This window comes from Lithobates pipiens, unplaced genomic scaffold (genome assembly GCF_037356315.1).
Source record: "Lithobates pipiens isolate NorthernLeopardFrog02 unplaced genomic scaffold, aLitPip1_a1.2 Scaffold_18, whole genome shotgun sequence".
Taxonomy (NCBI): domain Eukaryota; kingdom Metazoa; phylum Chordata; class Amphibia; order Anura; family Ranidae; genus Lithobates; species Lithobates pipiens.
This window is the reverse complement of record NW_027507758.1, coordinates 245,843,891-245,915,979: the sequence shown is the minus strand read 5'-3', so window position 1 is coordinate 245,915,979 and position 72,089 is coordinate 245,843,891. Positions and strand designations below refer to the sequence as shown.

Sequence of the window (72,089 nt, the reverse complement as noted above, 5' to 3'; positions counted from 1 at the left end):
TAACAGGGAATTTAGTCCCACTTATGACAAAACTGAGGCGTAAAATTAGAGTATGGAAAAACCTCCCCCTATCAGTAGCTGGTAGGTGTAACTTAATTAAGATGGTGTGGATGCCTCAAATACTATATGTAATACATAACTCACCAGTTTGGATTCCAAAACATTGGTTCAAGAAAATAGAGAGCATGTTTAGAGAAGTAATATGGAAGAATGGAGTGGCAAGAATTCGCTTACAAGCGTTGCAAAGACCAAGGGAACTGGGAGGTTTGGCGCTACCCAATATGAGACATTACTTTTTGGCAGCCCAATTACAGTATATGAAAGGAAGTAATTTAACGGTAGAAGAGGAGAAAGGAAATAGCCTCCTAGTGAATGATACCCCGCATAATACAGTTGTGGAGGCAGTGGAGGCTGACTCATTTAGGTCCAGATGCCCAACAGTTCAACTGATGGTAAAATGTTGGGAGGCGGTAAAAGCAATGTTGGGATATAGTGGATATACGGAATTTTTCCCAGTTTGGGAAAATAAAAACCTAGTGGAAATTAGGAAAATGGGGAAAATAGAAGAATGGGATCGGAGGGGCATTCACTTCCTACCACAACTGTATAAGGAAGGGAGGTTGAAAACTTTTCAGGAACTAAGGGATGAATATGGACTACCCGGTTGCACCTTTTTTAATTATATGCAAATTAAACACGTATTGGAGGTACAATTTAGAGGAAAGAATTTGGAGTGGAGTAAGATCCTGGCACTTAAGAAAATTATAAATAGTAAGACATCGAAAGAAGTCATCTCAGATATTTATGGTTATATAAAGGGAACAGAACAAGAGGGAGAGATAGAGAGTGCAAAAAGAGTAAAGTGGGAGAGAGATGTGGGTCCAATGTCGGTCGAACAGTGGGAGCAGGTTATGGCATTGGGGGCTAAAGTCTCATTATCCCCCTCACATATTATATCTCAACTGTATTTGATACATAGGTCATATTACACTCCCCTTAAGTTGTTTAGGTTTGGGAGAAGACAGGATGCAGAATGTCAAAGATGTGGAGATAGAAGAGGGGACCTAATACACATGATATGGCGATGCCCAAGGCTATACAGATATTGGAAAGGAGTTATAGGGAAAATAAACCAAGTATTTGGGACATCATTAGAAGTAGAGGCCAAAATCTGTATAATGGGTTTGATAGAAGGGGAAGATGGGTTGGGAAATACCCATATAGCAGTAATTAGATGTATTTTCCATGGGAGAAAGTTGATTGCTTTTTTTTTTTTCTCTCTTTCGTCTCTCCCGAGTTGGTTTGATAAGCTGTATATTTAATGTCCCCGGACGGGTTTATCGGGGGTGTAACGGATTGTCGGGGAAGGAGGATATGCTTATGGGAGGTTGGGGATTTTGTGCAGTGGCTCTTATGGGGAGGTTTTTACTCCTCATTCATTCATTGTCATCAGTATACATAATAATATATGTAGGTATTTTTATTTTTTTTGCCATGTCAGAGGCATGGATATTCAAATGGCGATAGCCTTTACACAAATTGAACAATCTAATGCTAAAATAATTGTCAGATGTCAATGATTTGAATTCCACAATCTAGACAAATGTCTCTTGACTTTTATATGACCAAATTACACAAGAATTCCAAATCAATACTATTCCTTGTTAAAGAGAAGTATTGTGAGCATGGTGACTACGTAACAAAATGACAACTTTCTACCGCCATCTTTAAAATTAATAGTGCAAAGGGCTCAACTTAAGAAATATTAAATCCCTTTTGTGTATTCTATAAAAAAATGTATACATCTATGCTTACCAAAACCCAAAAATAAATACAAACATACCTAGGACCACTGGAGTACCCTCAATTGTCCACAGTCCAAGTACAGATGTTGAACAAAGAAATAATGGAGGATGATATTAAACAGGCTGTTTTGGCCCTAGCTTCTGATAAAGCCTCAGACCATGATGGACTGCCATTAAATGTATATAAGGCCTGGGTCACACTAGTGCAATTTCAGATGTGACTTGAGTTGCCCAGAATTGCATGACAATTGAAATCACATTGTTTTCAATTGTCTGTTCACATCGATGTAACTCAGAGCAGAATGATTTTGGAAAAGGTTCCTGTACTACTTTGGTGCAATTCCAGTGCAATTTTGGCCCCATTAAATATATAAACCTTATTAAAGTCGTACCCAAGTAGCACTATGTAATCACACTGAGCCTAGATTCACATTGTTGTGGGTTAGAAATGGCGTGAGTTCGGCTAAACTCGCACAATTTTGACCCGGCAATACAGTCCGTCTTTGGGGCAATTTGACAGACATCTGTGTGGGTTCCTGCTCAGATGTCTATACATATCTTCTGTTTATAGTCCATATAAAAAGATTATAGCAATGTGATAGGTCATGTAACCATAAAATGTCCATCCACAAATGGCAGCCTCCACAAGGGGATTAGAAGCAAAATCCAGGAGGATCTACATAGTAGAGAGGAGAGGTGCCTCTAATGGCGCGTACACACGACCGGACTTTCCGGCAGAAAAGGTCAGATAGTCTTTCCGACGGATTTTTGACGGAGTTACGACGGACTTCCGAACGAACGGACTTGCCTACACACCACCAAAGTCTGTTCGTTTTGAATGTGATGACGTTTAATAGCCAGTAGCCAATAGCTGCCCTTGCGTCCGTATTTGGTCCGTCGGACCAGCATACAGACGAACGGTTTTCCCGATAGAAATTGATTCTGTCGGACAGATTTGAAACATGTTCTCTTTCTAGGTCCGTCTGAATTTTTGAAGAAAAAAGTCAGATGAAGCCCACACACGATCATAATATCCGACAGAATGATTCCGTCGATCCTTTTCTGCCGGAAAGTTTGGTTATGTGTATGCAGCATAAGTATAGAAATATGTTACATTTATTGAAGTTACAACATTTAGCAACTGACATGGTTGATGATTAAAAGTGGCACATCTAATTATGCAGGCATATGGGGTAAAGCTGTCTACATAGACCAAGGGTAAACTAAAGGGTGTTTTTCAAGGAACTTAATTCTTTATTGTCATCCTTTATATAGGGGAGAACTAAACTTAAATTTAAACTAACCACATTACAAAGGCCTAAAGAAGAAGCCAGAATGGCCCTACCAAATATGTTTTTGTATTACTTGGCAGTACAACTGAAACACTCAATCGCATAGGTCCTTCCTGATGTTCCTCATAACTCAGAGCCACACTTGGCACAGGTTCTGGAGACAAGACAATGATGTATACTTGTGGGGGCTCCAAAGTGAAATGATGCCCACCTGTGTGCAATCTAAGTGTCACATGATCTGTCGTTACATATACACACCTTTTGAAAGGCCCCAGAGGCTGCAACACCTAAGCAAGAGGCACCACTAACCAAACACTGTCATGAAGACCAAGGAACTCTCCAAACAAGTAAGGGACAATGTTTATTGTTATAAAAAAAATCCAATTTGTGCTGGAGGGAGTGTTCGGAAGAGGGCTCCCTGTTACATATTTGGTGGGACTGCCCTAAAATAACCCCTTTTTGGGACAAAATAGTAGAAATCATATGTATGGTGACACGAAAGAAGATCAAGAAAAGCCCCTGGACATGCCTTTTTCATGACACCAAACTAGGAGTAATGCAATACAGAAACACGATAGTCCCGCATCTATTGAATGCAGCCAAAGTGCTGATCCCTCGTTATTGGAAATCTACACAAATTCCAAAAATAACGGAATGGGTACAGAGGGTGGAGCAAATTAGGGTAATGGAAGAATCGTTATATAAATTACAAGACACAGAGGAAGAAGGTCACGGGGACTGGCAACAATGGCTGACATTCTTGGAGAGGGGGGACTGCCGTGAAATAATTGAGGGATAAGGGGACAGAGAGGGGGTGACTGTGAGTGGGGAGAGAGGGGGCAGATCTCCCCATTCTTTTTGTGTTTTTTTTTTTTTCTGCCCTAGGGTTGGGGGAGGGGGGAGGGAAATGGAATTTGATGGTAGGAAGAGAGGAAGAAAGAAGGGAAAAAAAAGAAAGAAAAAAAAAGAAAAAGGGATAGGTATAAGTAATTTGATGAAATGTTTGTATAAATGTATAAATATGAAATTGATAAATAAAGAAGGAAGGCTAAGAAACGAAAAGAAATGGAAATAAAGATTGCCACAATGATGTCAAAAGGAGTAAGCGGAGATATGAGCATCAAGCTGATTAGATTCCGCTAGCATAAAGTAACGGACTGAGATGGCAAAAAAAAAAATCCAAATCTTTGATGATCCTTAGGAGCACCATGAAATCTATCATAACAAAATGGAAAGAACATGGGACACCAGCAAACCTGCCAAGAGATGGCCGCACACCAAAACTCACGGACCAGGCAAGGAGGTCATTAATCAGAGAGGCAGCACAGAGACCTAAGGTAACCCTGGAGAAGCTCTACATAGGACAACAATAAGCCGTACGCTCCATAGAGTTGGGCTTAATGGCAGAGTGGCCAGAAGAAAGCCATTACTTTCTGGCCATCAAAGAAAAGGCTATGTCTGGCACAAACCCAACACATCACATCACCCAAAGAACACCATTCCCACAATAAAACATGGTGGTGGCAGCATCATGCTGTGATGATGTTTTTTCAGCAGTCGAAACTGGGAAAATGGTCAGAGTTGTGGGAAAAGATGGATGATGCTAAATACAGGGATATTCTTGAGCAAAATCTGTACCACTCTGTGTGTGATTCGAGTCTAGGATGGAGATTCACCTGAGGTTCATTTGAGGCTAGGGTGGAGGTTCACCTTCCAATGACCCCAAACACACTGCTAAAGCAACACTTGAGTAGTTTAAGGGGAAACATGAAAATGTGTTGGAATGGCCTAGTCAAAGCCCAGACCTCAATCCAATCTGTGGTCAGACTTAAAGATTGCTGTTCACAAGCACAAACCATCCAACTTGAAGGAGCTAGAGCAGTTTTGCAAGGAGGAACAGGCAAAAATCCCAGGGGGTGAATACTTTTGCACTGTTGCAGACTTATCCAATTGAAGAACTACTGGCTTGCCTATGTTGATTGGAAGAAAGGAACAGAAAGGCATCTTTCAATTCCAGAATATTGTCTAGTTCCCTCTGGGTTAAAGGTCTCCCTGGCAATGAACACACGTCCGCACAATAAGCATCTCGTTCTTGGAGGCTGAAATCTGTAGTTCAAAAAAAATGCATTTTTACATTTATTTATTTATTTTTAACTTTTTTTTTTTGTCATTGTCCAGATACATCTCAATAAAGAAATTGGTCAAAGGTTAATATTTGAATAAACAAAGGAGACCCAAAGGTTTGAGAGAGTCAAACAGTAAATGTATTTTGCCCAGATATGTTGAAAGGTAAGGCAGTATCTGATCATTAAACCATCAAAAAAGCACTGGACAACCACATCTTTATAGGTAAGTTACATGAAGTGCAGATTTTGTTAGATTCCTCCTATAAAAGCAAAATCTACAGGGATTTTCATTTTCACAGGTGTCGGTTTTTCTGGTTGCACATTTGAAGAAGATGGTACTATGGTATTTTTTTTACACTGAATTTATTATTTTATTGTTAACAAATGGTCCATTAAATCAAAACCTGATTCAATCAATATAGAGAGGCATTATCTACCTTATGTAAAGGTTTCTTTTCCAGGGTCTTGTTCAATATATTGCCCTCAGATAACATGGAACTTCACTCTCTCAATCAACATTGACTATTTTGAATCCTTATACTGCTAGCATTAGTAAATATATAGGAAAGTATATCATATTTACTTGTTTTAAACTGTTTTTTATGTTTCTTTAGGTACTTCCTGGTTTCCATGCCTATGCAAATGATGTCATACATCCCAGCAGTCTTCAGGAGGGGAGGAATGGCTTGCTCAGCTAAGCAAACCCTCCTGCCTGCTCGCCTGAGCTACCGCTTAGCTACCCCTCAGCTCACTCCCTCTGTCTCCTCACATATCACTAATTTACTATCAGATATATCAGTCTGGATGTCACACCACTTCCTCAAACTCAATCTCTCCAAAACCGAACTTATAATTTTTCCTCCCCCATATGCCCCTTCCCCTGATCTCACTGTCAAAATCAATGGCACAACCATAAGCCCATCCCCACATACCAAGGTTCTAGGTGTAGTCCTGGACTCTGAACTCTCCTTCAAGCAACACATCCAATCACTGTCCAAATCCTGCCACCTCAACCTCCGCAACATCTCCAAAATACGCCCCTTTCTAACCAATGACACAACAAAGCTCTTAATTCACTCACTGGTCATCTCTCGCCTTGACTACTGCAACTCCCTTCTCATTGGCTTACCTCCACATAGTCTATCACCTCTTCAATCCATCATGAATGCTGCTGCCAGACTCATCCACCTTACCAATCGCTCTGTGTCTGCTACTCCTCTCTGTCAATCCCTCCACTGACTTCCGCTTGGCCAAAGAATTAAATTCAAAATACTAACTACGTACAAAGCCATCCACTATGTCGCTCCCAGCTACATCACTAGCTTAGTCTCTAAATACCAACCCACTAGTTCTCTTCGTTCCTCTCAAGACCTCCTGCTCTCTAGCTCCCTCATTGCCTCCTCCCATGCTCGCCTCCAGGCCTCTCCAATCCTATGGAATGCCCTACCCCAATCTGTCCGCTTATCTCCTACTTTATTAGCTTTTAGATGATCCCTGAAAACCCTTCTCTTCAGAGAAGCCTACCCTACCCACAGCAGACAACTGTATTTTAATTTTCTCCATCAGATCATCACCCACATTTATTACCCTTTGTTTCAACTTGACCCTCCATTCTAGATTGTAAGCTCTAACGAACAGGGCTGTCTAGTCCCTCCTGTATTGATTTGTATTGTAAGTGTAATGTCTGCCCTCATGTTGTAAAGCGCTGCGCAAACTGTTGGCGCTATATAAATCCTGTATAATAATAATATTATAATAATAAGGGCAGATGGATTCCAGGAAGTAAATGCAACATGAATCATCTTCCCTAACTCAAGATGGCTATGCCCAGAAATGCTAGATCGCAAAACAAACAGAATTCAAGCTAATGTGGTGTGCAGTACTGCATTTGGCCAGAGGTGCGAGGGCGCCGGTGACACTCAGAATGGTTCGGAGCCATTCGGAAATACTCTGCACCACTCAGAAATCCTCGGAAATCTTCTGTTTCCGAGCCTTTCCGAGGGTTTCCGAGTTCAGCCGAGCTGTCCCCGAGTATTTCCGAGGCTCTCCAGCGCCTCTGACCACATTGCATACAATAGAAGTCAATGCAGAACACATTATCTTCCTTTCCATTGACTTCTATGGGAAACTCGCTTTGATATGCAAGTGCTTTGGATTACAAGCATTCCCCTAGAACGGATTGTGCTCGTAATCCAAGGTTACACTGTAATACCATGTGTATATGGTGACCTGTAATCCTTTACTGCCTGCCTATTCATTGGCCTGCTCATTGATATACAGTAACTTAATGGCTGCCAGTAGGGATGAGCTGAACACCCCCCAGCAGAACATGCGAACAGGCAAAAAATTTGTTCAAACACGTGAACACCGTTAAAGTCTATAAGACACGAACATGAAAAATCGAAATCAAATTTTTTTTATTTAAAACTACAAGCTGCTGTAATGTATTGTTGGGTCCCGGAAATATAGATGAAAATCTTTGAAACAAACATCATGCCCCCCCCCCAGTCCATTACCAGGCCCTTTGGATCTGGTATGGATATTAAGGCGAACCCCACACCCAAATTTAAAACAGAAATTACGTGGGGGTCCCCCAGACACTATATACTCTGAACAGCAGTATATATACTATATGGCCTGCCCTATGTACTCAGCAGAAAATCTGGACTTTGGTGTTGGTGGTACCAGAACACTGTAAACCCTCACAGTTACTCTTGGTGGGTGTAGGAACATGCCCTGCTGTGAAATACTATATCAAACATTTTAATTACATGCCCCTATTAAACAGGGGCAGAAAAATTGGGCCTTTGGTGTTGGTGGTGATGGTACCAGAACACTGCAAGCCCTCACAGTTACACTGGATGGGTGCAGGAACGGGCCCTGCTGTGAAATATATTAAGAATTGTAATTACATACCCCTGTTAAACAGGGGCAACAAATTGGGCCTTTTGTGGTGGTGGTGGTGGTGGTGCCACAACACTGTAATCTCTCACAGGTACTCTTGTTTGGCGCAGGAACGGGCTTTGATGTGAAATATTAGATCAAAAATTGTAATTACAAGTCCCAGGGGCATAAGAATTGAGCCTTTGATGGTGGTGCCATAAATCAAAAATATTGTTGGAAGCTAGCATCATCAAGATTGAGGATGAATAGAATAGTCAGCATAGGCAGTCTCCAAGGGATGCCACATCCATAGCAAATTCAATCAGTTACATCAGCATCAGGTGCTTGATAGCTGCTGATCTAAGACTGATTCATTTTTATGAATGTGACCCTATCAACGGAGTCTGGGGACAGGCGCACTCTTCGATCCATTACAAACCCTCCAGCAGCACTTAATGTGCATTCAGAAAGCATGCTGGATGAAGGACAGGCCAGTAGCTCAATTGCATATTGAGCTAGTTCTGGCCAGTGGTCCATCCTCAAGACCCAGTAACCCAGTGGATGCTCTGTTGGAAAGGTCTCCAAGTCTGCTCTTGGCCATAGATATTCCTGCACCATGTAATGCAGATGCTAGCAAGGGTTGCTTGAACCAATCAGACTTTGGCGCTGAGGACTGAAAAATTGTTTAAAGGCATCGTTTAGCCGGCCACCTTTTCCACCGCTCTTCCTCTGACTGAATGAAGCCTCAGCAACAATTGTAACCTCCCAGGGTCTGGAAATGCATTGCACAAACCTTTCTTCAAGGCCTCCTGAAGATTAGGGATGAGCTCAGTGTTCGAGTCGAACGCATGTTCGACTCGAACATCGGCCATTCTTCTGTTCGGCGAATTCAGAACTTTGTGGACCGTTCGCACCAAATTCGTGTGGCAAGAACGCCCCACAATGCACTACGCCATCGCAGTGCATTGCTGGCTCATGATTGGCCTACCAGTCTACCAGCTGAAAAGGCAGCAGTTGCAGTGCTAACAATTTGGCCAAGCTAGGACTTAGATGCTAAGCATGTGGATAGCTTGGACTGAATTTTCTTTTTACGGTTCAGCATCTGGGGTAGGGAAATTTGCCTGCTAAAATCAGATGGTGGTGTACTGCTAGCAGTACAGGTTTTTGAGAGGACTGTAGGTATAGTAGGGTTGGAGATCACAGATGAAGAGCAAGGAAAAGTCTGCCTTTTTCTTTGATGTGGGTCTTTCAAGTGCTGTTGCCAATGGACTGCATGGCAGGTCGTCATATGTCTGGTCAAGCATGTGGTGCCCAAGCGGCTGCTGTTATGGCCACGCTTGATACGCTTCGTGCTGCACACGTATCGAAAAAGGCCCACACCAAGGAACTTTTAAAAGTCAGTGGGGAGTCAGCAGCGCCCTGCACTTGCAGAGCTCTGTGGTGTGATGCAATAGGGTGGCTGCCCTTAAGCTGCCCCCTAGAGGACACCCTTGTTGGAGTTGTGCCTCCTCCTCTCTTCTCTCAGTCACCCAAGTACAGTCAGTGACCTCATCATCCCCTCCCTCCTCATCACTGGAGCAAACTTGGCTGTATGCTGCAGCTGGGGGAACATGGATGACAGTTTCTTGTCCTTCTTGGGAACCCCCTCTCTCTAGGCTCATGTTACTCCCTTCCTCAACCTGGGAACCAACATTAAAACCTGCAAATTGCTGTGCATCCTCCAGTAGCATGTAACCAACACTGTGGTCGAATAATTCTGAGGACTCCTCCATGCATGATGGTGGTGTTTCGGGAGGAGTGACTGTGGACAAGGAGCCAGTGGAATAGGCAGCTTTGGCAGCTGCATTGGAAGGCAAACTACTCTGAGCCTGGGTAACAGAGGATGAGGAGGATGAGGACGACTTTGTTATCTACTCCACCAACTCTTCTGCATGTTCTGGCTCAATAACATGGCCAGCAGCAGACAAAAAGGACAAGCATGCCCCATGGCCACCTGCAGAGTATGCAGCATGTCCATGACCAGCACTGTTGATTGTAGACACAGAGGCTGCTTGCCTACTTTTATTAGCTTGTAAGCGTCTGCCTCTCCTTGGTAAACTTCCTGACATGATGTATATTTTGTTTTGCAACACCACACTACACTGTATTAGATACTGTGTACACCGCCTGCACTGTATTGCGTACTGTGTACACCACCAGAAATGTAGTAGAAACTGTACACACTGTATTAGATACTGTGTACACCGCCTGCACTGTATTAGCAACTGTATTATGGCTGCGGTGTATTTCATACTATGTACACCACCAAAAGTGTATTAGATACCGTGTACACCTCCTAAAGTGTATTAGAAACAGTACACCGCAGAATGCACTGTAGATATAGGCTACACTGATTGCAGAGTATATATAATGGGGAGAACAAGTATTTGATACACTGCTGTCATAAGGGGCGGGGTCACCACAGATATTCTTCACCTCCAGCTCCTCCTTCCAATTCTGCCCCCTCACTTCCTGTTTCTTGTCTCATGTCCATCTGTAAGCAGCCAAGATGGCCCCCAGGTGTTGGAACAGCATTGATAATGAGGAGCTCATCAGACTTGTCTGTGACAGGCCATATATATGGGACAGCGTATTGAAGAATACAAAAATAATGCCAGGAAGAGCAGAGGCTGGGATGAAATTTGTAAAAGTCTGTATGCAGACTGGGAGGACTTCACACCTCAGGTTCGCAAACATAAACGCAAGTATATTTCTATTTATTCATCCCACTGACCACCAATGTAAGGGCATGCATCCCACTGACCAGCAATCCCACTGACCAGCAACCCCACTGACCACCAATATAAGGGCATGCATCTCACTGACCAGCAATCCCACTGACCACCAATGTAAGGGCATGCATCCCACTGACCACCAATGTAAGGGCATGCATCCCACTGACCAGCAATCCCACTGACCACCAATGTAAGGGCATGCATCCCACTGACCACCAATGTAATGTTGGGGAATGATATTGCATGCTCCGTATGTTGACACAGAAAGTGCAAATAATAGATGGACGCACTGTTGAACAATAAAACTTTATCACATTTATTGAAAAAAGTACAGATAGTAGACAATGCAGCATTGACAGGGAAAAAGTTATTGGTCTTTATTGAATGGCATCAAGCTGCCATGATACCTGACCCGCAGGACTCATAAAGAAGTCAGTACATTTGTCACAGATGCTGGCCCCTCTGTAATTGCCCCTTGTATGTGTCCAATCTGCGCCTTCCATCTCATCCATTAAAGAGTCCTCAAAAAGGTATCCATCTCTTTTGCAGACAAAATTGTGCAGTGCACAGGCAGCTTTTGCGGCAATTATGGCATTTTCCATGCTATTGGGGTGTGAAAAAATTGCCATTTGTTTGCCAGGATTCTGAAAGTACACTCCACAACTCTTCGTGCTCTTGTTAGCCGATAATGAAATACCCTTTTCTCCACAGACAGTGACCGGTTAGCATATAGCCTGAGCATTTTTTCTGAACGAGCGAAAGCCTCATCACCAACAAATATTAAAGGGAGAGAGGGTTCAGATGTTCCAGGGAGTGGTCGATCATTTGGGAGGTCGAGTATGTTCTCCCGAATCATTCTTCCAAAAACTTGAGTGGGAAAAAATGCCAGAGTCAGAACTGCTCCCATAAGAACCAATGTCTATGTAGGTGAACAAGTAGTTTGCATCAGCCACTGCCAGAAGAAGAACGAAATAAAAATATTTTTTATAATTAAAAAATGTTGTCCCACTAGTGACTGGCCTCACAATTCTGATGTGCCTGCCGTCTATGGCACCAACATAGTTAGGGAAGTTGCAGTGCTCTCATAACAACTCAACTTTGGTGTTATATTCCTCTTTGTTTGGTTTTCTCATGAACACATCTCTTAGGACCTCACAGATGGCGATACAGGTGTCCTGCACAATTGTGCTCACCGTAGATTTTCCCAATTTGAACTCGTAGTTTAAGCTGGCAAATGAATTTCCAGTTGCTAGGTATCTGAAAAAAATAGAAAATGAATTAGTTATGTTTTTTTTATTACAGAAGGACTTATACGCACTAGGTAGCGGAGCCTCAAGGAAACACTTCAGAGACACCAGAGGCTGCAGCGTGAAGCAAGGAGTGGGTCTGGTGCTCCCCCAAAGCGTCCCTATGCCTTTGCCAGATACATATATTTTTTTATGCCAGTTCTAGAATTGAGGAAGTAAGTTATCATGCATGAATCAGTCACTCTACCATTTCTATCTAATTAACCTGTCCTACCCCTAACCTTTACTTCTCCCCTATCAGCTTTATACTTTTTATTTTATAAGAGTTCCAATTAAAAATTTTTGTATTGCAGCATGGAAGCAAGTTGGGAGGAGGAGGAGGAGGGGGGAGGAGCATGCTCCTAGTGTTGACGATGATGAAGGAATATCATTTGCTTGCACAAATCAGGAGGATTCATCTATGCAGCTCCAGGGTGAGCAGATCGAAGTTTATGAGTCCTCTGCTCAGGAGCCGGATAATGAGGATACCAATGTTTCTACACCTTCCAGCAGAAGGCCAAAGCAAGCATCTACTTCCCGTAGGAAGAAAAGCAGCAGGGCAGCAGAACAGGTTGAAGACCAAGACCAGACCAATAAATTACTACACATAGTGTCACATTTTCTGTATAACTGGCTGCCCTGTAAAATGGTATCTATCATAAAAATGTCATAATAATAAAGACAGCCTTGTTTAACAAGTTCAGTATTTCTTGGTTAAGCTGACACATCCCATCTTGTGCAAAGTGTGGTAAGCATCTTGCCTGGCTGGAGAATAAAGCAAATGATCTGACATTTATGACTTAGTAATACAGTATGTGTTTACACTACAGCAAGCAATAAGCATTACCCTTTAAACTGTGATATCTTTGTGGGACATCATGTGAACTTTTGGATAATGACTCATTCAATATAGTTTAATTTAATTCAGGTAATTCAACATCTGAGCAAAGAGAAAAAATGGTGTGAGTATGGATTTAATTTGCTGTCTCAGGGTCTAAACAATTTGTAATCTCTGGGGGAACAATGAATTCCAAATCGTGTCAACATTTTGGGACATTATAACCCCATCATAACCCATTTCCACTTTTATAAGGGCCAGTTAAATCCCTGATCCTTCATTATCCCATGTAAATCCATTAAAATGATGTGGTGTGACATGAAGCAGGCTACCCAAAGTAAAAACAGCAATGTATACAGAACTGGACCAAAATACTTGATCATAGCTGTATGATCAGCAATTACAGACATATATAGATCTAAGGCCGGACATAGATGTTTTGAATCATATATGACCAAGCTGAATGTACCAAGTCAATTGACCAATCAACTTAAGTAGAACCAACCTACCAGATCTTACTTGGGATTATCAGTAACAGTTGCTATAGCCGCTAGCAATAATCACTGTCTTTTCCCAGTGGGGACGCCCCCCCCCTCCATCTGGAGAATACAATGTTGCAGTTGCAGGAAAGAAATTCGCACCGTCTATGGCCTGCCTAACATTAGTTATAGGAGGGGTGCCTGATGTAGCCATATGACCATTGTTTGTCTGAAATAACAAAGATCTCATATCTATAAAGGCCTCTGACCTTTATAAAGCTATACCCACACACCTCAGATCAGACTGTATTCATAACTGGATATCTGTAGAACTTCAGCCCTTCTGGCAGCCAGCATTTTATACAGTACCACCCATATGCAATTCCCTGCCAAAGTCTAATCGCGCCCATCTCCTCTTAATGCTGTTTTACAGATGAGGATTATGACTGACAAGCAGATTCTCTCTTGGCAGTGTTGTGGTAGAGCAAATTGTAGTCACAGAACAGAACTATAACACGTTAAGTGCAAAGCATACAATAATGGTATCGCGATGTTTTGCTATGTGTTTATATAGAGTGTGCTGCCAAAAGAGACAACCCTAACTTATTGGCTCCGGTACAACATGGGAGAGAGAAAAGATGCCAGGATGCTAGCCAAAAAACCCAATCCTGTATAGATGCCACAATGGTATGAATGTTTTTTTAACATGGACTGGTCCAACCTGGATGAAATCCCTGCTTGGGTACACTTCTTTGCTTACAACAGAGAGCCTTGATTTCAGTCAGTTGCTTCTGTAATTTTCTAAAAATGTCAAAAAATGTATATATCACTTTATTACAGTATGACAGCTTCACTACATACATTGTCTTAGTACAGAGTACCCTTAGAAATACAATCTCTACCACACAAGGATTGGTCTTTAGTGCAGTATTTTTACTCACTTCAGTACTCGCTCCAACAATGCTCCCTCTCTCCCACACTGCTGCTCAAGCCACTGTGTTGGAATTTTATTTTATGTGCTGGGGGAGAATCACTGTGCCTGACAGGGGAAACGTGAGTGTAGAGAGCAGTGCCACCACAGGTGCTTGGAGGGGTTAGTTATCAATATCCCCCGTATCTATGCCCCAGGTCCTGCTGCTGGCAGAATCCTGACATTCTTGCTGCCATCAAGAGAGGCCCGGAATGGAGAGAAAGAATGACAGAGTAATGAATGGCCGGGGGTGACAAGTGTGAGAGCAGAGACAACAAAAGGGTAAATTTGGAGAAGGTAAAGGGGAGGAGGCAGGTGGAAAAAGAACTGAGAGGGAGGAGTGTTATAAAAGAAGGAGGCAGGCACTTCCGAGAGCAGGATCAGGATCAATTAAATTCGGGTCGTCATAGCAGTGGTGGAACAGCGGTGTCTTTGATGGTGGCAGAAAATAGATGTGATGGAAGTGGTGGGGGGCTCATCAGTGGTATGTGCCCCTCTGGTGTGTTTCCAGTGGAAAGGTAGGCTGGAATACAGGAATGGTTGCACTGCGGTAAGGGGGTTGTCTCCGAGCTGATAATACGACTTGAGGCCTGGTATGGTATGGTGAAATATGGTCCCGCAGTGTACTGGTGGAAGTTCGGCGGGGACATCAAAGACCAACAGACTGGGAGTTAAATTGTCGTTACAAAAGGTTGTACATATATATATATATATATATATTGATTGGAAGTTATTTAATAATGAATTTAATAGTTTATTAATGAAAGGCTGCTATGGACAGTTATACTCCACAAAATCTCCTGTGTGGTCTATTCTTTATAAAAGGGGGGTATGGAAAGGGGGAAGTGAATTAAAGGGATTTTGAGGGATAAAGGAGGGTTATGGAGAGTTGGGGATATCTTGCATACACTGGTTGAGTTAAAACTGCAGAATCCTGTTTTTGTATACATGCCAGCATATGCATTACAGTGTCATTTGTTGCGTGCAGTAACAGCCAATGCACAGTGCACCCCAAGACACATGGTTGCAGTGTGTGTTCTTTACAAAAAATGAGGCATCTGATTTTTCATGCCCTAAGGTGTACTGCCAGCCTATTAAAAATGAATAGACTGCCTTACCACAGCACTTCTTAATGCAAGTTTTGTCTTGCTTTAAAGCAGATAAATGTACGAAATAATAAGCTAAAGCCCCTCTCTAAACTAAACTGACTTTAGGTTAAATGATGTATTCCACAACAATGCAAAAGCAAAAATACAGCAAATGACAATTTTGGCTTATTGCTGAAAGTTTATTAAGGCTGTTCTGGCTCATGTCTTACACCCTAGGAAGGAAATTAATGGCTAGCTGTTGTTTATAAAACCATTTCCTTCACTGTGTTGAATATCGCACTACGTACCTTCAGTATCAGCATCATTATTCCTATTTCCATTTAGGTCACAGAAGGAGTTGAGAAATCTTCCACTAACTTTCTATTCTGGGGAAATGCTGATGCAAAACACTTTTTCACAATGTGTTTTAAAAATACACTTGGATGACACTTTTAAATAGCTGCTTAACTTTCTGCATTCTATCACCATTGTATATGTAATTAAGAGCAGTATGGATCTCTTCTAATATTATTTCTATTTTTTTATTTTTTTGCTGGATAAAGATACCTTTCTTGACAATCATTTAACTGTGAATGAAATACAGTGAAATGGTAATGACCTAAAGTGAATCTGTTGGTTTGATCAAAGTTAATGAACAACTATACTGTCAAAGTACAGGCACCTTTTGATATTTGCAAATACAGGGTATAGTAGTTAATTCAGTTTAAACAGTATTGGTTTAAAGTACAACCACACTTCTGCAAGTATAACTTTTTTTTTTTTTTAGATATGTCAGTGTCGGAAGGTGTTGATGCCTAGAGGGAGTGTTAACATCACCCCATCTTTCCTGTTTTTGGCTCTAGGTCTGAGCAGCATTCATGGGAGGGGGGTGCGTATTCTCCCATACCTTGAAATAGCAGACATTTTATGCAGGCAGCAACAAAGGAAGAAACATTGGTAAACCACAGAAGAGGTGGATATTTTGGTGATAGGGGTGTTGGAAGGGAGAGGGGCTTTACAACCACTGCCATTCTGCCCTTAAAGGAAAGGTAAAGGTCTTTCTTTATCTATTCTTTCTCTATCTACACAACCTTTGTCAGATTTATAATGCTGCATCTCCTATAAGAAGTGTAAAGAAAATAATAGTATGTGGGAGGGACACTGTATCTAATGAATAATAGCTAATTCGGCTTGAAACTAAGAGATCATCAACAATAGATTATATCAAAGAAAAAAAAGGGCAAGAGATTGTGGGCGTTCAAGGATGACCTCTCAGTATATATCTTTAAACAAATAACATACTGAATATAATGTAAATATGTTTTTCATATCTTTACTACAAAATATTAAAAATTGTACAAGCAACAGGGACAGATTCTTATCAGACAAAAGATAAAACCATTAAGTCAACGATCAGAGAAATTGAAGTCTTTCCTATGTTTCACGTTGATTGTTGATTGTACAATTTCTAATATTTTGTAATAAAGATATGAACATTTTTTTACATTAAATATGTTTTTTGCTTAGAAATATACAGTATACTGAGAGGTCACCCTTTAAAACCCACAAATTCTTGCCCTTTTTTTCTTGAATATCCCGATAAGACGATTTCCCTTGGCTCCCTGGCCCAGATATGTGAATAGAATTAATAAATCAAAGAAAGAGCCGCACTATAAACAATATTGAACTATAAAATAAATTCACATTTTTTAACAGCATAAAACAATTGTTATATAAATATGCGGTGTGGCCAACATGCTATATGATCAATTATAGGACATAAGATCAAGAGCAGATACACCAATACACTGATAAAGTGATATATGAACTTTTATGAATTTTTGCATCTGAGAACTGTAAGTTTAAGTAACTCCTCTTCATAAATGTTCAAACAAGAGTATTTGAGCATCCAAACACCAATAGGTCTCCAAAGTGTGACACCACAACTTTAATATAGATGCAAGCTTACCAAAAGTAGTGGCCCCTCTAACTAAAGAGAGATCAGGTGAGCATATGGCCAAACACCCCTGCTATGGTGATCCATCTATTTCTCTTTGAGTGACTGCCTAAAAATTTTGGATATCTCCTTTTATTCTGTCCTGATGACCAGGGTCACCATGATAACAAGTAAAGATAATATCTCTACAATAAGGTTGAATACATCTTGTAAAAGCATAACAAAGGATCTAATCCTTCTCTTCTATATCTTAAACTAGAAAAAAAAGCTCTGTCTGGAATTATACTTTAAGCCCCAGATCCATGGCTGTGTGTGAGAGGGGTCCCTGGATCTTCAATGTGTACTGTACATAGGGGTACAGCCTCTTTAAAGAGGAGCTCCACTCTTCTCCCAAGAAATACTGTAGCTGCTGTCTTTTAATATAAAGACACTTACCTGTCCAGGAATCCAGTGACGTCAGTGCCTGAACCAATTCTTCAATTGCCTTTGGGTGCAGGCATCGGCATCTTAGGTAAAGGAAATCAACAGTGAAGCCACTCTTTGTGAATGGTCCTGCAGTGTTCTGGGACCTGTATGTGTCCCAGAAGGCTGCGGGGAGGAGGAGTGGCTGAACATCCTTGTAGATTACCACAGTGATCTGACCCGGATGTGGGAGAGGGTACCTACCAAAACCAAGTGCTAAATGTGGCAGTGGAGTGGGGGATGATGCAAACCAGTAGAACTTGTTCTTTTGGGTGAAGTTCTGCTTTAATCCTTTGATTTAAGCTGAATAGTGAAGCTTGAACTTTGAGCTGGATAAAAGTTGAAGGCACTTGTATAGCATGAACCCAGCAACAATTGTCAACAAATTGAGGTACACGCTACCCAAATTAAAATAGTGTACTGACTGAGACAATAAAGATGCACTATTCGCCCAGAAAAAAAAATCCCTTCCCAAAAGCTACAACGATCATAAAAGTACTCAGAACCTGTTCAGCATTGCATTGACAAAAATAAAAATATATATATAATAACAGTTTCCTATGAAAGTAACCCGCTGCAAAAACATGATTACTATTCAATTAATCACATCACTCACTGAGAATTATTTATTGATTTTAATGGCTTTTTAATGTGTAAGCAGCCACCTCAGAAAAGAATGTAAATTCTTTCTGAGAGCTATGACCAGGGTCTTTTAAACAACAAATACAGTACATTAGAATACAATATAATGGCTGAATTCTATTTGAAGTGCATTTTAATAATGTGCATACAGTGCTTCCTGCGACAATGATATAGAATTTGTATATTTTTATAGATCCATTTAACTAATATAATCACTTTGTATAATGGCTGAAAATGAAAAGAAACTGGAAAAAAGTAAGAATGAAAAAAATATCCACACGTACAAGTTTGCAGACACAGTATGTAACTGATAGTATTGCCCCTGCCACAGCCTGTCAATAAGAGTGCTGCCTTCTGGTATGATGTAGGCAATCACAAAATGGCTAGAGGAGTTCACAAATGCAGACATTCTTGTGTATCCTTGTCACTACTGAATAGAAAAATGGCTGCAGGTGGGGACTTCATATAATAACACATGAATTCTGTATGCATTTAGCCAATAACTTATGCACAAATGGCACTTTTATTTGAATGCACTTCATTTAGTAGTTTTCCATTATATGGTTTTCAGTGTATTGCTTTATTTGGATGACCTGGATCTTGGCTACCAAGGGGATTGCACATATCTTACTGTGTTGGCTGCATACAATTCACTATTTAATTAGCCATGGCATTCATTCAAAACCATTTAATCATGCTTTTCAAGTGTGTGTTTGTGTGTTGGGCTCAGTTATTTTTTATGACATAATATATATTATATATCTTTTTTTTTTTATTGTTATAAAAAATTCATATTTGAATCAGTAACGTTCTGCATATATTTTGAATCATTGTAGTTGGTTGTTGTAGCTTTTTGGATGTTTCCTAAGATATGTTTGGGTAGTGCATACCTTGTTTAATTATTTTTAGTTCCTTTAATTATAAGAAAACTCCATATGTTCCCCTGTAAAAGATCTGCTCCAGTTTGCAGAAATACTTGCTATCCTATTCTTCACTGGTTTGCTGGGTATTGGGGGTAAGGAAATGGCCCTGCTCAAACAGGATATTGTGCTAAACCTGTAGGTAAACAAGAGAACCAGAACCTTCATTCACTTGCATAATAGTCTCTTCTGGCCTGGATTAAACAGCATTGACTGGACATGTGGTCTCAGACTTCCTCTCTCTCCACTTCCTCCTTCTGGGGTTTCAAAGCCAGGCTCCCAGAGCCAGGAAATGCTAATTCATAATTATACATACACTGTGATATTAGCAGCTGACAGTAGAGAGCAGCATGTCCCTACCTCACTAGCAGCTGAAGTGGCTGGGAGTGTCATATAAACTGTATGAAGCCTCATAGCAACATACAGTATACAGTGCTGTGTTCTGTTCAGCGGGACAAGAAGCTTCCGTCTCACTCCTGGAATCCACAGATTCCAGGGGTATGATTTTGGCTTAGACCAAAACCAGGAAACAATTGAAGAAATGTAGAAAAAAAAAAATCTTTAAAATAAGTAAATAAACGTTCCTATCTATTTACTAAGGCTAGCAGCATTATGATTACAAATAGTTCATGTTAATTGAGTGAGTAAAGTTCTGCTTCAGATACTCCACATGGAGACTGAACTAAGTCCTTTGCAATGGATTTACTGTACATCCACCAAATGGTGTCCTCTGTGTTTCACTTCTGGCTACCATTGTAGACGATTGAAATCCACCCAACGGTGCCTTTAAATTATTGGTGCTTGACATCACCAGACGCAATAGCTCTGGATGAGTAGTGGAACAGATCTCTCAGGTAAAGTAAGCAATGCCAAGCTGCTGCTAACAAAGCAAACAGAATATTGGCATGCATTAAAAAGGGGATTAACTTAAAAGAAATCACTGAGCACTGAACTTATTCTCTCTAGAGAAGAGACGCTTGAGAGGGGATATAATTTCAATTTACAAATACCATACTGGTGACCCCACAATAGGGATAAAACTTTTCCATACAAGGGAGTTTAATAAGACAAGTGGCCACTCATTAAAATTAGACGAAAAGAGGTTTAACCTTAAACTGCATAGGGGGTTCTTTACTGTAAGGTTGGCAAGGATGTGAAATTCCCTTCCACAGGTGGTGTTTTTTGTGGGGAGCATCGATTGTTTCAAAAAACTATTAGATAAGCACCTAAACAACCACGCCATACAGGGATATACAATGTAATACTGACATATAATCACACACAGCTTGGACTTGATGGACTTGTGTCTTTTTTCAACCTCACCTACTATGTGTATGTAACTATGTAGGAAATATGGGATGGGAAATGTTTGCCACTAAACACTGAAACAATTATTTTTTTGGCACTAAATAGTAAGTGTATTTTTTGGAAATCTCCCCCTCCCTCATAGGATTACACCAAATAGGATTTGTAAAAGGCAGGCAAGCACCAGATGGGACTAGAAGGATGCTTAATCTTTTACGATTCACATAACTTAACAAACTCCCTAGCTCCTTTTTAGCCTTGGATGCAGAGAAGGCCTTTGATAGGGTACACTGGAACTACCTATCGAAGACTTTGCGCAAATTTGCAATAACCGGCCAAATTCATTCAGCTATAATGTCCCTTTAGTCCCACCCCTCAGCCTGAATCTATACCTCTAGTCTACTTTCTGACCCCTTCCAACTCTCAAATGGCACGCGACAAGGCTGCCCCCATCCCCTATTATTTTTTCACTTATAGAGCCTCTAGCAGAAAGCATCAGAACCACTGACACTATTCAATGTATTAAGATTATATCGTCAGCAAATATCCCAATTTTATGGGTCCCAGAGCCTATCTTAACTATCACTAACCCAGAGGCCTCAATCACAGCTTTACAAAACCTATTACATAACTTTGGAAAAGTGTCCTTCTATAAAGTTAATACCAACAAATGCTACGCATTAGCGCTTAATATACCACCAAAAGTCCAAAACAAACTCAAACATATATTCCCCTGCAACAGGGACTCCCCCTCAATTACCTATCTTGGGGTGCAGCTGTCCTCTTCTTCTACTAACACATATATCCACAACTACCCTCCACGTCTGAATGAACTTGAAGACGAAATGCACCAAATAGCTAAAGTACATTTATCGTGGATGGGGAGGATAGCTGCATACCAAATGCAAATACTGCCTAAATTATTGTACCATTTCAGAACACTGCCTATCCCTATCCCCCAAAAATTCTTTACTCAACTACCAAAAAAATTAAACATTTTTATTTGGGTGGGAAAAAAACCTAGATTAGCTTTAGCACAATTATATAAACCCAAACACCTAGGTGGGGTGGGTCTCCCTAATGCACAGGTATATTACCGAGCAGCAGTATTGGACCAAATGAAATACTGGTTCTCATGCCAAACTGATAATCGATGGTCGGACCTGGAGTTTGCTGTCACTCCTGGTCACGACCTTCCAGCTCTAGTTGTGGCAGCTAGAATTCACCATAAACCAGAAATCCCGCCATACCCTACAGTACAAGCCACAGTTTCAGCATGGTCATTCCTAATACATCAGAAACCCACTGACACCCCTATGTGCAAATTACAGATCTCTTTGGCGACCTATCAATATCTAATCCCCAATATATATCGATCCAAGCCTGGGAAAAGAGAGGTGAGCACTTCCTCACACCCTTAATGGGGGGGCAGGAGATGGTCGACAGCTACAAACTATTTCAGATACAGCACTTTACATCCACCAACACACCTAGCCCAATAGAAATACCTCAAACACTATGGGACTACTTTCTCAACAAGCTCCCAGGAAAAAAGGAAGGGATCTCTTTATTCTACAAACTTGCTACCCCTCTATATATGAATTCCAAACTACCCAACATGACAAAATGGGAGCAGGAACTAAAAAAAGAATACTCGTTAAGTCAATGGCACCTAGCAGTGAAATATAATAGTAAATCCTTAGCTTGTGTAGATCACTGGAATAACGCCCAAAAAATCTTACACAGGTGGTACCTAACACCCCTACACCTTCGTAAAATGGACCCAAACATACACCCACTCTGTTGGAGGAACTGTCAAATTACTGGCAGCTTACTTCACACATTGTGGAGCTGCGGGATAATACAAACCTTCTAGAAAGAAGTATTATCCATGATCAAAGAAGTTACACACTCCACATTTACGCTAACCCCAGCATTGGCATTGCTCAGCATTGATATTGAACAATTTCCTCCTGCACTGAGGAGAATAGTAGTACATATACTGTTTGCTGCCCGCATTTCTCTGGCAAAAGAATGGCACTCTCCAATGTCTCCTCACATCAAAGTAGTAATATCCAGACTTGACAACAAATATCTCATGGAAAAACTACTAGCACATATAGAAAGGGGGGCGTGGCCTGACGAGCGGCACAGATGGCAGCTTACTAAGAGAGCTCCTGGTCCTCCACAGCTCGACATCGTGGCACATCAGTCTTTAGATCCGAGCAATGGGCAGAATGAACAGGGGAACACCCCAGGCAAAGAGCAAATGGACCGCGGAAGCCAATACCCGCTACATCCCAGAGTTATTCTCCCTCAGATCCGCGTCCTGACAGCTCAGCCTGGAAGGCAAGATGGCAGGATCCCGACATGAGGAGGACAGCAATGACGGATCCCCAGCGGCTTCGGACAAGTGGGTAAGAGAACCTCTTCTCACAGACTCTCGCCTAACATTGGAGGTCATGACTGAGATTGCCAACGACATTAAAAACTCAGTAACTTCGGCCATAACTGAGCTTAAAGCAGAGCTCAAGCAGATGTCTGAGAATATGGCGTCACAGGAGAGGGCAGGGAAAAAAAGGGACAAGGCCATCAGTAGATTGTAATCTATCTCTGAAACACACTCAAATCATCTTATAAATATCAATAGACATTTAGAAGACTTAGACAACAGAGGAAGAAGGAACAATATTAGACTTAGAGGTCTCCCCGAAAGTGTCTCACAGGAACAACTGCAACCAGCATGACAAAAATGTTTTAATAGCCTGCTGGAAAGGGACACTGACATTCCCATCCACTTTGAAAGAGCGCACAGAGCCCTTAGACCTAAGGGCCCTGATAGTGCCCCCCCCCCCCCGTGACATAATTTGCTGCTTAGCCATTGTCCCTCTTAAGGAGGCAATTTCTGAATAAAGCCAGACAAAATGATCTAATTGACTTTAATGGTAGCCATCTCAAACTCTTCCAAGACCTCTCTCCTATAACGCTAAACAACAGGAGAGCCCTACTCCCTTTGCTGGAGGTCTTAAAAGATCACAACCTCTCCTACAGATGGAAATTCCCATTTGGTTTGCAAGTTACAGCAAACGGCAAACAGCATATACTAAGACTGCGGTAGGACATTTTTTTGTGACAATCTGCAAATCACACTCGTGGATCTCCCTGAATGGTATCAGGACTTTAAGCTACCTGTACCCATGGGCGGATCGACAAGGTCTCCAAACACTTCTCCTGCCAACACTCAATATAAGAGAGGCAAATACCAGAAGCATAATAACCACGACCAGCTCACTGTCCCCTCTGGCTCCAGAGCACCAAGGGATGAAGGCGTCACCTGAGGTTCTTTATCTACAATTCATGGCTCTATTCATCAAAGTGTCTTACCCTTGGTGGTGTTCCCCTACACTACAATTTGTATGGAATTTCTTTCTGGATAGACTCCTGGGCAACTAACCTAACTACATCTTCAACCTTTGCTTAGATTCTATTTACCTACCTGGACAGAGACTTGCTGCTGCCCCTCCCCCTTGCCCTTCCTCTGCCCCTTTCCCCTCCCCCTCCCCCGCCCTACCATTTTGGTTATGTTTAGTGGACTCCCCTCCAATACTATCAGAGGGCCCTAGGAAGATGTCATGGCTGGTCACGTGAATCAACAATTAAAGGATACTACAGTTTGAACTGAATTCTACTGCTTTTCCAGACTGACAAACCTACCTATGAGACTTTGTACATCTGTTTGCCAGCAGTTCTAACCTCAGATATTTTGGCCACTCCACTGGAAAACGACATCCTTTGACCAAGAAGAAGGCTGGCCTATTTGGTCCATTTGGCAAAATCCCCCCCCTTTTTTTGGGGACCTTTTTAACTGTGCCCACGCTCTCCTACTTACAACGGGGTTTACAGTGTCGGAGTGACACAGCGACACTATGGGGACTTCTGGACACAGGGGGGTCTAGTGTGTTCTGGGGGGGCAGGGGGCTGGGAGTGGGTTTTTGTTATTCTATTTCTGACGTTGTTCGTTTTTTACTGTTATGAGATCTTACTCTGTCTCACAGGTAGTACTCAATACAAGGTTTGAGGTACAGCGAATTGTTATCTTTTACTATGATGTTACAGCTCAGGGGTTCGTTCAGTTTAATCAATTGTAAAAAGGAAGTGCCGCGCTAAATAAAATAAAAAGATGAAAAATGTGAAAACAAAGACTTCTACACAAAATATTACAAACTAGTATGCAAATATTGGGTGACCCCTATATCGACTAAATATGTGTATATACGGTATACATGCAAAACAAAAAAACAAAAAATGAGTTTAATAGAGTCCTTCTGATAGGGATTGGTGCAATATACAATAGATGAACAGCAGTCTCCCACTTTCACGTGAAAAATAAATGCCGAAGGTGTTTCAGAAGATCCATAAAGTGCACAGTACACCCTTGTGTGAATGCCACCACCTAGAATAAATTCATGGCTTACCAGATGCCTTTGACCCAAACGGACATATGTCCGAAGGGTCAAAACAGCTTTGATATAATTTGATTAGATGGTCTCCGAGGAACCGTGAGGTATGCAACCAGTTGATATGGAAACTCCGTCAAAGCCAAACACAATACAAATTATCCTCCAATTAAAGAAATGGATCTTCGACTGAGTTTCCATATCAACTGGTTGCTTACCTTCACGGTTCCTCCGAGACCATCTAATCGAATTATATCAAAGCTGTTTTGACCCTCCGGACATATGTCCGTTTGGTAAGCCTTGAATTTATTCCAGGTGGTGGCATTCACACAAGGGTGTACTGTGCACTTTTTGGATCTTCTGAAACACCTTCGGCATTTATTTTTCACGTGAAAGTGGGAGACTGCTGTTCATCTATTGTATAGACCATGGGTCTTCAAACTATGGCCCACCAGTTGTTCAGGAACTACAATTCCCATCATGCCTAGTCATGTCTGTGAATGCCAGAGTTTTACAATGCCTCATGGGATGTGTAGTTTCGCAACAGCTGGAGGGCCGTAGTTTGAGGATCCCTGGTATAGACATTGCACCAATCCCTATCAGAAAGACTCTGTTAAACGAATTTTTTGTTTTTTTGTTTTGCATGTATACCATATATACACATATTTAGTCGATATAGGGGTCATCCAATATTTGCATACTAGTTTGTAATATTTTGTGTAGAAGTCTTTGTTTGCACATTTTTCATCTTTTTTATTTTATTTAGCTCGGCACTTCCTTTTTACAATTGATTTTACTAAGATTTCCACTTTTAGTGTGTCAGCGGCTGGCTTACTAGAGATAGCGCAGTGTTTTTGTAATTTTGAATATCTTGTTTGTTCAGTTTAGATACCTGTTTTCTGTATTCCTAATCTGCCTCACGTTGATTTCAGGCCCTAACTCCTATTTCCAACAAGGTAGACCAACTGCCTGTTCCCCATGAGATTTAACATTCGTATTAGACCGTTTTCTTTTTTGCTTTCGTCTCCACGCTGGTTCCCATACGTGGAACTAAACTATAACGAGATATGGAGCTGTGGAGCCTCCCACAATAGCAACAATAATCCCATTTAACAACCTTTAGATTATCCTGTACGATAGTTGTTCGAAAAAAGTAGACTGGTATACTTAAAGAGAGATTTCACAGTGAAAAAAAATATTAAAAGCCAGCAGCTACAAATACTGCAGCTGCTGACTTTTAATAAATGGACACTCCCCTGTCCCAGGATCCAGCGATTTCGGCAGCTGAGGCTGATCGATCGCTCGGCTCTCGGCTGCTGCCGTCACCATTCTAGGTGAGGGAATCAGGAAGTGAAGCATTGCGGCTTCACTTTCCGGTTCCCTACTGCGCGAGTCACGCAGCGCAATAGGAATTGTCCGCGCTGACCCGTGTGTGTCCCAGCAGACAGCGCACAGGGACAGGAAAGGGCATAGACTCCCGTGAGAGTCTATGCCCGGAAGTGGGTGTAAATACCTGTCTTTGACAGGTATCTGCACCCCCCTCCCCCCTGAAAGGTGCCAATTGTGACACCGGTGGGGGGGAGGGTTCCGATGAGCGGAAGTTCCACTTTAGGGTGGAACCCCGCTTTATGAATACTTCCATGCATAGAACCTCTCCCACTACCCCACAAAGTTCTGCAGACCCCTACTAGAGGGATAATAGATAACTGGATAATAGGTGCTGACCACCTCTATGAATAAAACCCTGTCCTCCATCCTGGACAAGCTCGCTCCAATTACTACACGCAGAATCAGGCCCCGACCGCTACAACCCTGGCAAACAGATAACACTAGAATTCTCAAAAAACGTAGTCGTGCTCTTGAGCATCTGTGGCACAAGACCAAGTCTCGCAAAGACTTTAACCAATACAAGTCTGCCCTCCAAAAATACTACTCTTTCCTACACACGGCCAAGCAGACCTATTTTACAACTCTTATTAACACCTTCTCGTCCAGTCCCCTTAAACTTTTCTCTACCTTCAACTCTCTACTCCGTCCTCCGCCGCCTCCACGCACTAACTCACTCACTGCCCAGGAGATTGCTAATCACTTCAAAAACAAGATTGATACAATCCTTGATGAAATCACCACTCTACAGGTATCTCCCCCAGTTAAGACCCCACTACAACAGGTACTCTCAACACTCCCCTTATTCAAAACTGCTACTACAGACGAAGTTGCTAAACTCCTTTCTAAGGCCCACCTGCCCCCTGGATCGTATTCCCTCTCAAACACTACGGTCGCCATCTGACTCTATACTACACTCTCTAACTCACATCTTCAATCTCTCCCTCACCCCTGGCATTTTCCCCAATGCTCTAAAACATGCACTGGTCACCCCCATACTTAAAAAGCCATTCTTGGACCCTACCAACCCTATCTCCCTGCTCCCATTTTCCTCTAAACTCCTTGACCGACCTGGTTTACAACCAACTGAGTGACTACCTCATTAAAAACAACCTTCTTGATCCCCTTCAATCTGGATTTCGCCCTCAACACTCAACAGAAACTGCTCTTTTAAAACTCATAAATGACCTACTAACTGCAAAAACCAACGGACACTATTCTGTACTCCTACTTCTGGACCTTTCAGCTGCCTTTGACACGGTTGACCACCCTCTCCTCCTCAAAAAACTTTACTCCCTTGGTCTCCGTGACTGTGCTCTTCAGTGGCTCTCATCCTACCTATCCCAACGCACCTTCAGTGTCACTTACAATTCTACTTCCTCCACTCCTCTTCCCTTCTCTGTCGGAGTCCCCCAAGGTTCTGTTCTTGGACCTTTTTTATTTTCAATCTACACCTCTTCCCTGGGTCAGCTGATAGCCACTCATGGCTTTCGATATCATTTCTACGCTGATGACACACAAATCTATCTCTCCACCCCCCAACTCACTCAATCAGTCTCCTCACGCATCACCAACTTACTAACAGACATATCTGTATGGATGTCACAACACTTCCTTAAACTCAACTTGTCCAAAACCGAACTTATAATATTTCCTCCCCCACGCGCCTCTTCCCCGACTTCTCTGTCAAGAGTAATGCCACAACCATCCACCCATCCCCACATATCAGGGTGCTAGGTGTTATCCTGGACTCTGAACTCTCCTTTCAGCCCCACATCCAATCACTTTCCAAAGCTTGCCGCCTTAACCTCCGCAACATCTCTAAACTACATCCCTTTCCGACCAATTAAACCACAAAGCTCTAGATTCACTCCCTGGTTATCTCTTGCCTTGACTACTGCAACTCCCTCCTCATTGGCTCACCTTTAAATAGACTATCCTCCCTTCAGTCCATCATGAATGCTGCTGCCAGACTCATACACCTTACAAACCGCACAGTGTCTGCTATCCCTTTCTGCCAATCCCTCCATTGGCTGCCACTTGCCCAACGAATTAAATTCAAAATACTAACACTTACTTACAAAGCCATCCACAACTCTGCCCCCAGCTACATCACTAGCCTAGTCTCAAAATACCAACCTAATCGCCCACTTCGTTCCTCCCAAGACCTCCTGCTCTCTAGCTCCCTCATCACCTCCTCACATATCCACCTACAGGACTACTCCCGAGCCTCGCCCATCCTCTGGAACTCACTACCCCAATCTGTCAGACTGTCTCCAAATGTATCTACTTTTAGGCGATCCCTGAAAACTTTCCTCTTCAGAGAAGCCTATCCTGCCTCCATCTAACAGCTGCACTATTATCTCCATTAGCTCATCCCCCACAGCTATTACCCTTTTGTATAACTTGACCCTCCCTCCTAGATTGTAAGCTCTAACGAGCAGGGCCCTCTGATTCCCATTGTCTTGAATTGTACTGTATTGTAATGTCTACCCCAATGTTGTAAAGCGCTGCGTAAACTGTCGGCGCTATATAAATCCTATATAATAATAATAATAATAATAATAACGGTAACACCATAAGCTTTGGTTCTGCAGACTATCTTGCCAATAGTATCAGACTGAGGTCGATACACATATAGGCATTGTGCCTTAACTCTTCTCTGCTACTCTCCCTATTCATATTCTCTACCCTTTCATTACTTCTCCCCCCCCCCCCCTTCCTTTTTTTTTGTCTCCTTCTTTCCCCTCTCCTCTCCTTTTTCAATATGGCCTACTCAGAATTGGGCAAACGTTCTACATTAATTTCCCACAATACTAAGGGTCTGAACGTCCCTGAAAAAAGGACAGAATTACCGGAACTTACTAAAGCTAAACCGAAAATTGTGTTCCTCCAGGAAACACATTTTAAGAAAGATAAGGTGCAGAATCTGCTCAATAATTACGTCACAAAGGCTTTCTACGCATCAAACCTGCTGGCGCATATTTAGTTTTGTCAGCTGGTCATTGATGAAGTGAAATGCTTTTCTGCGGAAATGGTAATTCTTGGAGGGGATTTTAACATCCCTTTGAACCCACTTCAGGATACTTCTGACGGTCGCACTGCAATTACATATAGAACCTTGAAACGCATCAAGTCTTTGTTACAATCCTTGTTTCTGATAGACACTTGAAGACTTCTACACCCTGATGAGAAGGATTTTTCCTTCTATTCGATTCCACATGATAAATATACGAGAATAGATTACCTCTTTATAACACAAAGAGATCTTCTCTCACTGTCTGAAGCTAAAATAGGGTTTCAATCATTATCCGATCATTGTCCCATAGCTATCACACTAGCACAACCAGATAACCCCAAAAGAGAATGCAATTGGAGACTAAACCCCTCCCTGCTATTAAAACCAGAAGTCTTCACACAGACCGCAGTCACTATCAAAACATATTTTGAGCTAAACAGCAACAATGAAACCTCCCCACTGATAACGTGGGAAGCTCATAAATGTGTAATAAATGTGTAATAAGAGGCAATTTCATAAAATGGGGAGCCCGCTTTAAAAAAGAGGCCGAACAAAAAATTTCAACCCTCTCTGCGACTATTTCCCACTTAGAGATGCTCCATAAGCAAAAATTGTCAATTGCAATGGCTTCCACCCTGAAGCAAGGAAGGAGTTGCAAGACATTCTAGAGAACAAAGCCAGATGCCTGTTATTCTTCAAAAAACACCTATACTTTGAGCATGGTAACAAAAGTGGGAGGTACTTAGCGAGAGCATTGAAAGACTCCAAAATCTTAGAAAATATAATCAGCATTCGCTCAGGGGACAACAAACTACAATACGCCACAGACAAGATAGCACACCAATTCCACGATTATTATTCAAAGCTTTACAACCTACCACCCCCTCATAGACCCAAGCACCTATCTGGCAGCAGAGAACAAATTATTAAAGACTTCCTTAGGAAAAGCTCCTTACCAACTTTAACACCTGAAGATATCCACAACTTAGAATTACCAATTCAAGAACCTGAATTAGTTTAGGCCATAAATGACCTTAAGCCAGGGAAAAGTCCTGGCCCAGATGGCCTAACTTCCCAATATTATAAATCCTTCACGAACATTATAAAAAGCCCCCTCCTTGATTGTATTAACTCCCTAACTTCCCAACGAAAAATGCCGGAATCCTTCCTCCAAGCGCACATCACAGTAATACCAAAAGCTAATAAAGACCTGTCTGAGTGCTCAAACTATAGACCGATTTCTCTTCTCAACATCGATTTAAAACTTTTAGCAAAAATCTTCGCCAACCATCTCAGACCCCTTTTATCAAAAATAATTGGCTCAGAACAAGTTGGCTTCATACCAGGAAGAGAAGCCAGAGGCAATATCTACAAAGCGCTCAATTTAGTCCACAACGTACACGAGAGGAACATCGAGGGCCTTCTCCTGTCAACAGACGCGGAGAAGGCCTTCGACCAAGTCGCATGGGACTACATGTTTGCTACCTGCGAACACGTTGGTTTACAAACCCAACAGCAAAAATTAAAATTAATGGCACTTTTTCTAACCCTATCTCGATTAAAAATGGAACAAGATAGGGATGCCCCCTTTCTCCGCTTTTATTTATTATTTCCCTAATCAGAACCCTTCCATGCACGGTATTGAGATAGAGGGACAAGAGTTTAAAACGGCTGCCTACGCCTCTCTCTTAAACCTCTCCCTTCCAAACGACAAACTCATACTATCTACACAGAATTGCCCTTTTAAATGGGTCGACAAGAAACTAAAATGTCTAGGGATTTGGATCACGCCTAATTCCAAAGATCTCTTTGACCAAAATTTCTCCCCCCTATTGACAAATATCACATCAGATTTAAAAAAAATGGCACACTGGTGGTTTCTTGTGGTTTGGGAGGGCAACCATAGTGAAGATGGTTATCCTTCCGAGATTGCTGTACTGCATGCATGCATTACCAATTAAGCTACCGTCCTCCTTTTTTAGACACTTACAGTTCATACAAAGACAGTTCGTCTGGGTGCACAACAAACCACGGCTGAACTTCGGTGCTATGACTCACCCAAAACATCTGGGGAGAATGGCCCTACCGGATTTCCAAAAATATTATTATGCAACACATATCACCAGGATAATAGACTGGCATTGCCATGCTGAAAATAAAGAATGGATTTTCATTGAAAATGCAGTCTCGTCCTTACCCCTTAGATTTTTACCTTGGGTCCAGAGTTCTTTTTACCCACCTGATATACAGAAACATCTATTTATAGGCACAACGCTACAAATCTTCCATCGGATTGCACATAAATATGACCTAGGGACAATACCCAGTCTTTTAACCAGACTCACTGACCATCTAGAATTCATCCCAGGCCTACACTGTAAAGGGTTTCCAACAACCACGTTGGGATCCCTTTTGCTCATTTCACACTGCACACATACAGGCCTAATCAAACCAAGAGAAGACCTTCAATCCCTTTGGAAAGATCAATTATTCCCCCCATGGACTTACCTACAACTACATAGCTTCCTGAGGAAGCATAAACGAAAACACCTCTTCCTTAAGACAACAACACAATTGGAAAACATATGCCTCAATGCAACAAAAACATCTAGACCCACCTCACTTGCATACTCCTGGCTTCAGGCACATGCCACCGAGCATAATCTTGTTTTCAAATCTAAATGGGAAAAGGCATTAGATACCAGCTTTACCGACTCCCAATGGGAAAAAGATTGCATCTTAGTCCATAAATGCTCAATAAGCACCAAACTTCAAGAAAACTCTTACAAGAGTCTCACTCGCTGGTATGCGACCCCTGACAAAATCCACGCTTAGTATCCCCAATCTTCTAACCTCTGCGGGAGATGCGGGAAGGAGGTGGGTTCTATAATACAAATCTGGTGGCAATGCCCTTTGATTTCTAGGTTTTGGAGGAAGGTCTGTGAACTTATAAAGAAAATTACTGAAATAAACATTACCCTTGACCCAGTTTTCTGTTTACTGAACATAGGCCCACAACCTATAAGATGCTATAAACACTCTCTAACTAGACATTTGCTGAATGCAGCCAAAATTCTAGTACCCAGATCCTGGAAAACGACACACACCCCATCTATCTAAGACTGGATATTGGAAATTAACAGAGTTCATGCAATGTAAGAAACTTTGGCAATTGCCTGCGACTGTGCGGAACGTCATCACAAAACTTGGAAAGTATGGGTCCAATTCAAATACTCAAGTGATTGTAGGCAGATTCTGGAATCCTGAACTTTTTCATCTATATGTATACACTACTAACCTCACCCCATGTTAAGAGGTTAAATAATCTGGTGCTGCCATATTGGACTAATCCCCCACCCCCTTCACCCTCTTCCCCCCCCTGCCTTTTTTTCCCCCTTCTAGAAATTCTCGCCTCTTTCTCTTTGCTCTCATTAACTTTTCTACACCCCCTTCACTCCATGCCCTTCTTTCATATCTTTTACTACAGTTACTGTTTTATTGATACAACATCATCTCCAAATCATTTGTTGGTTTCATTCTTCATGTTTCTGATTGTAAACTTTTGTAAGACAAGCCTGGTTTTGTCTATATCAGGTTCCCTTTACAGGAAATATTTTGTATACCACTGTGGTTAGATCTGTCTTTCTCTCAATAAAAATTATATTGTGAAAATTTTTTTTATAAAGAAAGAAGAGCTCCAAGTTTCCACAAATATTGGGAAAATTGGAAAACTTCACAATATGCCTCTCCACACTTGTGATTACTGCCTTCCTGTTTGAACCTTTTGATAACTACCATGAATACCTGAACACCCAGTGGTTGGAACAATTAATAATAATAGGAGTGGTTGTACCAGTAATGCACCCCCAATTAATATAATAATTACAACCACCCCTATACTGACTTATGTGTACCACCTAGTACTGAAAACACATCATCGTTTGTAAGTTTAAAGGATTATATGTTAGTCATTTTTATGAACAGAACTTACTTGGTGCACTATCTCCAGAGACCCTCAACAAGGTCCAAGGAGAGCTACTTCAAAACTATATCTAAACTGAGCCTGCTCACAGTGTGTACCCAAAAGGGGTGACAGGCTTTGCCTCTTAAGAGGCCATCTTCCATTGTAATACAAGTAGATCATGTGTGATCTTCGTTTCTAAGTTTGTAAGTTTCTTAACTGTTATTCATGACTTGTATCCATTTGACATATGCAACGCCTTACCTATTACATGTAAATTGTAAAACTCAATAAAAAATATATGGTTAAAGAAAAAAATAGTAAGTATATTTTTAAGCTAAACACCATTGAGAATGCTGATAAACACTGATAAACGCTGATAAATGTGAATGTATTGTTTCCACAGAATTGAGATTTTGTACAGCAAAAACAAGCACAAGTTTCACATTAAAAAGATGAATATAGTGCTTATACTTTTATTTATTATATCTAAAACTCACTGATCAAGCTAATGTACCATTAGCTGTGGACTTTAAAATTATTTCAGGAGTTTCTTAGAACCTGATGTTTTCGAGGGCTCCTCCTGCGTTAACAAATTGGGAAAGGCTCCTTCCAGGTAGAAAAATTTAATAGCACTGATTTACAGTGAAGTAGCTGCTTGACTTTATAGGATTTTGGATAGATTTGTGCAGTATGATTGATCTAGTATTTTCATTTTAATGTTTTAAATAGATTGAAATCCCTTGTTTAGGCATTGACCATTTGTTGTTGGGTAGATTATAGATAGATTTTAATGCAAGACTTCCAGGTCAGAGAACAACCTAAAAACCTTAAGCTGCTCTAAGACCAGATTCACATTGTTGCGATAAGTTAATGTGCAGCAATGCATGTTATGTGTTTTGGTGCACTGCGGTGCAATTCATTGTGAGTGTTCATTTCATTTCTTAAGGTATTCAAAGCCTTGTTGACCAAACCAACATTAAAAATGTTGTTAAGTTTATTCAAGAATAACTTTTTAACTGCTGTATTTTTACCAAACTAGTTTCTCACCTCTATTATTTAAAAGACCTTCATTTATTTTTCAGTACAATGGCTGTAATTTACCAAACAGCCTGGGACTAATTTAATGTATTGCAGGGCTTTTGTCAATAGGTTAAATAAAAGAGATGAAACTGTGTCGGTTTATAGAAGAAATATAGCCAAAGCTTTTTTGGCTGTACTTCTCCTATAGATCACAGTGGTGCAGTTCATGCATCCACCTATGTGAGTATACATGTTGTTTTAATTAATCCCAAACTACTCTTTTAATAAATGTCAATAGGTCCTTTGGTCGCTCTGAGAAAGCATTGTAGCCTGTGAAATGTGTTGAACATTCTGTAGTGTAAATGCTCTCATATTGTTGAATAGTAAGCGATTTGTTGATTTATAGATGTTGAATTTGTGATGTACACCATACTTACCTCATCAATGAAATTTTTTTTTAAATTTGTGAAATGTTTCATATTAGTACATTTTACAGAATACTTGAACCTCTGGGCTTTTGCTGTTTTCTTGAGAGCCCAATTTTATCTCTAGATAAACAACAGATGATGGTACCATCTTCCAGCTTTTGCAGGAACTGCGGTGCTTTAACTGATAATTGTGCGGTCATGCAACGTGGCTCCCAAACGAAATTGACATCCTTTTTTTCCCCACAAATAGAGCTTTCTTTTGGAAGTATTTGATCACCCCTATGTTTTTTTTGCGCTATAAACAAAAAAAGAGCGGCAATTTTGAAAAAATGCATTCTTTTTTACATTTTGCTATAATAAATATCCCCCAAAAATATATAAAAAAAACATTTTGTTCCTCGGTTTAGGCCGATATGTATTCTTCTACATATTTTTGGTAAAAAAAAAATCGCAATAACAGATTATTGATTGGTTTGCACAATATTTATAGCATTTACAATATAGGGGATAGTTTTATGGCATTTTTATTAATATTTTTTTTTTACTAGTAATGGTGGCGATCAGCAATTTTTATCGTGACTGCGACATTATAGCGGAGACATCAGACATTTTTGGGAACATTGTCATTTATACACCAATCAGTCCTATACAAATGCACTGATTCCTGTGTAAATTACACTGGCAGTGAAGGGGTTAACCACTAGGTGGCAGTGTAGGGGTTAAGTGAGCCCTGGGGAGTGTTTCTAACTGTGGGGGGTATGGCTGTTTATGACACGTTACTGATCTCAGGGAGCAGAGATCAGTGACACTGTCACTAGGCAGAATGGGGAGATGCTTGTTTACATTAGCATCTCCCCGTTCTTCCTCCCTGTGAGACAATCGCAGGTATCCCAGCAGTGATCGAGTCCACGGGACCTGCGATCGGACTCACGGAGGTCCCGACCGCCGTGCGTGATGGCACAGCGGCAAATTTAAAGGGACGTACCTGTACACCCATTTGCCTGCCCATGCCATTCTACTGACGTATATCGGCATGCGCTGGTCGGTATGTGGTGAAAGCAAAAATAAAACCTAAACACTAAAATCTGCCAGCAGGTAGGGTCTTTTGGTAGAAGAGATTTTATCGTTTTCTTCTACCAAAAAAATTATTGTATGTATGCATTGATCTGCCAACATGCAAAAAAGGGTACGAGGGAATTACACCATCAGTGCCTGGCCAGTTGGTGAGGCAAGAATATGGTGGACTCAGAAGAAGAGGAGGGCATGGCACTGACAGGGACAGATGGATGGACTTCACAATATGACAAATACTGACTTCTACTCCCGTGGTTTAATTCTGCTTTCATCTCTAAAACTCTGATTCACATAATCTAACACTGGTTTAACACATAAACTAAGCCATTCTTATTGTGCTGCATACCTACAGTACATATTCCTATTGTAGCTAGCCTCTGTACCAATAGCAAGCAAGTCCCATGCCAAAAACAGGCAACATCAAGATCCTAACACCAGGATAACCTGATTTGATGGCTGGGTCGGACCTATTGGTCTGTGTATCTTAGCTGTCATGTAGAAACTCTTTTGCCAGTGTACCCTTGCAATCAGGCTTTTAAACAAGGTTCTGGTACTTATGAGCATATGTACAATGCAAATAAATAAATCAATACAAACAATAAGGTGAATTGAATTTGCCTTGTAGCTTGGATTCTGTAAGAATGTATAGCCACAGACAGTTAATGCTGGCACGGGAATGCCCATCTTAGCAATGATAACAAAGGTAATATATCCTTAAGATGTCCTGCAATGGTGAACAGATGGTCTCTGGGCTCTTTGCAGCCTATGTTGAAGTTCAAAGAGCAGAGGGATCCTTTTTTCTTTACATAAAATGTTCTTAGCTGTAAGCTAACCAGTTATTTTATATTGCGCACCAGAAAATAAAATCAACAACTTGTTGTACATGATTGCACAGTAAGGTATTCATCTGTTAACCAATTCTAGGAACAAACATCTCAGAGCTATAGTATCAATGACCACCATGAACTTGCATGACTCAAAGCTAATTCCAGCCAGAATTCTTTTATTACTATAAATGTAATTTCTTACTTTTTATAAATTTCTTTCCTCCAAAGGGGGCTCTGTCCCCTTAATTCCTGTTTTGCAGGACCAGTGGTCGCTATGCTTGCTTTTTCCCCAGCCACCAGTCTTGTAACATCCCCTGTGTTGTATTGTTTTGGTGTACCCTGCAGGTGATGCAGGCTCAATCAAGGCACAGAGTTTATGTGGCACTAGAGTTCCTGATAGTGGCGATGGCCAGAAACCCCAGTAATCCCCCCCCCTTTTTTTGTTACTGCGATTGGTACCAGGTTGTGGCCCTCAGGATTGCCCCATTCAACTCAACTAGTGCTTCTAACGCTAACCTTTCCCCAGACTTACACGATGCTGCTGTCAAAATGTGTCTCTGTTGCTCCTCCAGTGGAGTGGAGACAACCTATGACAGGAAGCATTTTACTGGCTCAATTAGCAGGTGAAAATAACAGGAAAAAAAGAAAAAGGATGCAGCCATCACATCTAACAATTGGTAAGCTGAAATATATTACATATATATATATATATATATATATATATATATATATATATATATATATATATATATATATATATTTTTTTAGGGTTTAATATCACCTTAATACCCTTCTGGTCAGAGGACACTCCCAGCAACATTAAAGGAGCCCTGGAAGTCCTGGAGGTAGTGAAGGTCTTAGCCCTTGTACACATGGTCGGACATTCCGACAACAAAATTTGTCGGATTTTGTGTCCAACGGATATTGTCCGAAACTGGTGTTGCATGCACACGGTCAGACAAAGTTGTCGGAAAATCCGATCGTTCAGAACGTGATGACGTTTTTACGGGACTACGTTCAGGCTAGTAGCCAATAGCTTTGGTCTCGTAATTTGATCTGAGCATGTGTGGCACTTTGTCCGATCGGAATTCTCTACAAACGATCAGACTTTGTCATGTTGTCGGAAAATTTTATAGCCCAGCTCTAAAACGTTGTCGGTAGGATATTCTGACGGAAACAGTCCGATGGAGCCCACACACGGTCAAATTATCCGACAACACGGTCCAATCGGACATTTTCCATCGGAATGTCCGACCGTGTGTACAAGGGCTTAGACATTCTGGAAATCCCAGCAAGGGATCCTATGAGGATTCTTGGAAGATATGGCAGGAATATTGGAACTATAAATAAATAAATATATATATATATATATATATATATATATATATATATATATATATATATAATTGCTTTATTTATCGGGACATTAAATAGATCAGGTACATAAGTCAGCCCAACAAAATTGCCACAAAAAATCCAAAATCAGAAGGCAATGTGCAGACTGAAGGCAATATGAGTAAAGGAAGCAATACTTAGAAGGCCATGAAAAGTTGGAAGAATTTGCTCAAAATGGTACCATAAGCAAAGAGGCTGCCATCAGATTGTGGAAGATATGAGAGTCAATGGGACCAAAGTCGCTGGCAGGGGGTAATTTATAATAAGTTAGAAAGTTGAGATAGAGATGGAAATAGGGGCAGAAGAATAAGAAAGAAAAGGGTGGAAAAAGATTAAAAAAGAGAGAAAAAAAAGGGACAATTACTTTTGTGAGTGTAGCACTATTTTCTGTAAGGGGCGACCTAGGAGTTTCAGACTTATGGTCTGACCCTCCTTCTATCATTGCATCAATTGATGTACAAAAGGCATTGCTTTTTGTACCACCCAATGGATCTACCCCCCACATTCACTCCCATCTTCAACTGCTATTCCGATACATAATGGGTAATGTAGATTCTATAAGAGGTGGCAAAAAGTGAATTGAAGTGATGGCTTTGCTTGCTTGATACCTCCTTCAGGTACCTGGCTATAGCTGCTTGCTCTGAGTAAAAGTTATGAAATCACAGCATTTAAAAAAGGTATTTTTCTACTAAACAGAATTTTTTTATATACAAAAATCAGCTTTATGTGCTGATTTAAAGGAAGATATACAGTAAATTTACCTGTATCCTCAGCTAATCTTTAAAGAAAAAGTCCAACCTGATTTTGTCACCTACCTGGAGATGGAGCATGGCGTGGAGAAGAAGGCGCTCTCCTACACCTCTGGCCTGGTACCCCTGATAAAGTAAACAGAATGCACGGAAGCCTTCAGTGGCATGAGTGCCTAGAAGTTCAGATGGACAAGGCTGTAGATGAGAGGTCTGTGCGCAACAGAGGCAGGCTGGATCGTGATGCAGGGCAGCAGGTGCTTGGCAGACTGGCAGGTAGCAGGCAGCAGGTACTTGACAGGCTGGCAGGTAGCAGACAGCAGATATAAGGATGGTCACTTGCAGGCACATCAAGAACAGAGCAGTAGGCAGTAGAGTAGTCAAATTCATGCTGCAGTTGGCAACGGCAAACAGGCAGACAGAGGGGTAAAGCGTAGACGTGGTCAAAGAGGAAACCAGGGGTTAGTTCAGGTAGAGTATAAGCATGGTAAGACAGATCAGAATGGCAACAGGAGATAAAACAGGAACAAGGAAACGGTAGCAGGTAGCAGAACGCTGTAGACCATAAGGCAAAGTCCTAGTGCAGCAGAGGTGTTTATATAGTCCATTTGGCGCCACTCTAGTGGCGAGCACGCACTCACATTCGCATTTGTGCAAGCCTGTGCATGCGCATACGGCTAACAGAGATTCTCTGTCCATGGGTTTGGCTAATAGGATTTCTCCATCTATGGAATTGGCTAATAGGATTTCTCCATCTATGGAATTTTATTTCTGCTCATAACTGTGCCTGGTCATATTTCTCCTTTCCTGACATACCAGTATTTCACTAGATATCTTTGTCTTCTAGGCCCAGAGTAGTGATTTCTGGGTTAACATGGGCAATAGCTATGCACCTTATAGACAAAGTTGAGGCCTCTGGTACATACATACATACATACATGAGAAACACAATAATTGTAGTATGTGTAAAGAAAGCATGTATGATTGCACAAAACAACCAAAAGAAAACCACTTATTAGCATTTTTAACTTGTTCTTTCAATGCTGTCATTAACAGCTACAATATAATTACTAGAGAGGTGCAAATGTGTTTGGGTGAAATGCACTGAGCATTCAATGAACTGAAAACTACAAAGTCCAAGGGGTGTGGTTGACGGTTCAAGGAACATACTTCGATGAGGGGGCAAACTCCCCTAAAACATTTTGGAGCTCAGAGCTGTCACTCTGTTCCTTTAGCACCAGACCCCCCTTAAAGTGACACTCAATCCACATCCCAAGAGAGGACAATTGGCAGGCAGATTATCTCAGGTACCAACCACTTGGACTAAGGGGAATGATCTCTCTACCCAATGTGTTTAATCTGGATATTCTAGCCCTTAGATACAACAACAAATGGCCTCTGTTTGTATCCAGAACCAGCGATCCTCTAGCTCTGGCCTGGGATGCTCTAGTTATTCCCTGGTCTCAGTTCAGACAAGAATATACCTTCCCTCTACTGAGCATCCTGTCTCGCATAATCCAAAAAATAGTGTAAGAGAGGAAGACGGTAATTCTTCTAGCACCAAACTGGCCCAGAAGAACCTTGTCACACAGACATACTCAGACTTCTTAAGTCTCTGTTGCACCCTGTTTCAGTTTCTGGCTTTAATGGCATGGCTATTGAAAACCGGTTCTTAAAGGATATAGAAGTCTGTCACTACTACCTCACTGAAGGCAAGAAAAAACACTTCCAGGAAGATTTATTATTATACCTGAAAAATTTTACTTCACCTGCTGTGACCACAATCAATTCAACTCCAGAGTGAACTCTGTGCCTCACATTGTGACCTTCCTACAAACAAGTCTTGACCAACATCTGTCTCTCAGCACCCTAAAAGAAAAGTTTCAGCATTATTCATCCTTTTCCAAAGGCCTCTAGCTTTACATTACATCATAAAATTCTTTATTCAAAGTGGTTCTTGTATTAGGTCCCTCCTTGCAGCACTCTGTGCTCTCCTGAGGCCCTAAACTTCATTCATTCTGCCTTGCAAACACCACGGTTTGAACTGGTCAGGAATGTTCCCTTAGATTCTCTTACAGCAAAGTGTTTTTTATGGTGGCCAACATGTATGTTGGACGTATCTCAGAACTAGCGGCTTTTCCTTAAATTCACAATGACAAGGTTGTATTACATCCTAGACCAGGGGTTTATAACCTTTAGGGGATATTCACTGTACCTACAGGTAAGCCTTATAGGTACAGTATACTTACAGTATAGGTATAGCCTGTAGGTACAAGTAAACAAAATCAATTTACTACCACTCTAATGAATTCTTATGCCGCGTACACACGACCGGACTTTCCGGCAGACTAGGTCCGACGGGATCACTCCGTCGGACAATCGGATCATGTGTGGGCTAGTCCGATTGCTTTTTTGAAAAAAAAAATCAGACGGACTAGAACATGTTTCAAATCTATCCAACGGACTCAATTCGGACGGACTAAAAATTGGGAAAACCGTTCCTCTGTGTGCTAGTCTGATGGACCAAATACGACGCAAGGGCAGCTATTGGCTATTGAACTTCTTTGTTTAGTCCCATTTACGTCATCACGTTCAAAATGAACGGACTTTCAAACAAACTTAGTCCATTCATGTGTGGCCAAGTCCATTAGTTCGGAAAGTCCTTCGGAACTCTGCTGAAAGTCCATTGGGAAGGTCGTCAGACATAGTCTGCCGGAAAGTCTGGTCATGTGTATGTGGCATTAAGGTACTCATCAGATTTTTTGGTTCTAATTTTGAACTTCATGTGCTTCATCCTTGAAAATAGTTGCTCACAAATTTAGATGCTGCCAAAAACTGATGACATTAATAAGGCATGATTGTGAAGCGTGGGGTACTTTTCTTTGGACAGATAAGACTTATAAAAGTCCAGTAGAGAGGCACTGTTAAATTTGTCTTTGGTTGCATGTGCTTGCAAAGCGTAAAAGCATTTTTACAAAAAACTCCAAAAAAAAGGAAAGTTGTCCAATTTGGCTGTCTTGTTCTGCATGCGGGTCGTGGGCTGCAGGTTGGACACCCCTTCCCTAGACCATCCTTCATTTGAAAAATGGTTTCAGTGTTCCAGCTCAATGAGGACATTGTTCTGCCATCTTTGTTCCCTGCTCCCAAACATCGACAAGAAGTCTCTCTGCATTGCCCGAATGATCGCAGAGCCATCAGAGTGTACCACAAAGTTACTACTTCCATTAGACAAACAGGTTCTCTGTTTGCCTTTTCATTGTGTCCTCGCAAGGGGCATTTATAGGTGGATAAGGAATTTTGATCACTAGATCTTATTCTCTAAAAAAAACACCTCCGCCTGTGCTCTTACACTCTCACTCCTTCAGATTCATTGGAGCATCCTGGGCCTTTAGGCACCAAGACTCTGTCACCCAAATCTGTAAATTCGCCACGTGGTCTTTTATTAATACTCCTTAAAAAAAGAATTTTTCCCAAATGCATTTTTATTGTATGAAAAAGATGTAATACATGAATATACAGGGTCATATGGTATACACTATCCATTAGAATATAATACTGAGAGATAACAAAGCTAATACTAGCAAGTATAGAATATACAGTACATGAGAAGTGCTCATGCGCAGGACTTCCGGAAAGGCACAATAGTCCGGAGCTCCGCACCACTCCGGTCTTTCAGTGGCCCCCATGCCAGCTAAAGCAAACAGGACCCCTCAGTGAGACCCCCTCGACCTACAGACATCACAGCGCATCCGCCTGCATGTCAGGGTCTACCAAAAGAGAGCGGTACACAAGCAATTACAATTCAGCCTAGCAACCCCTGAGACCTCCAAGATGGCAGCCGCGGCTCCTCCATTCACAGGCACAGGAGCACAGGACTCCATAGTGGACCCACCGCCTCCTCCCTTCCCAGGTTCTACCCCTGTGAGTACCATGCATGAACTGCTTGTTTCCCCAGCCTCCACAGAGTCTCTCCTGGGCAGATCCCTGGCAGGAATATCTCATACTCCCATAATAAACACTCCTAACAGCCTTGTTAACTCCCTGAAGCCCTACCCCTAATCCACAATCATCCCCATGAAATGGCTCAGCATTTAAGCAGATTTTCGGACATGCTAGCCACGGGCCTGGCACAAAATGCTTTGCAGATCATATCGTCTAGTAAAGCTGACTCGCAGAGCCTAGAAGCCCGCATGGACGCCATTGAACCAGCAGTAGATGACTGCAGCACGCACTAATCAGAACACTATCTGCATCCAGACCTTGCAAGAACAACTTTAAACGGCTCTTTCCAAGATAGATGACTTAGAGAACAGGAGCAAATGCTACAATGCTTGCATCAGAGGTGTCCCGGAATTGATCATTGATATACAAGACACCGTCAAATCTTTCATAAAAGATATCATCCCCGATATCCCGAACCACAGGCTTGAATTGGATAGGACCCACAGAGTGTTGCAACCCCCTTTGCCAGGATGGTCTCCCACGAGATATAGTGGTTAAACCCCATTTTTATGTGGTAAAAGAGGAAATCATGAGGAAATTTCGCAATCTCGCAAAGGCAACAAAATATAAATATTCACAGACATCTCCCCTGCCACAATTCAGAAGCAGAGATCTCTCAAACCTCTCCTGGTTGCACTCACCCAGAAATCGATAAAGTACAGATGGTCCTTCACTTTCCGCCTTCAGTTCCAATATAACCATAAATCATACGGCTTTACCAACTTCCAGAATGGTGAATGTCTACTCCTGCAACTCCGGTTTATATCCCAGGATCTCTCCCCTCACCAGTCAGAGAGCAGCCCTAACACCTTCAAGAGACCCCCACCGAACAGCCCCCTCCCCCCGTTGTGGGTCAAACAGCAAAGAGACATTGAGACTCTGTCCCACCAAGGTGATACTGTGACCCGATCGTCCTTTCTGGACCTGCCCTCTTTCCTTCCGAAGACATTCGGAACCACCGACAGTATAGTGGATACTCCTACACCCACCTGCACCTCCATTGTAATGGCCGGGCTAGCTTACCTTTTTAAACTATGCCATACACACTTGTTATTTTCAAACCAGGGTTCTGGACCCAATTGACTGGTATAGTTCTTACCCATGATAGCATTTCCCTTTTCCCTCCTAACCCACCTACCCCTTGTCCCACCTCCCCCAACCACCCCTCCCTTATCCCCCTCCTCTACCACCCACCCCATCCCTTTGCCTCCTTATTCCCCCGCTACTGTTACCCACAAGGGGAACAACATATCTGTTCTCCTTTTATGAGAGATATGTTATAATTTTGTGCATTGATATTTAAATTTGTCTTTCATCAGCTCTGTTACTTATTTCAGGGTCCGCCACTAACATCTATTTACAGGGGGCACTGCAGCTGGAGCGGGACCACTTGCTACTCCACCTGCTGAGACCTAGAGGAGCTACCCTCCCCTAGGGACACCAGGAATGCAACTTCTTTGTAGGTTGCCCCAACACCGAGCTCTATGTTTCATAGGGCATCGAGGCAGGACTTGGCATGCCAACCCTGCATCACAGGACATCTTCTATCCTAGCCCTGAGTTCTCTCACCTTCTTCTCCCTTCTTTTCTGCTTCTGGTTGTACTTTACCCTCTCTTCTTTTCTCTCCCCCCTCCCAGGTGCCTTCAGGCAAAGCTCGCCGATCTTCATCAACCAAGATGCTAGGCTAAAGAATCTGCTTCCGGAAAGGAAAACCCTCACCGAGGAACCAGGTAGGAGCCAACCACATGTACACACCCTCACATCCATGGCTGACCCTACTCCACAACAGGCAAACCTAAAGATAGCCTCCCATAACACACAAGGATTAAACTCCCCAATCAAAAGGCGTAAGGCCTTCCACAATTATTACTCTAGAGGCTTAGAAATCCTCCTACTCCAGGAGACCCACTTCCCAAAAAGCTTCTCTCCCACTTTCCTACATCACAACTACCCGACATTCTTTCTGGCCAATGCAGACAAAAAGAGAGGGGTGGTGGTACTCCTCTCAAAACGCATCTCATTCACTTAAAGGCCACATCAACTGAACCCTTTTCTCCCTGGTATCTTACTTCGCACCCTAACAAACGCCAATCATCCTTCTTCTCTTCCATGTTAGCTACCCTGGCCCCACACGTTGAAGGCAATGATGGTAATATTAGGTGGCGATTCAAACATTGTTGCTTTATCTAGGAGATGATCGAAAGCAAAGGGCATCCCCATCACAAAAAGACCCCCCAAACAGAGCCTCCACATTGCCTGACTACTTCACTCCCTATGGTTGATAGACACCTGAGGGGAATTGAATCCTTCCGCAACACACACACTTCTCTGCAACCCATGGCACATATGCCCAAATTGACCATATGTTCCTACATACCTCTGAGATACACTTAGTATCCCAGTCCTCCATATGTGAGGTCCCCTGGTCAGATCATTCTCTAATCACCCTTAAAATCACAGGACCCCTAACTCAGGTGGGCCTGCCCCAGTGGCGCCTCAATGGAGGCTCTTCTCACCAACCCAGTACATTGCATCATGCTAGAGAAGGAGGAGTTACAGGATTTTTTCCACTTCAATGACACTACAGACATGTCTCCAAGCTCTTTATGGGGGCTCATAAAGCGGTCATGAGGGGCAAATTCATCCAACTGACATAACGCCTAAAGTGAGAAAAACGATTAGACATTGTCTAGATAAAGACTTTCAATCCCTGTGCAAAACACACAAGAGCAAGCCTACTGCACGCTCGCTTCTCTAGCTAAACTTGACACAGATAGAATAGCCTTGAATACAGCCCTTACCTCAAGCATGGAAAAGCACCTAAAATGGGTGAGTGCCAGGTTTTATCTCCTCTCTGACAAATTCAGTCCCCAACTCGCAGTTAAGCTCTCTCCTAAACAAAGGGTTCGCTTCTTACCCAAAATGAAATCGCTGTCAGACATGCTAACCCAGAATCCTAAACAGGTTCTTTTGACCATTCGTTCTATTCTAAACTATATGCAGATACAAACCCCAGCTCTCCTCATAAACTAGATTCCTTTCTAGATGATATCCCTCTCCCCAAAATATCTAATTCTCATTGTTCCATCATGGACTCCCCCATCACTGAAGGCGAAGTCAGGGAGGTCATCAAAGAACTGAAAAAGGACTTAGCTGTAGGCCCGGACGGCTTTTGACACAATATTATAAGAAGTTTATAGATGTCCTTTCTCCTTATCTGGCCCGGCTTTTTAATTCCCTTCGAAAGGCCTCACCAATAGACTCAGCGGCAGACCTAGCATACATTTCTGTCATCCCCAAACTTGGCAAAGACCCCAGCCAAGTAATCAACTGCAGACCAATTTCATTAATTAAAAACGATCTAAAGATCATGACAAAAATTTTATCCAACAGACTAGGGTCATTTATAGGTTCTTATATGCACAAAGACCAAGTTGGTTTTATCCCGGGGAGGCAGGGAACGGACCAGAAAAGGAGGGAGGTTGACATTATATCCCTCCTCAGGTCAGGCTGGGATGGTGTCCCCCCCCACAGGAGGGTTACCTCTTGTCCATAGAATTCCAAAAGGCCTTCAACACTGTCACCTGGCTCTATCTTTTTGCTACCCTTGAGCTTCAGCCAAAACGTTCTCACCACATTAAAGGCCCTTTCCGTGACGTTGGTGGGCGGTCTTTGTGGGGGCGCCTATCAGGGCGTCATTTCGGCTGTGCCGGCTCTCGAGGCTCCCAACACACCCGACGTCTTTTAAATTGGATGTTGACTTTCCTTTCTTTTCAGGTGGGTTCTTTTCTCATTGCCCCACCTTTATTGTTAGCCTGCTGATAACAGACTATTTCTACTCTATTTTTTATTTTTTTATCTTTAGATAAAATATTTTTCATTTTTTTATCTTTAGAGAAGACACGCGCTTGCTCCTGACAAGTGGTACCTCAGCCACGAAACGCGTAGAGATATCAACTGTCATGTTTATCTTCAATTATGACCAACTTTTTTTTTTATATATATATTCTCTCAACATTCTTTTCAATTGGATATCTGAGTCATTTGTCGGGCAAGCACTACCTTAAATCTATGTTTTTTATTAACATAATTTGGTGTACGGTGGAAAATTTTCTTGTGTTCATACTACTCTGTATAAACGTTTATCATTTTTACTTGATTGTACTCAATATCCTTGAATATGGAATCGATAATAGTAAATGTATACTGTAATTATATTGATTAATTTTATGAACCAATTAATACAATTTTCCCAAATTGCTCACCAAATTTGATCTTATGGCACTCACGCACTTCATGTAAAGTCCCACCTTCATTGCTCCTCCGAATATATCTTTACAGGGATGGAAACATAGGATTTTACTAAACCATTGTTTCATTCAAAGTCCCATGGGATGGCAATGTCCCCAATTTTTCTTTTTTTCATATTCCCAACCCAAAGCTCAAGTTAGACTTCAGGGTCACCTCTCTGATCCATTCCCTACCACTAAATGAACATGACAAAGCTGCCCCTTTTCCGCCCCTCCTCTTTGCCATAGCAATAGAAACCTTAGCTATCGCTATAAGAGGTCACCCAGATAAGCATGGAGTCCATTGTTGCCTCTCAACACACAAATGTGCTCTTTTTACAGACGACATCCTTCTCTCAATTGCCTCCCCTATCATCTTAACCCCTAACGTTTTACAGCTACTATACAAGTTTGGCCAGGCCTCAGAACTGCAGGTCAAAATGTCCAAATCTATCGCCCTTAATATCTCGACCCCATTATCCCTGGTAGACAGACTAAAGGATCACTTCCCATTTACCTGGAGTACCTCCTCCATAACTTATCTGGGCGTCCACCTAACGGCCTCTATAGACCAACTTTATAAAAACAATTACCCGCCCATGTACAAGAAACTTAAGACAGATCTGGACCAGTGGTCTCTGTACAAAATATCCTGGCTGGGAAGAGTGAACGCCATCAAAATTACCCTCCTTCCCAGGATTCTTTACCTCTTACGTTCTCTTTCTATACCAGTCCCCAAATTCCATATTAAGAACCTCTAATCAGCAATAATCCGCTTTACCTGGGGCAAATCAAGTCACTGACTCCCCAAATAGACTCTCTTTAGACCCAGACAGAAGGGGGTCTAGGACTGCCTAATCTCTGGTGGTATTACCAGGCAGCACAATTGACCCAACTATCAACCGTATATTCCAAAGGTCCTAAACCCAACTGGGTGAGTATTGAAAAACAAGCAGTCCCAAACTATACCATAGATTTCTTAATCCGTTGCCCCGTAAATCTAGGCCCCCTATCCTTTCCCCCACACTATCCCACTCGATAGCCTTATGCGATTCCCTACATAAACTGAACTCCATAACATCTTGGTGGCATCTCTTAGCTCAAAATTATCACAATCCTCAATCCCCCCTGGGCATGGACATTAAGGCCTTTCAGTGGTGGCTTGATAAAGGCCTCTATAGAATGGGGCACTTTTTCAACTCCAGTGACCCCTTAAACTTGGTTACTGCATCTCAAAACTAGAAATGCCTGAAAAACTTTGCTTCCATCAGATATCACACTTCTTACACACTTTCTCATCTCTCCCTCTAGTAGTTACTCCATATGAACAGTGGTGCGCCACAGCCATGGATGTGAGGGGAGGAATTTCCCTGATCTACTCAGCATTAGCTGAACCATCAGTGAAAGCGCCTCACATGCAAAGCTGGGAACGCGACCTTGAGTTTGAATGGGACCTAAATACTTGGAACTCTCACTTCGCTAGAGCTTACAAGGGGATTCTTAATATCTCCCTGATTGAAGCAAACCTCAAGGTCATCTCCCACTGGTACCTGGTTCTGACTCGACTAATTAAATTTTTCCCATAGTCATCACCCCTTTGTTTCAGAGGTTGCGGTCGCTTAACCAAACAAAAAGTCTCCTACATTATGTTCCAAGAGAATACTTCTAACACATACTAGACAAACTTGAAATTTTCAAACGCATTTGAGAACCATGGGCCCGTCATATTGAAATCTCGCTATAGGCCGTAGGCCATCCACCCTATCCGACAGCCTTCCTGATTTCAGCCTTCCTTCACTGCCTAGATCTCTGTGAATCCCGCACCTGTACCCCTCATCCCCTTTTCCTGACTGCTTCCCCCTTCCTGCTACTCCTGTCTTTCCCTATCCCCTCTTTGCTGTCCCTTCTCCCATTAACACCATTAACCCTAGCTCATGGGAATATTGGCTATGACTGTAACATTATCCCGATTTCCACTCAGATATGCTCTTAACTTTTCACAGAGTGATTTCACAGTTCACATTTTACAGTTTGGTCTACTTGCCCTTTTGATACTCAACAATAACCTCACAAGGTTTCTGTAGTGACAAGTTTTTAGGTGACAATTTCTTTTCCTTTCTGTGGGTATACACTGGTGTTTTCAGCAACTGATGCGCGGGTTGACTGGTGGCCTATGGCACAGTTTGTTATTAGGGGTGCCTGGGCGGGGGGTCAACTTGCAGCCAAAATATTACGAATCACAGTGTACCTCACATATCCGTTCCATGCATAATTTTCTCCTTTTAACCTATCAAACATGAAGTTGATAGTCCATTCATTGTTAGCATTGTGAAACTGTTTAACAATTTATTCTTCTCTGTTTTATATCTGGCAGTGGTGGTATCTTCTACACCCCTGCATGGGTGACATTTTGTCTTAATGTTACTCTTTATTGAACAATAAAGCATTAAAAAATATATATATATATATATATATATATATATATATATATATATATATGTGAGCAGGGTTTGTCAAAAACATTTGAACATTGTGAGTGTTTGGACCCACATATAGAAAAACAGTTACCTGCTTGTTACAAGTAGAGTATTTAAACAATGTGTTGTGGTTTCCCTATTGTAGATATCAGGAAGCCTCCCAGTTCGAGGAGCTTTGGAAATCTATGTCGTGTGTAATGCTTCTGTGGAACCACTAGCAACCCATATGGAAAAAGGCGGTTCTAGTGGGCCCATTCAGAAGTCAAGTTGCTCTGGCAAGATGGAAGGGAGATTCTGATATGTGTATTGAAAGGTATCAGGGGAATCAGGGGAAACTCCAACTAGGAGAGTAATAGATTTGAGAGCGGTAACGGGGGAGGTTGGTATGCGCAAAGAGGGGGAGTTGGGTGGATTATTTGTCTTCTGGGAGAGGCAAATTTTGGAACCTTACTATAATGGGTAGGGGAGGGGGGGGGCGTAAATGAAAAATGCAGAGATAAAGAGGGAAAGGAAGATGAGGGGGAGTGCTCTTCCTCCTCCTCTGACCTGCTAGTGTGTAGCAGCAATTTTTACTGAGATACTAATTGGGAATATTCATTAGTTGTTTGGAAGTGTTGCCAACAAGACCATGTTTTCTGAAATTTGGTGGGTGTGTCTTTTGGCTTGATGTACCAATTCTTCAATTTCTGCAACTTTGTTTATGCATCTGAACCACTCCACGATGGTTGGTGGATTGGTCGATTTCGAATGGGCTGGAATACACATTTTCACTGCATTAAGTGTAAAGATAGGGAATGGTGATAATCCTTTTTAGGGATGGAGGAGTGGTGTAGAAGATATGTTGTCATTTGAGTAATGAGGAAATGGACTTCTTTCCAGAAGAGTTGGAGTAGAGACCACCAAATGTGTAGGAGTGAACCTTCTTCGTCAGTGCATCTCCAACAATTGGGGGATACGGTAGGGAAAATTTTGTGTAGTTTAAGAGGGGTCTTGTACCATCTGGAAAAGACCTTGAATCCATTTTCCTGTGCAGAGACATTAATCGACCCCTTATGGATATACAAACAGATATTTTCCCAGTCCTCATCTGAGAGGTTTATTGAGAGTTCCCTTTCCCATCTTTGGCTTGCTATGTTGGATTTTGGACTGTAGTCTGAGAACAAGAGGGAATACTTATCTGAGATCAGGAGTCTCTGCGGTTCTTTTCTTGTACATAGTACTTCAAAGGGTGTGTGATTTTTAGAATATTCAGGGCGTTTTTGAGGGTTATTCAAGAAATGTCTTAGTTGGACATACATCCAGAAGGGAAAAGCCGCGTACACACGGGCGGACTGTCTGGCCAACTAAGTCCGTCAGACAATCCGACGGACAGTCCGTCCTACTTTCGAATGAATGGACTTGACCACACACGATGAACAAACAGTCCGTTGAAAGCTTGCGCGATGACGTGTACAGCACGTACGACGGGACTAGAAATAGGACGTCCAATACACAGCAATGCAACCTTCCGCCGTGTAAATCCTTTCTGAGCATGCGCCATACTTAGTCCGTCCAACTAGCCTACTCACGAGCGGACTGTCCGCTGAAACCAAAGTTGGACGGACAATATTACGGAAATTCCGAAATACTTAGTCCGCCAGACTGCACGCTGAAAAAGTCAGCTGAAGCCCACACACGAGCGGACTGTCCGCTGAAATGTGTTTCGGCGGACTAAGTTGGACAGACAGTCCGCCCATGTGTACGCGGCTAAAGGAGCATCCTGGCATCTGAGCAGATAATGTGAATAGGGTTAGGAAAGTGTTCCTCGCAAAGAAATGTTCAGTTCACACTTCGGAGTGGGTCCATACTTCTGATAGACCTGGTGGGAAATCCAGGTAGTTACAGATGGGCGTTAGCAGGCCTGGGGAGGAGGAGATTTTAAATTTATGACATGCCTTAATAAAGATATGTAGCGTTTTGCCAATTAGAGGGTGTTGTTTGCATTCTAGCGGTATGTACGATGAGGCGGCCCATGGAAGTTGACTTAATGATATTGGGGAAAACGTATGTTCGATGTCTACCCATGCCTTGGTATGCAAATGCACATTCCAGTCTATTATTCTTGCTATCTGGCAGGCCCAGTGGTATTTAGCAAAATCTGGAAAGCCTATGCCTCCTTTCAGCCTCGGTAAAGACATCCTCTCAAAGCTTAATCTTAAAAGGTAATCGAGTCCTGACTCCATCTGAAGGGGAAGTTCACTTGACATTGTATGTATGTGTATATCTATCTATCTATCTATCTATCTATCTATCTATCTATCTATCTATCTATCTATCTATCTATCTATCTATCTATCTATATTATAATAGTTTATAGCTGTTCTTGGAGATCTTGACTCCTTTGATATCAAGATTAGACCTGAGGCATTGCAGAAGTGGTTCCAGGTTAAGGACAAATATTAAAAGTGAGAGAGGGCAACCCTGGTGTGTACCCTTTGATATTGAGAAGGCATTTGATAGGTGGCCATTGACTCAGACCTTGGTCGTTGGGGAGGAATAAAGGGCCAGAATAAATTGTAACATACGTTCACGTATGCCAATCGCTTTGAGGGCTTCTACCATATAGTCCCAGGCCACTCTATGGAATGGCTTCTCCACATCCAGGGATAAAAACAATTCACATTGGTGTGTAGATGTCAACCATTTGTGTATATTAATGGCTTTGATGGTGTTGTCTTTCGCCTCTCTGCCCGGTAGGAAGCCCATCCATCTAGTGTAATGAGTTAAGGCAGTAAGGGTAGAAGACGATTGGCTAATATTTTGGCATAAATTTTAAGGTCCACATTTATTAGGGAAATTGGTCAAAAATTTGTGACAAGTAAATGGTCTTTGTTCACTTTTGGGATCACAGTGATGTGTGCTGTGAGGAGGCCTTGGGGTGGGGGACTGTCAGGCGTAATGGAGTTGATTTCTTTCAAAGTTTTACCAGGTGCATGTTCAATCTTCTGCTGGCTTTTAGCTGTAAACTTCTGGCAGTGGCACTCTGAATCTGCGGTTTCTACACCTGTTGCTTTTTGGCCTGTTAGCTAGCATTGGGTGAATGGTTCGAGCTGAGCAAAATTTCGCCCGGAATATTGCCTGTTTGCCCGTTCAACGAACACCCGAATTTTCGGGGGGGAACCACAATGCTCTGCGTACCTCACTGTGCATTCTATGGCCCTAATTTGATGAAGCCTTGCACCTGAGTGTTTGTCAGGTGCAATGCTTTGCCAATTAGGGCACAAAACACTGTCAGAGCCCTGATTGGACAAAGTGATGATGACTTTCTCCAATCACAGCTCGGTGCTCATAGTCCCATCCCACACAATAAAAGTTAACTTCCCATAGGAAGCTTGATAGCTTCCTGGAACACAGAGCCGTTGATTAAGTCTGTTGATCTTCCCTTCTTTAGGTGTGAGCTCAATTCTTGCTGTTTTTATAAGAGCAGAAATATTATTCTTTAAGTACCGGTTTTTATTTTGTAAGTTGTTGTTCAAACACTGCATTTCCTTCAACTTACTAGCTGTTTCATTTGTTTCTGGCACTTTTCATATTCAATATTTAGATTATTAAATGATGCTTCCTTAGCAGATGCTTCTTCTGCAATTATTTCCTCATATAGGTCCAAGCAGTCTCTTGAAGCACTGGATGGCTTTGTGATTTAATCCACTCTCAGGCCCAGTCAACCACCGCCAGGCTCTGAACCCCCCCCCCCTTCTTCGGCCTGTTGGTGTTTTCCGCACTCGGGCTCCTCAGGGGGAAACTCTTCTCTGTGACATCAATTTGCCCCCTAAAACATTCAGAGCAATATATAAGTGAATCCCATGCCAAGAATGTGTCTACCACCAGACAGGCACACCAAGGGGCTTGCCAATTATATGTGACCCTCAAATTATAGAGAAGTCATATATTGCACAGTATGCAAATATCAGTTGTTATGCTATATCTCCCACAGCATCTGAACACCCCAAAGGTAGCATTGCTTAACATGTATCCCACCAATCTTCCCTCAATGTGTGCAGGTATGTTAAGAGAAGAAAGGAGCAGTCAGGGCCTGGACTTGAACCTGGGACCTCAACTGTGTCGGGCAAAGAATCTTCTCACTGAGCTACCAGAGATGCTGGAGAACAGCCTGCCTGATCCATTGAACAACTCTGCCTTGTGCCTTGTACCTTGACTTCATGCTGAACCTTAAACTCTACTCCTCCCATGAACTTCCTGATAAAAAGCCATGTCCTGAACATTCTTCGGTGTTACATTTGACTCCAGTTCCACACAATAGCTCTCCCTTCTGAGCGGTCTTAGAAGGGACATCTTTACAGTTATATTATGTGTAAATTCCAAGAACTAACAACTATATAACCACAGTCCTGGCGGTGACACCCCTTTGCCTCTTCTTATAGTACCATTTTATATCCAACCCTGGGTGCTTCTTATTGCCCATCCTCCAGTCACAGTCAGATCCCTCTAGGGGTGACTGGAGAGGGATGTATATTCATCAATGCATTCCCACAATAATAATAATCTCTTTAGCTCAAACGCTCATATCTCTCTTTATCGACTCCTTTAGACATGGAAACAGTCAGTCCTCTCCACATCTGGGACATCTTCACAGATTTAACATTTATTGGATTCTATGGACTCTATGATATCTTGTCTGTTATCTCCACCCATAAAACCCTGTATTCTCTTTGAGCTACCATTTGTATTTTCTTCTTCTTTTTTTATATATACTTCTACTGGTCACCACTACAACTATGTTTTGTATTTCATGTACCCTTTGTTCCTCTGTATTAACAAAGAAAATACCATCATTGATAGCACCATGTGGATCCAACGATCTCTATTGTTGCTCTCTATCCCTCCTTCTTTTCCCTCTCATCCCCCTCCACCCTCTGCCACCTTCCCTACCCTTCCCCCTCCCTTCTCCTCTTATATTGATTCATATGCATTCTGATATGGATATGTCTTATTGCTAGCTTTGCCGATGTTCGCTTTTTCCACTGTTTATTTTACTTTATACTGGAGCCCACGCACTCTGTTCAGTGCATACCTTGTACAGACCCAACGTTGGTAACTGTAATTTATATTCTGTTTACTGCATTTCGTTTGTGTAACCATACCACTGTACTTTTTGAAAATTCAATAAAATATTTTGGGAAAAAAAAAAGCCATGTCCTTGCACTTCCTCTTTGCCAAATTATTGTGCTTTCTCATCCAGTATCTCACTTTTGTCTTCCCTGCTGCCATCCATACTTTGTTACCACTAGTTATCGACCCTTGGCTTGTTCCTCGACTACGCTTCTGCCTGATCCCAACCTGCAACTACTCATTACCGAGCTTTTGGAGTGTTTACTAACCACGCTTCTGTTTGATTATTACCTGCCTACTGCCCCAGCTTGCTCTAAAGATATAAAATCAATATAATCAAAACACAGCTGAGTATGCTGTTTATTCAGAGCGCATGCTGCTGGTGACGTCACCAGCTGCTGCTGGCTATAATATCTCCTAAATGGTGCAGGATTATGAGATATTGATTTTACCTAGAGGTAAGCTTTATTATAAGGTAAAAATACAAACATAGGGTTTGCTACCACTTTAACTACAACTTTGAAATGCTCTCTATCTGTTGTGATGGAATATCAGGCAAGATTTTGGGAAAGAAAACCCTAAAATAGCTATCCCACATTATGGATGATAGTAATGTGCTTTGGTGTATCTTGTGTGTTTTAAATCATTTTTAGAGCTATAGAGTTATATATTGTTAGAATAAAATGTAAATATTGTAGTAATGTCTGCCATATTTTACAAATGTAGTTTTTATATTTGAAAGGTCTGTTATACATTTCACACTCTCAGGGTTTAACACTATCAGGATGAACTGAAAAAATTGAAACTTATATTCTGATTGGTTGTAGTGTATTAGTGGAATTTGTACTTAGCTTTTGCCTCATCAAATTAGCCTGTAAGTGCATTGTTTTTAAGTATTCACCATATGTCAAAAAGTATACTTGTTCAACTGGCTTCAACTGTTCTTAAGAAAATGTTTTACTTCAATTTTGTCAGTGAGGGAAAACAGAGGAACAAATAACACAGGAACAGAAACAGATGTACACATTTCAGTCTGTTGCAAAACGGATGTAGGACACATTCCACAGCACCGAACACCTACAGCTGGAAAGCTTTCAATGCTCCATCTCTGCTTGGCACAAGAAGAGAAAATACCAGCTGGATGGATTCACAGGGATTTATAATAAAAATGCTGAGTGCAAAATTTGGAGCAACTCTGCAAAGAAACCAATCAGCTTCCAAGTTTTATTGCCAAAGCTTAATCGAACAAGCAGAAGTTAGAAGCTGGTTGGCTAACATGCACAGCTGCACCAGATTCTGAATGCACCAGTTTTAGTAAATCTACCCCACACTGTTCAGCAGGTCTCACTCTCTCCTGACCCGCATGAACTGGATGTACAGACATCTACCCCTGCTCAGAGCCAAGCTCAACCTCAACATTCTACACAAGGTCTGTGCTGGGCCTGCAAACTCCCAGCCTTGCCTGGAAAGCTTATCTGCAAAGTTTGCCTTGAAGAAGTGCAGCAGATAAAGAGGATGATGCAAGGAGGTTTAAAGACTAAATCCATGAGGCGGTACGGGAGAGCCTCCAGGACTTGGTAATTCCAACGAGACACTCTTCCCATAAGCTTACACAGCCCAGGACATTCTCAAGCCTCACCTGAAGAGAGTGTATCAGAGTTATCCCCGGATCCAGTGGATGCTGGGCCTGGGACCTTTGATTATAATCTGGTAGGCCGCTTTGTGAAAGCAATTAAAGAAGCCTTCGATTGGGAGTCAGAGTCAATCCCACCACAAAAGATCTGTAGGTTCTTTCCTAACCTGAAAAAGGAGGAACCTACCTTCCCAGTATTTCCGGAGAGTAAGGAATTAATTAAGGATGAATGGGATAAACTGGATAAAAAAGTGAATTTGCAAAGCAAACTCTCAAAACTGTATCCAATGCCTTCTTCACAGGCTAGCCTTTGAGAGACCCCCATCAAATGTGGATTCAGCCTTGCAGCATTTGGCATGGCATGTGTCCTTACCTTTGGAGAACTCTTTCAGGGATCCAATGGATCACTGGGTAGACGCAGATATTAAAAGGATTTATTCTGTGGCTTGGTCGGCCCTTCACCCAGACATTGTCCTGATGGACTTGTCAAGGGCCTTGAAGACATGGCTTGCCAATGTTGAGACTGCTTTAAATGCAGGGGTAGACCCCTCAAAGATTGTTACAGCATTGGAGGAGCCAAACATTTCAGCGGATTTCCTTGCAGAGGCATTGGTAGATTTAGTAAAGCTGTTAGCTAGATGCTTTAGCCAGTGCTGTTACAGCAAGGAGGGCCCTGTGACTCCGCCTTTTGACGTCAGACGGAACTTCCAAACAGGCCTTGTGTAACATACCATACAATGGCAAACTACTGTTTGGAAAGACCTTAGATGATGCAATTAAGAGAGTCACGTGAGGTAAGTCGGCTCTTCTCCCTCAGCCTGGTCGAAAGAAACCACTTGGACAACCCAGTCAGTCAACCTACAAATGCTTCCAGAAGGCAAAATGGTACAGGCCAGTATGGGAGAGACCTCAATGGAGAGGGACTCAAAGATCCTTTCTATGGGTCATCAAGTCTAAGGTAGCACAGGCAGCCAAGACAAATGAAAAGTCCTTTTGAGGCTGCGCCCACCGAGGCTTGTCCAGTGGGAGCGAGGTTAAGCTCCTATTGGAGGGTCTGGGCGGCAAAGGTTACCGATCGCTGGACACTGTAAAACACACACACGCTATAGAGTTCTTACACCACCCTCCAAATTCCTTTGCAAAAACTCAGTGGCCAGAGTGTCCCGAGAGGAGACTGTTCTTGTGAACCTATATAGAAAAACTCTTCTCCAAAGGGGCCATCAAGCATGTACCAGCAAAATAGAGAGGGGGAGGTTTCTTTTCCCCAATCTTCCTTGTGCTAAAATCTTCAGGCCTTGCCCACCAAGGGGGGACAAGGAGTCTAATGCTCCTTTACCTGTCGGCAGACACCTTTGCCTGGGTAGCGGAGCAACTTCAGGACCTGACAGCCTCATATCTCCCAGGATGTCTGAATCAAGAGTCTGATATTTCTAGAGCAAGTTTAGTGCTGTAGATTTCATTGTGCTACTGCAACTTTAACGCTGTATAGTTTTGTGGGTTACTGCATGTTTAATGCCATATTGTTCATTGCATTACTACAAGTTTAATACTCTATAGTTCTGTGTGTTACTTCAAGTTTAACACTGTATATTTCATTGCGTTACTGCAGGTTTAACACCATATAGTTCTGTGCATTACTGCAAGTTTAATGCTGTATATATTTCATTGTGCAACTGCAAGTTTAACGCTGTATATTTCATTGCGGTACTGCAAGTTTGACGTTGTATAGTTCTTTGCATTACTGCAGTAATAACGCTGTATAGTTCTGTGCGTTACTGCAAGTTTAACACCATATATTTCATTGTGTTACTGCAAGTATAACCCTGTATAGTTCTGTGCGTTACTGCAACATTAACATTGTATTGTTCTGTGTGTTACTGCAAGTTTAACACTGTATATTCCATTGCGTTATTACATGATTAAAAGACGTATAGTTCTGTGCATTACTGCAAGTTTAACGCTGTATATTTCATTGCGTTACTGAAAGTTTAATGCTGTATATTTCATTGTCATACTGCAAGTTTAAGACCATATAGTTCTGTCCGTTACTGCAAGTTTGAAGCCTTATATTTCATTGCTGCAAGTTTAACGTCCTATAGTTCTGAGCGTTACTGCAAGTTTAATGCCATATATTTCATTGCCTTACTGCAAGTTTAATGCTGTTTATTTCATTGCATTACTGCAAGTTTAAGGCCACATAGTTCTGTGCATTATTGCAAGTTTAACACTCTATATTTAATTGCAGTACTGAAAGTTTAACGCCATATAGTTATGGGTTACTACAAGTTTAACACTGTATAGTTCTTTGCATTACTGCAAGTTCAATGCCGTATATTTCATTGCATTACTGCAAGTTTAACACTGTATAATTCTGTGCATTACTGCAAGTTTAATGCCGTATATTTAATTGTGTTACTGCAAGATTAAAAGCCACATAGCTCTGTGCATTACTGCTGCACATGTGATCAGTTATGACACCAGCCATTGGATGGTTTGAAAGTTTGGTTGAGAGCACAACCAATGTGAACGTTAGCATTTCCGGCATGCCGGGAATGTAAGTGTTTTTTAAACTGGGTTTACTCCCACTTTAACACCATATATTTAATTTTGTTACTACACATTTAACGCTGCATATTTCATTCAAGTACTGCAAGTTTCACACCATAAAGTTCTGTGCGTTAGTGCAAGTTTAACGCTGTATATTTAATTACGTATTGCAAGTTTAATACCATATAGTTCTGTGTGTTACCTCAAGATTAACGCTGTATAGTCCTGTGCATTACTTCAAGTTTAACGCTGTATATTTCATTGCGTTACTGCAAGTTTAATGCCATATAGTTCTGTGCATTACTGCAAGATTAACTCTGTATAGTTCTGTGCATTACTTCAAGGTTAACACTGTATATTTTGTTGAGTAACTGCAAGTTTAACGTTGTATATTTAATTGAGTTACTGCAAGTTTAACTCCATATAGTTCTGTGCATTACTGCAAGTTTAACGCCATATATTTAATTGTGTTACTGCAAGATTAAAAGCCACATAGCTCTGTGCATTACTGCAAGTTTAATGCGGTATATTTAATTGCGTTACTGCAAGTTTAATGCTGTATATGTCATTGTGGTGCTACAAGTTTAAGGCCATATAGTTCTGTCCGTTACTGTAAGTTTAACATTGTATATTCCTTTGCGGTACAGCAAGTTTAACGCCATATAGTTCTGTGCATTACTGCAAGATTAATGTTGTATAGTTCTGTGCAATATTCTGCAAGTTTGACCCGTTATATTCCATTGCATTGCTGCAAGTTTAACGCCGTCTAGTTCTCTGCATTACTGCAAGTTTAATTCCACATATTTCATTGCATTACTGCAAGTTTAGTGCTGTTCATTTCAATGCGTTACTGCTGTTTTAAGGCTGTATATATTTAATTGCATATCTGTAAGTTTAACGCCATAAAGTTCTGTGCGTTAGTGCAAGTTTAACGCCGCATATTTCATTGCAGTACTGCAAGTTTAATGCTGTATATTTCATTGCGTTACTGCAAGTTTAGCGCTGTATATTTAATTGAAGTACTGCAAGTTTAACACCATAAAGCTCTGTGTGTTAGTGCAAATTTAACAGCGTATATTTCATTGCGTTACTGCAAGTTTAATGCTGTATATTTCATTGGAGTACTGCAAGTCTAATGCCATTAAGTTCTGTGCATTACTGCAAGTTTAACTCTGTATATTTCATTGCAGTACTGCATGTTTAACACCATGTGCATTTATGCTAGATTAACACCATATAGTTCTGTGCGTTACTGCAAGATTAATGCCATATATTTCATTGTATTACTGGAAGTTTAACGCTGTATAGTCCTGTGTGTTACTGCAAGTTTAACGCATATATTTCATTGCATTACTGCAAGTTTAACACCGTATAGTTATGTGCATTACTATAAGATTAACGCTGTATAGTTCTGAGCGTTATTTCAAGTTTAACACTGTATATTTCATTGCATAACTGCAAGTTTAACACTGTATATTTAATTGAGTTACCGCAAGTTTAACACCATATAGTTCTGTGCATTACTGCAAGTTTAACGCTGTATATTTCATTGTGGTACTGCAAGTTTAACTCCATATAGTTCTGTGCATTTTTGCAAGTTTAACACCATATATTTCATTGTTTTACTACAAGTTTAATGCTGTATAGTTATGTGCATTACAGCAAGTTTAACGCGGTATATTTCATTGCTTTACTGCAAGATTAAAAGCCTATAGTTCTGTGCATTACTGTGAGTTCTATGGCGTATATTTCATTGCATTACTGCAAGTTTAACGCCATATAGTTCTGTGTGTACTGAAAGTTTAATGCTGTATAGTTCTGCGCGTTACTGCAAGATTAACTCCATATAGTTAATTTTGTTAATTCAAGTTTAACACTGTATAGTTCTGTGTGTTACTGCAAGTTTAACGCTGTATAGTTCTGTGTGTTACTGCAAGATTAAAAGCCGTATAAGTCTGTGCATTACTGCAAGTTTAACGCTATATATTTCATTGCATTACCGCAAGTTTAACGCTGTATATTTCATTGCGTTACTGCAAGTTTAATGCTGTATATTTCATTGCGGTACTGCAAGTTTAAGGCCATATAGTTTTGTCCGTTACTACAAGACTAACGCTGTATAGTTCATTGCGTTGCTGCAAGTTTAACGCCATATAGTTTGGTGCATTGCTGCAAGTTTAATGCCATATATTTCATTGCGTTACTGCAAGTTTAACACCATATAGTTCTGTGTGTTACTGCAAGATTAACGCTGTATAGTTCTGAGCGTTACTGCAAGTTTAATGCCATATGTTTCATTGTGTTACTGCAAGTTTAACACTGTATAATTCATTGAGTTACTGCAAGTTTAAATCTGTAAATATTTCATTGCGTAAATGCAAGTTTAACGCCATATAGTTCTGTGTGTTACTGCAAGTTTAACACTTTAAAGTTCTGTGCGTTACTGCAACTTTAATGCTGTATATTTCATTGGAGTACTGCAAGTTTAACGCCATAAAGTTCTGTGCGTTATTGCAAATTTAACACTGTATATTTCATTGCATTACTGCAAGTCTAACGCTGTATAGTTCTGTGTGTTACTGCAAGTTTAACGACATCTGTTTCATTGTATTACTGCAAATCTAATACTGTATATTTCATTGCATTACTGCAAGTTTATTGATGTATATTCCATTGGAGCACTGCAAGTTTAACGCCATAAAGTTCTGTGCATTACTGTAAGATTAACGCCATATAGTTCTGTGCGTTACTGCAAGATTAACCCTATATATTTCATTGCGTTACTGGAAGTTTAATGCTGTATAATCCTGTGCATCACTGCAAGTTTAACGCATATATTTCATTGCGTGACTGCAACGCCATATAGTTCTGTGTATTACTGCAAGATTAACGCTGTATAGTTCTGTGCGTTACTTCAAGCTTAATACTGTATAATTAATTGCATAACTGCAAGTTTAACGCTGTATATTTAATTGAGTTACTGCAAGTTTAAGGCCATATAGTTCTGTGCGTTACTGCACATTTAAGGCCATATATTTCATTGTGTTACTGAAAGTTTAATGCTGTATATTTCATTGTATAACTGCATGTTTAACGCTGTATATTTCATTGCGTTACTGCAAGTTCTGTGTGCTATTGCAATTTTAACGCCTTATAGTTCTGTGCGGTACTCAAAGTTCAACGCTGTATATTTAATTGCGGTACTGCAATTTTAACGCTGTATAGTTCTGTGCGTTACTGCAAGTTTAAAGCCGTATATTTCATTGCGTTACTGCAAGTTTAACACCATCTGGATTTCTTTTCAAATTTTATATTTAGCATAACAGAAATTACTCATACAAGCATGTACTAGGTAGGTAATACAGCATGTACAGGTACCAAGGAATTTCACAGTGATCCAAGCATTAGTGTCAGCATCATCAATCAAACTGTGTATACGTAGTCCTGAATTATGCATCCTGAAAGAGGCAGCATGTCACTCCTCCATCTCATAAGGGTCAGATCCCCCCCTTACCCTCACGTCTCAACTTTGAAACTTAGAAACATGGGCAATGGGATATAGTATAAAGCACCCTAAATCCCCTTCATCCTTATTATTGTCAGTTATTATTGTACTCATACGCTCACCCTCCAGTGAAACCTTGCCAGCTGGATCTTGTTCTTAATTTTCATTGCTGCTCTGAGCCTCATCTTCCTCCAATGTATTCTGTGTCCACCCACCTAAACCATACCATCTTGGGAGCTCCCCTGGCCTGATACATCTTCCAATATAAAAGTACGTCCACATTGACCACCTTTACCCACTTCCCTACTCTCAGTTGTTCTCCATAGAGCCATCTCCGAGCTACAGTGAGGGGAAAAAAGTATTTGATCCCCTGCTGTTTTTGTACGTTTGCCCACTGACAAAGAACAGTCTATGATTTTAATGGTAGGTTTATTTTAACAGTGAAAGACAAAATAACAACAGAAACATCCAGAAAAACGCATTTCAAAAAAGTTATAAATTGATTTGCATTTTAATTACTGAAACAAATATTTCAACCCTTTGCAAAACATGACATAGTACTTGGTGGCAAAACCCTTGTTGGCAATCACAGAGGTCAGACGTTTCTTGTAGTTGGCCACCAGGTTTTCACACATCTCAGGAGGGATTTTGTCCCATGCTTCTTTGCAGATCCTCTCCAAGTCATTAAGGTTAGGAGGCTGATGTTTGGTAACTTGAACCTTCAGCTCCCTCCACATATTTTCTATGGGATTAAGGTCTGGATACTGGCTAGGACACTCCAGGACCTTAATGTGCTTCTTATGGAGCCACTCCTTTGTTGCCTTGACCTTGTGTTTTGGGTTATTTTCATGCTGGAATACCCATCCACAATCCATTTTCAATGTCCTGGCTGAAGGAAGGAGGTTCTCATCCAAGATTTAATGGTACATGACCCCGTCCATCATCCCTTTGATATGGTGATGTTGTCCTGTCCCATTTGTAGAACCCCCTGTGACGGATCCTATCCCACACTCTGCTTGAGTGCTTCCGTCAGTAATACCGCTTCCTCCAGTCTGACCAGCAGAGGGATATCTATTATTATAGCTGCATTGAATACAAGTCTAGTCAAAAATAGCTTGTAGAATCTTGAATGATTTATTGGCCAGAATACAGCCTTTTTATACAGGTTTAACACATGGGGTTAGATAATGAGGTAGGGCTGCTCATGGATACTTCCCCCTCTCCCATAGCAACAACTTAAAAGACAATTACATAATTAACTTGTTAATTAACCCAGAACTTAAGGCAGCCTAAGTGACCAGACAGTCTGTCCCGCAGGTCAATGTTATTAGCTCTTTCAAGGATTGTGTATTGTTCAAAACTAACAACCAAGAAAACAGTCTCTCAAAAATGTAACAAAAAAAAGATTAATATAGCAATACCAAAAAAACAGGGTGAATGTGGACAGAAAAAGGTCCTTGCAGCCAGTGTCCGCAATACCCCCCAAAGCATTATGTTTCCACCTCCATGTTTGATGATGGGGATAGTGTTCATGGGGTCATAGCATTCCTTCTCCTCCAAACATGGCAAGTTGAGTAGCTGCCAAAAAGCTTGATTTTGGTCTCATCTGACCACAACACTTTTACCCAGTTCTCCTTTGAATCATTCAGATGTTCATTAGCAAACTTCAGACAGGCCTGTACATGTGCTTTCTTGAATAGGGGGACCTTGTGAGCACTGCAGGATTTCAGTTCTTCATGGCGTAGTGTGTTACCAATTGTTTTCTTGGTGACTATGGTCCCAGCTGCCTTAACAAGATTCTCCCATGGATTTCTGGGCTGATTTCTCATCGTTCATCGTTCTCATGAACGATGAGAAACGGGCCCCAGACCAAGGGAGATTGACAGTTATTTTGCAAGTTATTTTCCTTTCCACTCAAGGCACACTTTATACACCATTGTTCCTATGCCACAGAACAAACAAGAGGAAAGAGATGAGGAGGAAGAAGATTCTGTCAGTTTAGGAGGCATTGAAGCAGAAGAAGACATACGTCAAACAGTAAGGCACAAGGCACACTTTATACACCATTGTTCCTATGCCACAGAACACACAAGAGGAAAGAGATGAGGAGGAAGAAGACTCTGCCAGTTTAGGAGGCATTGAAGCAGAAGAAGACATACGTCAAACAGTAAGAGATGGTTTTCCATTTGCAAAACCCTTGAAAGAACTACGTGGCTGGGAGGAGGCAGTTCCAGTTACTATAATCCTCAGTGACCCCGAGTCCCCGAATCTGATTCTCATGCCTCCGCAATTTTGTGCGTGGGCTCCCTCATGCTTCAAAGCCTGCGAAAGAACCCAAGTATACGCGGCATAAAGGAAAAGGATCACTATTGGTTGGCAACCCTCCTTGATCACTGTTATAAGGGGAAAGTCAGAACTCTTCCTGTCCCCACAGAGAGTGCAGAAGATGAAATTTCTTGAGGACACCTTAAAGAGAAGTTTATCACATACTCTGGTAGGTTACAGTGTCATGGAAAATGTAGTTTTGAGGCTTCTGTTGGTCAGGAGAGGAGTGGTGCTTTCCGAATAGGCATTCAGTGCTGCTGGAGTTTTTGTTACTGATTATAGAACGCGTCTGTCAACAGACTCCGTGGACCATCTGACTTTTTTAACAAAATGAATAAGTCCTGGATTACCAGCAACTATGAAGCCCCTGATGCCAATGTTGCTGATAAAGCATTTTTGGGATGTGGAATCTCTGTGGGACTTCTAGGCTGCCTAGTGTTGTGGGTGTTGATTTCATCTGGAAGAATGTTTTTGGTGTAAGTTTCATGGGCACAATTAACACCCAAAGACCATTTTTTACGCACCCTTTTGACAGGTGCATATCATTACAATTTTTGACAGAAAGGCCAATTCTTGCTTTTATCAAGAGTACCTCTATAGGGTTACAGTGTGAAGGGGCCACCAACAGCCAAAGAACAATCTTCCCACACCTGTTTGACAGGTGCATTGTATTGCAATTTTTAACAGCAAGGTCAATTCTTGCTTTCATCAAGATTACATCTATAGGGTTACGGTGTAAAGGCGCCACCGACACCCAAAGAACAATTTTTCCCCACCTGTTTGACAGGTGCATATCATTGCAATTTTTAACAGCAAGGCCAATTCTTGCTTTCATCAAGAGTACCTCTATAGGGTTACAGTACCTCTATAGGGTTACAGAGAAAGCCTGTAGCGAAAATGTAATTTTTTGAGCTTTATAAATGCAATTATTGCTTCAACAGCTTCTATACACAGTACAGATGTGCCATTTTACAGGTGAAATAAGGGTACCCCCCAGGCACTATATTGAAAGGAATTTTTCATTTTTATACTTTCACTTTAACCACTTGCCGCCTGCCCACTGTCAAATTATGCCGGCACGGTGCAGCTCTCATTCTGGGATGCTGTCATAGGACGGCATCCCAAATGGCCGCTCTTGCTCTCCCTCCTCGCCGTGTTGCTAGGACACAGTGTGACCCAACCCTGGCTATTTGACAATTAAAAAATGGCCACCTATAAAAGTTCAAAATTATACTTTTACAATGTGCACCTCATCCCAATTGTATAGAACTGGATGTATGAGACCTCTGGTATCCAAACAGAGGTGTCAAAAGAATGTGAGCTAGGGGACTATTGTGGTGCATATAAATTAAATAATACATCACATGAAGAAAAACAAATTTTGCATAAAAAATGTAATACAGTTTATTGAATAAAAACCATTACAAAATCCAACATATCTAGAATTCATGGAGTAGGTGAGGTATTTCGACTAGTTTAGCTTTTCAGCTTCCTCAGGAACTACCTACATCTAAAAATGCATCAATTATTCATAATTCTATAAAGAATATCTACAAAAGGTGATAAAATCACGAACAATTGAAATAAATATTAAGGAGACAGTTTGCATTATGAAGAACAGACTCTTACCTAAACCGCCCCGCCCAAGGATAGGCTGGAATCATGCAGGGAGAAGTCTCCCCCGGCGACTGGGTGAGATATAAAGCCCGGATGCTGACCAAAATCTATATAAAAGACATTGGTATACATTTATATGTGTAAAGAGAAAGGATGAAAACTAAAAAGAAGAAGGGGGACACCTCCGGTGGTAAGGAGTGCTAATCCGGTGATCCAGGTATGTAGGACCAATAGTGGTCAGAAGTTGTGACTTGGTGGTGACAAAGATAAGTGACGAGTGGAATCCAATGAGGCATGCACAGAAAGGATGAAGAACTAGAGCCAAACAAACGAGAGTGATGAATAAAACAATCAAAATACAACCCACAAGGGTGGTAATAAACAGCCCGTGATCACAAGTAAAAATACGGTGATAAGTGATAAGGGTGTAAAATGCTGAAAGGGCATTATGAAGGAGGCCCATTATGATTATGATAATTACCAATGTGAATTTGCGACTCAATTAATAAGTTAGATAAGCGAAGGATCCAGGGACAGAACTGGAATTGGCCAGGGTAAGGTGAAAGAGACACAGCCTCACAGATCACATCCATGTGTGGAGTGGGCGACTTCCGGATAGGGCACCACTATAAAATAGAGACCATCTATATCAGTACAAAGATAAAATAGTAATCAATAGAAATGGCATAGAGAGCAACGAACATAATATGGGTCATAGCAAGTCCCCATGGTGCCCAGAATCTGGGTCATACACTAACCAATCACTCGGATGCCTTTCTCATTACACATATAAATGTATACCAACGTCTTTTATATAGATTTTGGTCGGCACCCGGGCTTTATATCTCTCCCAGTCGCCGGGGGAGACTTCTCCCTGCATGATTCCGGCCTATCCTGGGGCGGGGCGGTTTAGGTAAGAGTCTGTTCTTCATTATGCAAACTGTCTCCTTAATATTTATTTCAGTTGTTCATGATTTTATCACCTTTTGTAGATATTCTTGATAGAATTATGAATAATTGATGCATTTTTAGATGTAGGTAGTTCCTGAGGAAGCTGAAAAGCGAAACTAGTCGAAATACCTCACCTACTCCATGAATTATGGATATGTTGGATTTTGTAATGGTTTTTATTCAATAAACTGTATTACTTTTTTATGCAAAACTTGTTTTTCTTCATGTGATGTATTATTTAATTTATATGCACCGCAATAGTCCCCTAGCTCACATTCTTTTGACACCTCTGTTTGGAGACCAGAGGTCTCATACATCCAGTCCTGGCTATTTAACCATGTGATCGGCTGTGTCCAATCATAACCGGTCACATGTAAACATGGAGATGGCGGCAATCGGCGCTCCTCACCTCACACTGACAGAGTGTGTGGTGAGGAGAGCTGATCATCATCATCTCCTCGCAGGGGACAACAAAATATGTAATCAGGGCACTGATCATCAGAGCCTTGATTACATTATAGTGCCACCAGTGTCACCAATCAGTGTCAGCAATCAGTGCCCCCCCCCCCAATACCCACCAATCATTGCCCATTAGTGACACCAGTCAGTGTTGGCTATCAGCGCCGCCTATCAGTGCTGCCCATCAATGCCCATCAGTGCTCAATGTTGCCTATCCATGCCACCTATCAGTGATGCCCATCAATGCTTTCCATCAATGCCCATCAGTGTCACCCATCAGTGCCACCCATCAGTGTTGCCTATCCATGCCGCCTATTGGTGCCCACCAGTGCCGCCTATCAGTGCCACCTATCATTTCACATCAGTGCCAAATATTAGTGCCCATCAGTGCCGACTTTCAGTGCCCATTAGTGCCACCTATCAGTGCCCATAAGTGCGGCATATTAGTGCCTCCTCATGAATGTCCCCTAATCAATGCCCATAAGAGCCACCTCATCGGTGCCCATAAGTGCCACCTTATCAATGCCCACCAGTTCAGCCTATCAGTGCCCATCAGTGCTGCCTCATCAGTGCATTATTTACAAAATTTACTGACAGAAACTAAGTAAAACTTTATTTTTTACAATATTTTTAAGAAAAAAAAAAAAACAGCAGTGAAAGCTCTATTTGTGTGAAGAAAATTATAAAAAATGTCATTGGGGTACAGTGTAGCATGACTGTGTCATTCAAAGTGCGACAGCTCTGAAAGCTGAAAAGTGGCCTGGGCAGAAAGGAATGTAAATGCCCTCTAGGCAAGTGGTTAAATTTAATTTTTTACAATTTTTTTTTCATTAAAACTTATCCCCCAGGGCAATACCTGGACCCCCCAATTAAAATAAAATGGAGATACACTTTCAAAAAAAGATTGTGTTTTATGTATCCTTGCTGGAACCATTCAGCAAGTATTGGAGAAACATTTCTTGTCAAGGACTATGCATGAAATAGGGTAAAATATATATGTCAAGCCGAGGGCAGCAGGTTCATCAGCCAGGTTAAAAGTTGCTTCTAAAGCTTACTGAAGATGTGATATTCGGTGACAATTCACTGGCTGTCACATTTTTCCAGGTTCACATTCACCCTATTACAAATAGGAAATGTTGGGCCAGTATTGGCTAATGCATGGATGGCAAATTATACTAATCTATGAACAGTCACCAGCTAATGTGGAGAAATGTTTATAACTATGTGTATAATACTAATATATATTCTATCTTTCTTTGCAGGTAATATTTAGTACTTTTCTGATTGCTTTTTTTCTAAAAGTGAAATTCAATTTAACAACATACAGCTATACAGCTTTACAGCTTCAAAGTATGAGCTTTAACATACAGCTTCTTTTTCAAGGTAACCTCTCTTTATTCATAAATTGTTCATTTTACAGATCAGTTGCCTGTTCATTCAATAAATTATTTCTCTGCTCCACTTTGACAGCTAAAGGCATGGTATTTTATATATTTTACATAAAATGTATGTGTTATGTAATATAATGACTATTTTGTTTAAACTCTCCTTCCCCAAGCATTCATGCCACCAGACAAATGCACCACTTAAGATACATGAAGCTCAGAGCTACTGAATCTTTCAGTTTCAACTGAACAACCATTTACTACCCAGGGCAGAAGTGATTGGTCTGTAGAGTGGCAGAAGAGACTTGTGTTGAGTTTCCAAACAAAACAGGTCTGCTACAAATTGAATCAAGGTAACTTTTGATGGTCCTAGGCCTTGGGCAGTATGTGGTGAGTTATATCATGTGGAAGGTCCAGGCATTATCCAAATGAATAACTAAGCCCCTCAGCCTCAGAAATCACAGTGTTTGGTATGTAAATATACAAAAAAAGTAGAGGGGAAAACTGCGCCTTAGAAAAATGGAACAGAGACCCCACTCTACATAGAAAAGGGGACTTTACATATGCATAACAATGGGAAATAATAAAGAAAATCTGGTTGTATAAAAACATATATGCATTTAATTACATTAAAAAGAAGCACCATCTCTTAAAAACACATGAATAATTTCCAGTTAGATCAAACAATTATATATTACAACAGTATGCAACAAGCTTATAGAATCAATGTGTTTAGCAATGTTTGCTTCTTCAGGATTCATGCTTAGAGATGACCAGCTAAAATGAATAGAACACATTCAGCAAAAACAAAATGAAAATAATCAATGCACATTGCATAAATTAAACAAAAAAAAAAAAAAAAAAAAACACACACACATTCGTCCCTGCTTCTTTCCTTCCCTTTTTTCTTTTTCTTAATTTAAATTTGTTTATTTAGCATTTAAAATTAGTACAATAAAAAAGTGTGTAAAGTTTCTTCAACAATGTTTAAAAATAATAACCAGGTGATACAGATATATGTACAATATACCATAAGATGCAAGAGAAGTAGGCAATACAATGTATAAAATATGTAAAGCATTCCTGAAACGTCATAGTGTTAGTTTTCTCTCTATGTTTCATGCGAGAACATTAACTTAACACATAGGTTGGATGACTCTCATCAAAAGGTTAATACGTAGGAAAAAACGTACCTGTAAAATCCTTTTTTTGTTCATACATCACGGGACACAGAGCCTTCATTACATAGTGGGTTAGATAGTCACCTGTGGTGATTGGACACTGGTTGACCCTAATTAAGGAGAGTTCCTACCTCTATATAACCCCTCCCATATGGGGAACACCTCAGTTTTGTAGCAAAGCAATAAGTCTCCACGTAAAACCCGTAGAGGGGCAGGCGCTCTGTGTCCCGTGATGTATTCCCAAGAAAAGGATTTTACAGGTAAGCTGTATTAAAAAAATTCTGATTTCTTGTTCATACATCACGGGACACAGAGCCTTCATTACATAGTGGGGCATCCCAAAGCAATGCTCAAGTGAGGGGAGGGAGACACAGATCAGAAAGCATAGACCACAAAAGGACCAGAGGGACTAAACTGCAGCCTGCAGTACACTGCGCCCGAAGGCGGCATCCTCTTGTCCTCTTACATCCACCTGATAAAATCTAGTGAATGTATGGACTGAAGACCAAGTCGCAGCCTTGCAGTTCTGAGCCATGGAGGCCTGGCAATGCACTGTCCAAGAAGCACTAACAGCCCTAGTAGAGTGCGCCTTAACCTGAAAAGGAAGAGTCTTCCCCTTTACACCATAAGCCTGAAAAATTACTTTTTGAATCCATCTAAAATTGTGGACTTTGACACTGCCTGGCCCTTCTTGGGGCCCTCTGGCAGGATGACTAAACAATCAGTCTTTCGTATCTGAGCGGTCGCCTGCAGATAGATGCTGACTGCTCTTACAACATCAAGAGTGTGTAAAGAATCTTCTTCCGCTGACTGCGGATCTGGAAAAAAAGGATGGTAAAATGGAAAAAAATGGATGGTTAGTTAAAAGAATTAAAGAAGTATAGAGCAATGGTTCAAAAGCTTGTCCTTGTAATGCGGACAAAACCAAATTCAGATCCCATGGGCACACAGGAGGTTTGACTGGTGGATTTAAGCGCAGAGCCCCCTGAACAAAGGCCTTGACCAGGGAATGTGAGGCAAGTGGCTTCTGAAAAGGTACTGACAAGGCCAAGATTTGGACCTTGATAGTGCTCAAAGCCAACTTCATCTCTAAGCCTAACTGGAGAAAGGCAAGGATCTTGCTAATGACATACTTTCTAGGATGCCATCCCCTGGGTTCACACCAGGAAACATATGCCTTCCAGATTCTATAGTAAATAAGCTTGGAGGCCGGATTTCTGGCATTAACCAAGGACTAAATCGAGAGCCCATGGCCTTTTAGAATGTTGGTCTCAGCAGCCAAACCCTCAATTCAGACTACAAGGATGGAATATTGTACCTTGTGAGAGCAGGTCTGGACGTAGCTCAAGGCTTCCCTACTGACATCATCATGATCTCTGCATACCAGGGTCGTCTGGGCCAAGTCGGAGCCACTAGAAGGACTGACTTTGCTTCCCTTTTGATTTTCCAAAGGAACAACGGAAGTA

General features: G+C 41.4%; 1 long non-coding RNA gene across 1 annotated transcript; it reads left to right on the top strand.

Annotated features, from left to right (window-relative positions):
• The first annotated feature begins 16,347 nt into the window (after positions 1–16,347).
• Positions 16,348–55,084, top strand: LOC143990120 (uncharacterized). The gene is made up of 3 exons (XR_013277168.1): positions 16,348–16,590; positions 44,783–44,875; positions 53,952–55,084. It is a non-coding gene; the product is annotated as an uncharacterized LOC143990120 (long non-coding RNA).
• Positions 55,085–72,089: the final 17,005 nt, after the last annotated feature.